The following is a 72089-nucleotide window of genomic DNA, read 5'->3' as shown; positions in this document are numbered from 1 at the left end:
CCTTGACATTTGTCGGCTTTTGTTGAATTCCGTAAAATAATAGTCAATTATAGTTTCCGATGTGTGATAATTGCCTTGGAAAGTAACATTACTTTCATCATCGTAGGTCACGCCGTTGAAAAATTAAAACGTCGTCTGCAAGTTTCTGCTACAAATATTCACCATCTAATGGAATGAAACGTATGTAATATTTCGTTTTAATTCCGGGTTAGACCAATTTTATTTTACATCAGTTCGCAAGTGAACTTTTCATCGGTGAGCAAATCTCAAAAGAAACGTTATCAGAAACCTATAATGATTTCCGTGTTATACAAACATAACAAACCTGTAGACATGTAACGAGTTTCTTCATGCCTTCTATAATATCAGTACGAAATAAAAATATTCCGTTGTTCACATTTCTAGCACAATTGTATAAAATGATAAATGACAAAAAACACTCAAGGTACACTCAAGGTACACACACAAAATAAGGTTAACAAATAAAAACCGATATGTATATCATAATGACTCTCTTTTGGGTTGTCAATAAGCCTGTATTTGGTCAAAAGCGCATGTTATATAAATGGCTAAAGACCACACCCTTGATAATAGTATAACGCATATTTTAGTTTTTGGTCTGGCTCCCGTCCGTAGGCCGAAACTCGGCATTTGCTGGCTGAACACGGGCAGATAATTTTGGTTTGAAACACTTGATACATACTCTAGGCCACTTTCAATCCCCTGTGGACTGTCACCCTTCTTCTGATCATGCATTCCATTACATTCACCTTTAATTAGATTTGCTCAAATTAATTGGGATAAACAATAAAAAGTTATTGACTGAGAGGACAATGCTTATAAAACCACTACTTTTGTTATATAATTGATATGAATAGCTAGGCAAATTTTGAGACAAACAGTAATTTCCAAATGCTACGACAATGCATTCGGCTAAAGCTCCCCCCCGGTTTGTTAGACGATATTCAGAGGCGCGTTTGTGGCACTTAAGAAGGTGGTACGCGGAAACTTCATTCAACATCATTTATACGCAAAATCTTAAGTAGTTATATTGTATTTGTAACGCATGAAGTGAGTAGAAAATGAAGACGCTTTCGGTACGAAGAAAAATACGGAGATTCTTTGCTAGCACTAAAAGATATCGTGATATGGCAATACTGTGCTAAATATACGTACATAGGATTATCACACATAGTGGCGGCTACCCACATATTTCTAAGAATTTGTTTTTTTCGTTTAAGGCAATTTTCATTGTTATTTATGTTCTGTTCATTAAAAATGACTCAATAGTTGATGAGAATGAATGCCGTGAAGGCTGGCACTAGGAGGCGTTGACTAAGCTGAATAAATGCACCGTTTGTCCAACCGGGGGACGGCGGACATCCACGGGACTTAAGACAGCGGGTGGTTCCATACTAGCATGGTTTTGAGACGCCTGTTTAGGCAGGTCCCCCCACTCACGCAAAATTAGTTTACTTAGTGTGTAATTTCTGATTCATTGATCACGCCCAACCCCTTGGATTTCAATTCCAAAGGAATGTGATTCATGTGTTTAAGAAAATAACATGAGCCGTTTGTCTAAATCCGGCGATTATGTCCCGCTCCGCCTAAATGAAGCAAACCATTGTTCGATGTTTTGCAATTTTTGTCAAACAAAGTACCTCAAAGGAATTCGTCTTCACGAGTAAACTAATGTGAACTCGAGAATTAAAGTAGTTCCCATAGTTCAGTCAATAAGAAACAGCAACATCACAGGGATGAAAAACAATGTAGAGTTAATAAACGTTGGTTTGAAGGTCCAAAACACGGAAGTTTAATATTTAATAAGCGTAATAACTTTATTTCCCATGAACATGAAAAGGAATTTACGATATTTAAAAATCGTTTTGAAATAATATGCATTCATATGCTTGAAGTGCTACAAAATTATGAATAGTTTCGGGTATCGATTCCTTAGGACTCTCATATCAACAATGTTTTGTGGCCTTTTGCTAAATGCTGTTTTAACAGCGAAGCATGTTGAGAAGACAGCAATAACCAGGTCATACAAAAAGTATACACGTGTGTGTGTGTTGTTTTTCAACTGTCCATGACATTCTTCAAATGGAGAAAAAATAGGCAAGAACAAGAGCTGCTATGTTAAACATAGCATCTGCTATCTTTGGGAACTTTTACAGAAAAACTAAGAAACAGAAACAGACATTAAAAACAAATCATTTTCCGGGACTTTAAATAAGATAATCTTCTTTTGTCAGTTTTCATTGTATTCGGTAAAATAAAATTCAATTATATTTTCCTATGTCTGTTTATTGCCTTGGATAGTTACATTACTTTCACCCGAGAGAATATTATTTGTCACGTTGAAACATAAAATGTCGTCTGCAAGTTTTTCATACAGTCAACATTTCACCATCAAATGGAATGAAGCTATTGCATACGTTCCGTTTCATTTCCGGGTTAGAGCAATTTAGTTTTCACCATTTCGCAAGTGCAGTCATTTATCGGAACGCAACTCTCAAGCCATAACTTATCAGAAACGTTTTTATGATTCTCGTGTCAAACAAGACAAACCTCTAGATATATATAGTGTTTTCATATCTCCTTAAATATCATCACAACTGCGAAAGGTTTCGTTATTCTAAAGAGTGCATACAAAAACACTATTGTATACAATGAAAAATGACCATAAAATATTTATTCCATACGGTAACCAAATAAAAACTGATAAAAATATAAGAACTCCAGCTTATGTTTAGCCAAAGGCGGATTTAATATATGCTTTAAGACCACAAGTTTCTGTCCATTATAACGAGTATTTTAGGTTGATTCCCGTCCGACCATTGTTGTCAGTCCTTGGTCTACGAATGGCAGATAACTGTGGATTGAGCCACCTACGCTTTCGGCCACTTTCACTTCTCTATCGACTGTCACTTTTTGTCTAATTATGCGTTTTGTTATTTTTACATTTAATTGGAGTTGGGACCCCTAATTAAAGGTCAATAACTTTAAGGATCATACTTATAAGCCAACTACGTATGTACGTATATGATATGGTATAAACCCCTAGACATTTTTAAGCTGGTCACCACTTACTTTTCTGGTCTCTTACCAAAAGCTACGACTATGCATTGTTATGTATACCCTGGTCAACTTTGGATCATTGAAAATGACTCAATGTTTCATCGAAAAAGAATGCCCCGAAAACCGATACTACGAGGCGTTGACTGCGCTAAACGCATACACCTTTTTACCCTACCCGGAGAGACGGTGGGTATCAAGGGGGCTTAAGACAGCGGGTTATTGTCGCATGCAGATTTTCAATTTTCAACCTCCTTTCACTTTGTAAGAATTGTAAGAAAGAAATAAAAAGAATCTATAGTCAAACACGTTTTCCTACTTTTCATAAAATAAAAACTGCCAGTCAAAAAATGTAAAACTAATCAACCATTTAATGTTTTCGGTAACTGAAAGAACAAATTGCAATTCTGTTATAGTAAAAGTATATTGTCGCAATTATAATAGTGTATGTGCTACTACTTTTATATTATAAAGTGTCTTGCATATCAGTGTTCATCTGCAGAACATGTTTCAACAGGCGCACGACAATTATGTACTAAGAAAAGGAATCTGAATAAAATACTTTGCCAATCTGGGAACAAGATGCAAAATAAAAATAGGATCCAAAGCACTTTACTTATTTTTTAAACCCAAACTGCGCATCTGTAAATATACTATTTTCCTCCGCCCACGTTTCAAATTTTAAAGTCACTTCTAAATATCATTTTTTTTAACATTCTTGTCAAATACAAAGAAAAGTGAATGTGTTTTTTTTTTTTTTTTTTTTAAATATTTATATATTTTATGAATACCATCCCTGAAACGTCAACTTTTCATGTTTTAAAGTTGATCCCTATTAGATTGGTTTTCGTCTTGGTTATATGCACCTTCCTATATCGTCACACATACTTAAAAGGAGCATGTTATTTGTACAAAAATGACACATATTGCCACAAAATGGTTTGTTCTTATACTAAAATAGTCGATATTTAGGCTTTCTAGTGTGTTTAAAACATAATTCGATACAACGACTATTCATATCCCGGTTCCCATAGACTTAAAAGGGCACTTATTCTGTCTGAAACCGCAAGACATTATAACTTACAAATTAGATCTAGCAGGAGAGTATTTTTTAAGTCATGCGTCTCCTATCTAAGAGATAAGTTTGTTTTGTATTGTTTTGTATTGACGTATATTATAAAACTATAAGATTATAAAGTCAGATGGCTTAGTGCTAGAGTGTTATACTAGGAGGAGGTGCTCTACCATTTGATTTAAATTTAAAAAAAAACTTGTAGGGTTGGCATCGCCAAGCGTTTATTAGTTCTGTACATAGGAAAATGAAATATTCTTCAGATTTAAATTCTAGAAGATCTATGCCTGAACATTTGCCATACACAAAATGGCCAGTGTCCTCGACATAGTTAATACAATTTTTCCATATCGAGTTATTAAATACTCTAGAGCTAATTTGCTCTATACAAATCCACATGTGTTTGCATTGCAAAACAAGATCTTGACTCAAACCACGCGGATGGTTACCTGTAGGTAGTGATGGACCAAATCTTCGGAGCAACCATGCATTTTACGCTACTGTTTCTAAAACTATCAGCAAAATCTAGTAGTATTTAAATTACATATTACATAAAATGCCTCCTCTTAGTAATACTTTCCAAAGATGATTTAGCAAGCTAAATTGATTCTAACATTTTTACCAACTACACATCTCTGTACCATGCTGTAATTCCTATGTACACAAAGCTACTTCAAATATTGCTGCTTGAAATGTATTCGATTATCCTTAACCTATACTCTTAAAAGAAGTAACAACATTACAGTGGAATACCAACTAGAGGAACCGTGGCAGTGTGGACTGGTCGTACAGCCGTGAAAACTAGTTGATGTTATCACTGTTTATAGTGATTCAAACCATCTTACTCTTTGTAATTTTATTCATGCATACTTTAAGAAACTGCCTTTGTGAATACTTGTTCTAATATTGTACCTATTTAAAACCATATGCTTTTATTTCCAGGTCACAAGCTCTCTGTTATGTTTTGATATGTAATGTTTGTTATTCCTGTCGGAAAATAGCTCATTGAGATTATGTTTCTAATGAGGATAAACCCGACTTCAAATACCTTGTATATTGCGGTCTTTGCCATATAGACTTTTGTGGAAACATTGACCAATGGCTTTCCTTCAACCTGTAAAAATAATATTACATTTATTTCGATGATAGCTGTTTCACCTCAGTTTTGCTATAGAACAACATTACTTCAATGCATTACATCAGTGTGATAAGTCAGAGTATTGCCATTGCCTTGATGTCTACATAATTGTGCAAATATCTTGTTTTAACTATTAAAGGTTCTGTATATTGGAATAAAAGTTTGCACAAACCCTGTCAAAGGAATTTCGCACATGTTTTGCAAATACTATATCTCTACTATATTACGAGTAATAAATATGAACAAAAACTGTTCATACTGCTTTCTCATAGATTCTTCATGACATTGTTTACAAAATGATCGTCGATTATCTTTTTCAAAGATATTTTTGATATCAAATGTCCTTGTCAGGAGTTTCTTTCTTCTTTGCATTAGAGAGTATTGATTTTGTTTCAAATCGTTCTCAGATGAACCATGTAAGAGCCTCGCTCATGTCTTGACACCAAAATACGTTTTTCCCGGTAATGCATCTGAAAACAATTTTATTATTATTATATGACTCATGTAAAGCGAAAATGCAGAAAAAATACAATTGAAGAATATTAACAACAGCCTGGTTGTAATGATAAGCAAACCCACGCCGGTACAATCAAATACAAATTAGTGATACAATATATTATCCATTCGCCTCAGTGACTCATACTAAGCTGACGGATACTAAAACCTTCATTGCAACATTTGAAGCATCACGTGAAAGTGTCAGTCAACCAACCACGCTACAGCCTTTTGTTGAATTGCGTTAGTAACGCATTTCGAAATTACGAACTTCAGAGAAAATATTTGAGCATATCTCAATATTTGTTGAAGGATCAAGCCGTCAGTGTCTTAGTTTTAACACTCCTAATGATTTGCCATACTTTATTTCGCTTTAAAAAATGCATTTTACAAACCATGAGCGAGTCCCTTTAAAGCAAACTTAAGTTACCAAAAGTATGACGAAAATTTCTTGAGTGCATATATCATCACCAGAAAACGTATCATATTTGCAGAGACTCAAACAGAATCTAGTAAATTGATATGCTTTTGAAGACTGCTTTATGTAAACCCAATGTTTGTTTGGGGTTACTAAGACGCTTGAAACTAGCAATATACATGCAAACTCTTTTTAAAAATAACTTTTTGTATCAGTTCTGATTTTCTATGTTAACTATTCAATAAGATGATTATCTCGAAAGTAGTTTCATTTTATTATATGAAGTGATCACGCTTTTTAAAAAGTTGTTTCCAGGAAACAAGAAAATTAGTTCACATCTATTTCCGCGAGTCAAGAAGTAATTTCACGAAATTAAAATAAAAAAGAAATACGATACAAAATTAATTGTCAAGTGTATCATTTACACTCAGGCAGCAATATTTCTTTTCATTTTAAAAGGTGTCAAACTTCAAAGAGAAACAATTTACTGAAATATTAGAGATGTAGATTTACGATGAAAGATGGCAAAATGCTGGTGTAATTTTAGATGGGAGATGACAAATGCTAGTATGCATTTATGATGAGAAATGGTATTTGCCAGTGTTAGTTTACGATGAGAGATGACAAATGCTAGTGTTGATCTCGATGATAGATGACAAATGCTAGTGTGGATTTACGATGAGAGATGACAAATGCTAGTGTGAATTTACGATTTGAGATGACAAATGCTAGTGTGGATTTACGATTTGAGATGACAAATGCTAGTGTGGAGTTACGATGAGAGATGGAAAATGCTAGTGTGGATTTACGATGAGAGATGACAAATGCTAGTCTGAATTTACGATTTGAGATGACAAATGCTAGTGTGGATTTACGATTTGAGATGACAAATGCTAGTGTGGATTTACGATGAGAGATTACAAATGCTAGTGTGGATTTACGATTTGAGATGACAAATGCTAGTGTGGATTTACGATTTGAGATGACAAATGCTAGTGTGGATTTACGATGAGAGATGGAAAATGCTAGTGTGAATTAACGATCAAAGATGGCAAATGCTAGTGTGAATTTACAAAGAAAGATGGCAAATACTAGTGTTGATTTACGATAAGAGATGGCAAATGCTAGTGTTGATTTACGATAGGAGATGGCAAATGCTAGTATGTATTTACGATAAGAGATGGCAAATGCTAGTATTGATTTACGACAAGAGATGGCAAATGCTAGTGTGAATTAACGATAAAAGATGACAAATGCTAGTGTGAATTAACGATGAAAGATGGCAAATGCTAGTGTGAATTAACGATGAAAGATGGCAAATGCTAGTGTGAATTAACGATGAAAGATGGCAAATGCTAGTGTGAATTAACGATGGAAGATGACAAATGCTTGTGTAAATTAACAATGAAAGATAGCAAATGCTTGTGTGAATTAACGATGAAAGATGGCAAATGCTAGTGTGAATTAACGATGAAAGATGACAAATACAAGTGTGAATTATCGATGGAAGATGACAAATGCTAGTGTGAATTAACGATGGAAGATGGCAAATGCTTGTGTGAATTAACGTTGAAAGATGGCAAATGCTAGTGTGAATTAACGATAAAAGATGGCAAATGCTAGTGTGAATTAACGATGGAAGATGACAAAAGCTAGTGTGAATTAACGATGAAAGATGGCAAATGCTTGTGTGAATTAACGATGAAAGATGACAAATCCTAGTGTGAATTGACGCTGAGAGATGACAAATGCTAGTGTGTATTTACGATAAAAGATGGCAAATGCTAGTGTGGATTTACGATTAGAGATGGCATATGCTTGTGTGGATTTAGATGAGAGATGACAAATGCTAGTATGGATTTACGATGAGAGATGGCAAATGCTAGTGTGTATTAACGATAAAAGATGGCAAATGCTAGTGTGAATTAACGATGAAAGATGGCAAATGCTTGTGTGAATTAACGTTGAAAGATGGCAAATGCTAGTGTGAATTAACGATGAAAGATGGCAAATGCTAGTGTGAATTAACGATGGAAGATGACAAAAGCTAGTGTGAATTAACGATAAAAGATGGCAAATGCTAGTGTGAATTAACGATGAAAGATGGCAAATGCTAGTGTGAATTAACGATGAGAGATGACAAATGCTAGTGTGTATTTACGATAAAAGATGGCAAATGCTAGTGTGGATTTACTATTAGAGATGAAAATGCTTGTGTGGATTTAGATGAGAGATGACAAATGCTAGTATGGATTTACGATGAGAGATGGCAAATGCTAGTGTGTATTAACGATAAAAGATGGCAAATCCTAGTGTGGATTTACGATGAGAGATGACAAATGCTAGTGTGAATTTACGATGAGGTATGCCAAATGCTAGTGTGAATCTACGATGAGATATGACAAATGCTAGCGTGAATTAACGATGATATATGACAAATGCTAGTGTGAATTAACGATGATATATGACAAATGCTAGTGTGAATAACGATGAGAGATGACATTTACCAGTGTTAGTTTACGATGAGAGATGGCATATGCCGGTGTGAATTAACGACGAGGGATTGCAAATGCTAGTGTGTATTGACGATTAACATGACTTTTGTTAGATGTAGGACATGAAACACGTGCGATGTTATGCGCATATAAACGAGTTCAATACCCAGGTAACGTTCGTGTTTACTAAGCTCTCCAAGGCACTTATCCCATCATCCAATGATTAAGCTATTTGATGCGTGTGTCGTCTGGGGTGTTAGTACATAGTATGTCTCACATTCAATGATTAAGCTATTTGATGCGTGTGTCGTCTGGAGTGTTAGTACATAGTATGTCTCACATTCAATGATTAAGCTATTTGATGCGTGTGTCGTCTGGAGTGTTAGTACATTGTATGTCTCACATTCAATGATTAAGCTATTTGATGTGTGTGTCGTCTGGAGTGTTAGTACATTGTATGTCTCACATTCAATGATTAAGCTATTTGATGCGTGTGTCGTCTGGGTTGTTAGTACATTGTATGTCTCACATTCAATGATTAAGCTATTTGATGCGTGTGTCGTCTGGAGTGTTAGTACATAGTATGTCTCACATTCAATGATTAAGCTATTTGATGCGTGTGTCGTCTGGAGTGTTAGTACATTGTATGTCTCACATTCAATGATTAAGCTATTTGATGCGTGTGTCGTCTGGAGTGTTAGTACATTGTATGCCTCACATCCAATGATTAAGCTATTTGATGCGTGTGTCGTCTGGGGTGTTAGTACATTGTATGTCTCACATTCAATGATTAAGCTATTTGATGCGTGTGTCGTCTGGGTTGTTAGTACATTGTATGTCTCACATTCAATGATTAAGCTATTTGATGCGTGTGTCGTCTGGAGTGTTAGTACATTGTATGTCTCACATTCAATGATTAAGATTTGATGCGTGTGTCGTCTGGGGTGTTAGTACATTGTATGTCTCACATTCAATGATTAAGCTATTTGATGCGTGTGTCGTCTGGGGTGTTAGTACATTGTGTGTCTCTCATTCAGTGATTGAGATTTGATGCGTGTGTCGTCTGGGGTGTTAGTACATTGTATGTCTCACATTCAATGATTAAGATTTGATGCGTGTGTCGTCTGGGGTGTTAGTACATTGTGTGTCTCTCATTCAATGATTAAGATTTGATGCGTGTGTCGTCTGGGATGTTAGTACATTGTGTGTCTCTCATTCAATGATTAAGATTTGATGCGTGTGTCGTCTGGAGTGTTAGTACATTGTATGTCTCACATTCAATGATTAAGATTTGATGCGTGTGTCGTCTGGAGTGTTAGTACATTGTATGTCTCTCATTCAATGATTAAGATTTGATGCGTGTGTCGTCTGGGGTGTTAGTACAGTGTGTGTCTCTCATTCAATGATTAAGATTTGATGCGTGTGTCGTCTGGGGTGTTAGTACATTGTATGTCTCTCATTCAGTGTATTTTGGGCCTTTACATGGTGCCTTTAAACGGGGCCCATACGTTTACTACTCGGCTAGACTATGTAATGTTCAGTGTATTATTGAAACCAAAAATTATCGGGGGGAGGGGGGGGGAATGAATACATTTAGGATACATTAAGCTTTCTCATCGTTTTGAAAATGTGTTTGCCTGGTACATTCAAATTGAGTATGATATAGGAATCGATCGGAATGAACGGTTAACTTAAAAATTAAAGTTTTTGTTATAATGAATTGGCATTTACTCACATCTTATTTTAGTTGAAAGTTTGCTATTTCGAAATAACTGAATTTTATTTCGAAATAACGAAATGAAAACTTTTTATCTGGGGAGGTATGAAGTATGCAATTTCTGTCAGACTAATAGTCATACTTCATTGATTTCATTCACTGTACTGGTTTGTTATTTACACCAAACAATCCGATACACTTCATCAGTCTAATACCAATATTGAATAGCAACCCTGGAAAGATATTTCGTTATAACGAAAATGTATATCGTTATCCCCTACCGGTAGTGAAGCTTTACTATTAAAGCCTGAACAAAAATTGGTGTATGAAGAAATATCAAAGGGCCGCAACTGAACAAAAATTGGTGTATGAAGAAATATCAAAGGGCCGCAACTGAACAAAAATTGGTGTATGAAGAAATATCAAAGGGCCGCAACTGAACAAAAATTGGTGTATGAAGAAATATCAAAGGGTTGCAACACAGTGTAAGATATTCTTTCTCGACCATGCGCATTTGTGTCATCCTTGTGAAGGTTTTCAAAAGTTTCATTTGAAATTAAGGCCTTTTTTAGTCCGACAAGAATAGTGTAAAAATATACTTAATGTGTAGGAAAATCATGTTTGTAAAAAATAATTAAGCGCGGTAATCACCCACACGAAGGAAAGATATGTTGTTGTGTTTTATTTCAGAATATCATTGCGTAAAAAAGAAATAATAAATTGTTTCAACGAAACAATATTCTTGTTTATTATTTCGAAATAATATTTAATTTTTTAAGAATTTTTTTATTGCGTTTAAACGAAATAAGAATAAGTATTTCAACCGTAAATGTGTGTTTTATGTCTTTTCAGGTTAATTTCAAGGTCAAGGTTTCAAGGCTTTCTTTTACACTGCTGGGATATTCGCATTAGATACACCACGACTTGTTATTATATTACTTTCATAAACTTGGCTAGGAAAAAAAGTACGAGTACAATGAATTTCATGAAGAAACGTTTTTACATACTAGTATCACCGTCGGACAAAAGTAGCATTTTCAGCAGCTTTATCTGCTCAGCCTGGAACAATAATCATAATATTCAAATGCAAATTCTCATATACATTCTTCCATTAATATGCTCTTATAATGTACAAGCTATCAAACAAATTCAGAACAAAAGTGTGCAATCTTTTGATTATCATTATGAATAAATCAAACTTATCCAAGTAAAATGTTGTACTATGCAAATATACCTTGGTAGTTCTAGTAATCTTAATATCAACAATTTGTTGATTTTTTACACGAAAAGTACCATAAACGTTCATGATTCGGTGTTTTTGTACAAACATCAATGTATTTTATTTGCTTTGATAACGTACTTATAAAGCCGTGACAATTCACCATCGCCCGAAACTTATTGAATGAAACTAGTGCTTGGGCGGTTTAACTTTGCGCAAAAACACCACGTGACTACAAAATGGAAGGGGCTAGAGGGTCAAATACGTGCGAACACCAAACAAGTTATAGTTAATTTTGGTGATCTACAGAAAAAGATATGCACGCTTGTTTCTGTAGATCGTCAAAATTGGACTTTGCAAGACGCACTGCGCTGCGAGGCCATCGCCAAATCGACTTTACGCGCCTTGTACCCAACCACCGCGCTTATAGCGCCATGTAGCTCGCCGCTGAGCATTAAGCGCGATGTTTCGTGTAGGGCGAGCTTAAAGCCTCTTGTATCCGTCAAGCCGCGTCTACTGCCCCATGCACTGGGTGGCAATATTACAGCGCATTTTTTCCGGCTGCCTTGCTTAAATATACCCGGCTGCAGAGCTAGAAGAGTCATGTATCCGACCGTATAGCTAATACACGGTTGCCTGTCTTACAACGCCATGTCCGTCCTACATGTCAGTTGATATAATTAGCAACTATAAACTCTGTAAACTAACATTATGCACGATGTACAAACGGTCATTTATTGAACATAATTCGTTTATAAGTATAGAACAAGTATCAACTGATACCAAAATTGTATGAGGTCGCCAGGCATCAAAATTTGACAATATTGTTTATGGAGCTATAGCCTTTATCAAACTTATGTGTGGGTCGGATTCCTTAAGCAATGAACATTCCAAGGCCGGTCTCTTTTTGGATCGATGGATAGAAAGAACAATGAACTCTATGTATATGTTGGTTGTTTTCTTTCGGCGATGTACAGGAAATGGAGAAGCGAAGCGAAGCCACATGCCGAGCAAACCTGCTCAATGTTCTGTAGAACGTCCAAATTGAACACTGATTTATTTGCTGATCGTATTTATTTGAGGTTCTTACACCGCCTATTTCGGCTCAGTCATTACCATGTGGAGAATGAAAAGTCATGTGATAATTTTGCAAAAAGTTGAATACTTGCTTTACGTCAGTGCCTGTTTTCCTATCTTTATCTATCTACCTGCATAAATAACGGTTTTGGTAACTTTTTGTAACATAAATGTTAAAGTTTAGACTATCACAACTTCTTAGGTATGTTGACATAACAATAAAGTATATATTTGCCGTAATTGCATCGTTGGAATTTCTGTAAAATGAGTTTTGTTCTGTTCATTTGATATTCAAACTTTAGTAGATTGCTTGTGCAATATTGACACAGGTCATATTTATGAACAGAGATGCATTAGTTCTAGAATAAAATTTAATGTCTGCGCTACTTGACGAGAAACATTATTTCTGGTTTTGAAGCAATTTTAATATAATAATTGTCATTATGTATACATATTTCTTATCAGTACGATTTGATCGCATTTTCTGTTACCACCTGTAACGTATTTTAAGTTTAGGCTGATGACGTAAGCTCTAATTGCATTCAGACAACCCCGCCTTTAGCTGTCAGTTAATGTCAACTAGCGCATACGCATAAGGTACAGCAATGTTATATAAATATAAGATCCCACGGAGGGTGATAGCATTTAATGTTAACCCGAGAAAGTAAATGTCAACCGAGGCGTAAACCAATTGTATATATACTCTTGTATGTATCTTTAATATACTTATTGTTTAAACCAACGCTAATATAATTCTTTGAACCAAAAAGGGGCACCATTAAACAATTGTTTAAGAAGTGTAATGGGCGTGTGAGTCGTCCCTGATAACCACTGGCACCGGATTTTCAAAATTAATCATTTTTTTAAAAAAAAAAATCAAAAAAATATCTTATAATTCCTTACTAAAAATTATAATACCGAATATTTTTAAATATGCACATTGTACTGTATAATATTTTTAGTAAGGAATTATAAGATTTTTTTTTTTGATTTTTAAAAAAAAAATGATTGAGTTTGAAAATCCGGTACCAGTGCTGATAACATGAGCATTGGGTTTGATTTGAATGTCGCGAGCGATATTTAAGTTTACCAAGATTAAAGTGTTGTTTTTCACGAACGACCCCAAAAACGACACAGACAGGGATAAAGAGACTCTCACTATGCCGCGATGTTTTATCAATGAAATGAAGATGAACTAAAATGTTTATAAGAATAAGAAACTATAGAAATTTCACGGTGTCTGCGATCGTGTCAAAAATGGTAATGACGCATGGAAATTGAACTATTGTAGCAGCATATTAACGCACGTCGAAGCGACGCAGAAACAAAATCATGCGATTGATATAACTAAGTGCAGTTGTAAATATTATGTGTATAACAATAAAGTGATAAATTTGAAACAAGCGTTTATGGCCTAAGGTCGCCTCCATTAAAAAAGTATTGTATTTGTTTGTTTATTACTGTTCTTAGCACAACAAAAACAACAACAGCAGCAGCAGCAACAACAACAACGTACACGCGTCCTTCGATTTAACACAATTCAATAAATGGGAATGAGTGAAAATGTGTCTACATCGTGACCATTTTTTTCGTAAAAATGTGTTGTGTTCATGATCATGTCGTTAACATTTGTTACATTGTATACTTCATATACAGTTTTGGTTTTAAATAGTGTCGATTATATAAAGTTTCGATCCGGAAAAAAATGTTGACGCTTCTATACAGTTTTGGCAATGTCCAGTCCTGATTGTTCAGGTGCAAGAAACTCATTTCAAAAGCATTGTCGAAATTTTATGAACCGCCTAGATGTCTATCGACAAATATATGCTTGCAAGAAAACGACAGCCTTGGCAGTATGAAAAAGAGCAGCGACAAGCATTGAACTTTGGCTTATAACATACGATTTACATCCCTATAATTTCTAAGATACATTTCATCATAACACCATTACCAATATTGGAAAATACGCCAATTGTCCGAAAGTTTACACATTGTCATTGAGCACAGACACGTGAAAAGTTATTTCATAAACATTGTAAAGAAGTTGGTTAAAAAACAAGATAAGAACGGGGCATGAAAGAGAGCAGATGGGGTAAATTTGAACGAACACGAAATTATAACTTGAGGGAATTGTACGATCTCGCTGGTTATGTTATTGTTTTCCTCCTTTTCAGTATTCTCATTCACCAAGTTTGGTAAGGATTTGGTTAGAGCGGACAACTTAAGTGGAAGCCACACGCACCCTTGCTCAGAATAGAACATATTCGGCGAGGAACAGCGATATATTTCGAACTTTTTCTTACTTCTCTGCGGTATATTTGAGTTAGTTGGCATGTAACAGAAAATAAAAGTGAACGTGCATTTGCTTCCTTCCGAAGGCGCATATACCAATAAATTCATAAAGTGGTGCAAATCTTAACACTGCGCCCAAAATGCAACATTTCGGACTAGCAACTGGTTTTGGGAGAGTACCCCCAAACCACCCTACCAACATTTAAACCCTTTCTAATTTCCGTATTGGGGAGGGACGAATGTCAAAAGGTTGTGCCACTAAGTTACACCCAACTCTAACGCCAATTCCGAGATTCACCCCTGCTTTATGTTTTAACATGTGGATTTAATAACTCCATCCTTACTATTCATAACTGAATACATCAATATTTTACCAAATATTAAATAAAAATGATTATCAATGTGTTAATGGTAAAGGTATATATATATATATATATATATATATATATATATATATATATATATATATATATATATATATATATATATATATATATATATATATATATATATATATATATATCCGCTGGTCCACAGTGCTCATGTCTTCTAGTAACCTACTGCGAAAGGAGAAGGCGTTTACAAAATGCAATTGAAGCTAAAATTACAATGCACATTTTACAGAGTTCGAAAGGACGGCTTGTTGTACCTGTATTTAAGCTATAAATTGAGTCTTCGATACAAATTCTAAAGCTTTTTCTCCCCTCAAAATCGTTCTTCGTCCAGAATTCTTTTGAAAACAATAGCATGTCAGTGGAGTTGACATATTAAAGCTGACCACTTTGAAACTGGTAAACCTCATCCGGCAGCAGCTCGATTTGTTCACAAAATGAAAATCGAGTTATTTGAATCTTGAATGAAAACAATGAAACCGGTCCTTCTTTTCTAACCCACCTTGAATAAGGGTGGCGGTTCAGGATTTCGTCCGACCTATTTAAAATCTTTTCCTCTGGCTTTGAGACATGGTTCAACGCGGAAGGCATTAACATTGAATTTCCTCGCAACGCGTATCCCCCAATTCCGAATGCACAATAGCTGCTGAAGTATTGTTCAACAATTGTTTCGTTGTCACCGTCGATCATCCAACGTGTTCGCAAACTCCTGGCGGTCCTTTCCAGAATCTTTAGAAAAGCCAGTCCTCGTTTATTTCGAATCAAACTTGCAACAAAATTGACAACCATTCCATTTTCAATACGGTAATACAGTTCATCTGCAACTTCCCACGAATTCGCCCAAGGTGATTTAAAATTAGCTGGAAAGCGTTTTTTTTTTCTATCAACTTTGTCACACAATGCCATGAAGTGTTCGACTGCCATCCCTGGTTTAAAGGTAAAATTAAGACAGATTCTATAATTAAGTCCAACCACGTCAACTACTGATGGCCCACATGTGCCTCCTGGTTGTATTCGCCGCGAAATAGGACAGAACACTGGACGGCACATCTGAAACAATTATTATTATTATTATTATTATTAGTAGTAGTAGTAGTAGTAGTAGTAGTAGTAGTAGTAGTAGCAGCAGCAGCAGCAGCAGCAGCAGCAGCAGCAGCAGCAGCAGCAGTAGTAGTAGTAGTAGTAGTAGTAGTAGTAGTAGAAGTAGTAGTATTTATATTTAATTTTATTGTTCTCGTTTTCTGGTTATTATTATTATAATTATTATTACAATTATCATTTTTGTTATTATTATTATTCGGCTCACCCGATAAATTCCTCCGCCTTGCCAGATAAACTTCCTCCATCCACGGCACTAACCTAGTATTCTCTATTTATTGATAAAAGGCATAAACATTTTTAATAATGCAATGAAAACTACAGTGATGATACCAGTAGTGCACAACTAAAATATAAACCCTGCTAAGACGCACAAGGCAAGGGCTCAAAAGCCACTGAACGAGAGACACGAACGTACAAACACCACATACACACCAAAACCAGACCACACACGCATCGAAGTAGCTTTGGATAGGCAGTGGAACTCGAGTTAACTGGAACCAGAGTCTACTTTGGGTTTAAACTAGTTCAGATAACCATAATTTCACACTTGTCCGAACATTTATCAATAATTACAAAATTTGAAATATAAGCCTCAAGATTATACGGTTTGATGTATGAGATACCATGTTAAGATAAGATTTGAGTGATTTAAAAGAACAAAAATAAGTAAATAATTATTTTTTTCAAAAAGTGTACAATTAAGATTAAAATTTAAAAAAAAATATACTAATTGTGCAACATATATTTGAAAACGTGCAAGAAAATGTTATAAGCAGTGATTTCTTATGAATAAATGTGATGAACAGAAGAGATTAAATAAACGATGTTAAAAATTAGGATTTTTTTCTGTAAACCGAAAAGAAGCTTTAGGAATACGGCCCCAGCTAAACATATATCGTGTATCATAAATCACCATGATATGCCCTAATCTAGTTCATTTGTACCAAGAGTATATAGAGTCATAATGTACACATCACATTATATTTACAAAAAGCAAACTGAAAAGTGTTAAAACAATACAATGAAAACTACAGGGTCAAGCTCCGTTGTCGAAATTTCAAAAATAAACCCAACTGTTTACAGGCACAATGCTAGGACTTAAGAGACACAAACGTTTAACACCACATACACAAAATTCAAAATCCACATAAAGGCCAAACACTCATCAGAATAGAATTACCGATAATAACGCTGCTGATGATGATGATGTTGATGTTGACCGCCTTAGAACGGTCAGTGAAACACGAGTTCACTTAATAGATTCTTGGCCAATGCTATACTTTAAAATGCTAACAAACGAATGGTTTTTACTCTAGATAAAATTCCCTCAACTTACGGGAAATCATGTAGAGCCCATAAAAATTTGAGTCAGAATATGATCCAACAGTAGTCTTCGTGCAAACGAGTCCTTCATGTTTTGCCTTGTTGAAAGAATCCATTTCATCAAAACAGCAATCCATGTGTTCACCACAATTAGGTGAACAGCTGCAGTCTAAAAGTAAGGATACATTTTCAGTGCATTTGAAAACTACATCGATTTAAAAAAATAAGCATTTGTATCTAAGCAAGTGACATTCAAAATTAATAAACAAAATAAAATAATTTGAAACTCAATAAACGAAATGATCAGAGTTTATTAGGGAAAAACATTGGCTTTTTACATAAAAGCGGGCACATTTAAAGAAAACGATGGACAGATGAAAATCAACCACAAGGGGATGAATTTAATACGTACTCCCACTGCAAAATGGGTCTATTTAGAAGAAAACAAAGACCGTGCACAAAGTTATATTGAAAACTTCGAAGCAGAAATTGGTCAAGCTGCAGAAATTGACAACAATTGGCGATAGTTTTGGCGATTAATAAACAAACAACAAATAACAAACACGTGTTTGAAACGTCCCTATACGTAAAAGTCCTCGGGTTATAAGCAATGGTTGAAAAAAAACAAAACAACATTTGTTTTCTGATCTGAACCAAACTGACAGCAACCGAGCTTTGAAAATGAACACATATTTACATGTGAGGAAAGGTAGGACATCATCAAAATTATTAATGTTATTGCCTGTAAGGTTATATCAACAAGCATCTAAAATAAATAGTAATATTGCAATGTTTTAAAACATTCAAAAAGAAAAGAAAATGTCTTCGACAAAATAAAATAAATGAACACACTAAGCTGTTTCATGACATCATTTCTTGTTCGTCAAAGCATATATTTTACAAGGGAACTTACTGATTACTGGATGTCCGTCAGGCGTTTGACTATGTAATTTTAAAATTCTGGTTATAAAGTTATACGATGCCGGTGTCAATAATACAATAAAATTTACAGTAATGATGGGAGATTTCAATTCTCCATGCGTAAATTGGGATGAGAGAACAACAACACATTATGAAAAACATATTTCATATACATGTATAGAAACTTTGAGGGATGGTTTTTTCCACCAAAATGCACATGATATTACCAGGTTACGTTGTGGACAAATTCTAGATCTCGTTATCACAAGCGATGAAAACGCTATTGCAAACATTATCATGGTGACAAACTTGGCGCTAGTGATCACTTTAGTATAACTTTAAATATTTTATGTGATATAAACACACAGACGACAAAATCTCCACAAAAGAATATTTTTTCGTGGGAACTACAATAAATGCCAAGAATATAACTCCCAGTATACATGTGAAAAACTACTGAAACAAGCTCAAAACGTTTTGGTCATACATTTATAATCAAACGAAAGCAACAGTGTAATAAGTAATTTAAAGGAGAAAATACAGGAATTTAGTTACTAAAAATGTTGAAAATGCAGACGTTTTAAAGGACTGTTTGTCATCTGTTTATGCGGTTGAAAGTGATATTTCATTGTCATATTTTGATAAAGACATCATAAAGACGCTCTTGGTGACATTTTATTACTAGAAAGTGTTTTTTAAACATCATCAACGACTAGACCCTTCTAAAGCTTTGGGCCCCAACTATTGTTATTCAAATGTTTTAGAAGACTACGCCCATGAACTGTCATATCCACTTTTTGATATTTTCATTAAATATATTAAAGACAATAAAATTTCTGACGATTGGAAGTGTGCAAATGTTAACAGTATTAGTAAATAAAGGATCTAAACGTGAACATGGGAATTATCGCCTATTGTCGGTAGTGTTCAGTAGTGTGCAAAGTTCATGAAAATATCATTCGCGTGACTATCCTTTAATATCTAAACAAACACAGGTTTATACCTGAAAGTCGATTGGGCTTTAAACATTTCGGCTCAAAATTGGTTGAAGTATATTTTGGTAAATTTTTAAAACTCTTAAGCGCATACGCAAATTTTAATTAGCATCGAAGTTTCAAAAAAAAGTTAAATGACTTTATTAAATCTAGTTCTTATAAAGTATTAATACAAATGGTTATATATTGATGACAATTGTATATAAAAAAATAAATATATAATATTACCTGCGCATTGGCACGGGCTTGCGTTGCGTGTAATATTGTTCAAATCGCAATACTCTTGCACCTTTTGCTGGCACTGTTCTTCTGTCATCGTGGAAGTCCTGTTTTGAGACGAGGATGCATGTGGTAGATCTATTAACTTATGAAGAATATGAAAAATAGCCTGCGTGGAAACATTGCTGAACAAAGATAAGAACTAATATACTAAGACTTTGTGAAGTGTAGTCTTACTTTACCCATTTCGCCTCCTTATAAACCGAATAGAATAAGTCATACGGTTACTTTTGACGTCAATAATAAATAAAGACAAAAAATAGGTTTGAATTTATAAACATCGTAAATACGAATGAAAGGCAACTGATCTGAAAAAAGAGAATGAGTGAATTATTTGTTTTGTCACCAAAACAGAAACACCAAACACCAAAGCAGATGTTTTACCTGATACATGTATATTTATTTGTTTTGTATCCCTTTCTTTCCTGGAAAATGCCAGATGTATCAGATATAGATAATCTTGTTTGGGTTCAAATATCGTACCAATCATTTCAGTTGATACTCAGCTGTAGAAATTTGTGTCGCATTCAGGTTTTCAATGTTGTGGATACAAAAGTATTATTTCAGTTATTGTTGTTTTTATATTTTACAATGTTACCGTTATAATGCAAATATAAAATAGGTCAATGTTCAACAAGGTTATCGTAAGGTAAAATACCATTATATTTTAATTCAAATAGCATGAACTGACATATAATGTTCACCTGTAAAGATGTTTAATGGACAGTGCAATATTCAAATGTTGGCCTCACTAACACATTGTTACTTAGGACATAACTGGATTAACATCAAATGAAGTTATACTCTACATCTCCTCTATAAAGAAGGGAAAATGCGTTGAATTTAGATTCAAAGCAAAACAAACAAGTGTGCCGATGCACTCCAGAATTTTTGTTAATGATATATAGACTGTTTTGTCGCATATTTTACTTTTCAGCGATCTGTTGATATTCAAAACGTTTTGGTTCGGGCTCTTGACACTCGTACATTAAGAATTACTTTTAAAAAAATGTTCAAAATGATTATCGTTATTATTCAGCCTTTGAAGGAAGATCAGGAAAAAAATGAGTTTTCTGGGGGGGGGGGGGGGGGGGGTGTAAAAGGTTCGGAATTTCCTTACGAAGGCACTGTCAACACTAAAATACAGACAAAGTGTTGCACGCAATACATCGCCATTGTACATGTATGGCTGTTAACTTTGAAGTAGAGTCATGGTATGTTGTTTTAGTAATGGCCAACGTTAAGGCACCAAAGGCATATATCCTATGACAATACATCGACTGTTTTTCTTCGATTACCATATGAGCTTAAAGGAATGTGGAACGGATTACTCACACAAAGCGGCAAATTCCTTAAACGGATATTCCTTAAACTTGTTCTTCATAGAGTTCAATTGCCAACATTGCATCTGAACAGGGTAAGATACATTGCTATTGAAATGAACAACTGTATGTACGGTAAATCACCAGAATAAGTTCAAAACCTTGTAGCTTTTAAGATAATGTAATTAAAATCTCAGATATGAAAACCGTGTAGATATGCCAGATATGCCATCAATTATTACAACTTAATATTGAAAGAACAAGAACTCCTTCCTTTTACGACAGTATGGTATGAAATAGCTTCCCAAAGAAAATAATGTGCTCTCAAAACGACCTTGAATTTAGAAGGTTAATCCGCATCTAGACAGGTTCTCTTGTAAATGCTCAATGTACAAATTATATTTTATAACTTTTTAAAAAAAGAACTTGAGACTAATAGCATGTACTACTGAATGTCTTTTATCCTTTGTCTCCACGGAAAAGGAGCGTGGTAAAGGTGCGCCTGTTGATTGCCCGTACAGCCGTGATAACTAGTTAGTGTTATCACTGTATACAGTGCTCTTATCAATCTTACATTTTGTTAAGTTTGTGCATGAAAAATGAGAAACGTCACTTTATGATTCAAATTAAATAAAATGATGTACATGTCCAGTAAAGTCATGGCTGAAAGTGTAAGGTAGGTTCATCCCAACTCGAGTGTAAGGCGTTTTACGGAAACGAGGTTTACCGAGTTTCCGCAGAAGACTCTGCGCGAAGGTTAGGATGAAACTACACGAGCGCGGTAGATGCTTTTTATAGTTAGCATATATTCTAAATTATTTCTTGTATACGGTAACTCTTTTCTCTGTCCGTTGGCAATGATTTCGAGAATATCCAAATATTTTTATCTACTTATCTGGGGCGTAAAAAGAAATTCCACCACGCCAATATATTTGGATCTACTTATCTGGGCTGGAGAAATCAACATGCCAAACGACATCCTGTTACAATGCATATCGTGAGGTAATAAGATTTGCTTAATCGGGTAAATTATTTTATTTATCGCATGCTTTTATACACATTCAACTACGTCATTGTTTTGGCTAGTTTATTTTTTAATTTCCCCCTAATTTCACGCGGGGAAGTAGAATAAAATAATGTAAAGCAGGAAGATTGCCACTCTTAAGTTTAATGAGAATTACTGGACAGCTTTATCGGAGAATTTTCATGAATTTTCATGAACGTTTTTCAGTCTATAAGTCTTCATTTATGAATTAAAATCTTCAAGCGTAGGCCAGAAAAGCGTCTGTCATAAATACAACCACTATAATTTCGTTAAAACATAACAATCAAACGACCTCTTTTGTGTTTTTATCTGGCCGTTTTACAGGGCAGTGTACAGATGATTTATTTACATATATTTTACATAAATGCCATCAAACAAACCCAATACACTAACTGTCATGGAAACAAGAGGAACAAACGCAGTAGCTAAACAATTCACCAGGCACAAGGTTAATGCCGTTCGGAACTCCTCGGCTATTTTCCATGGAAATCAATCTCGGATGTATGCAGGTAATTCAGTAGAAGTTGTCCGTAACATTTTAAATAATGTGTTCATTAGATTTGGTGCTTGTACGTGTATTTTGTATTACCAAGTTTATATGATTGTCAGTGAAGTCAATTATTGCATAAATGATTAAGATTTCCAAGAGTAAAGTCATTAAGTATAATTGCTAAATTGAAATTACTACGCCATCTTATTGTAGCGTAGTTAAATGTAAATATTATTGACATTGCAAAAAGTCCATATACCCCCGAGGTTGTTTTCGATGGAAAATGTCCGATGTGTTCAGAATGGGTCTCAGGCTTTACTGAACAAGAGATTTACAATATACACAATAAAGACAGACTGCATCAACACAAATTGTGTGTCTTCATAAACCTTTGAGTTACCGGCTGGCTTCGAACGCTCAGCATATGGGTTTAAACTAGGGTTTCGATACTCGGCTTCACACTTATCCAAACAATTATCAACGAAGTGTTAACGGGTACAAATTACTAGTACAGATGCACAGAGCATATTTATGTATTTTGGCACAATTGGCGCGCAACAAACGATTCACTAAGTACAATAAGGTCACGTAATCTGGAAGTCGTATTACAAAACGAAAATATGTGTGTTTAACTGGGTATTTGATTTATGGCGGCGATAAAACTGTCTCGATATGATTTAAGGATTTATCGCTTTATGCTACGAATTAGAGCGTCCGCCTGCAGAGCGAGTGATCATTGGTTTGATCACATATATGCACAAGGCATTATTTTAAAGTTATTCACAAAAGTGTCTCAAATCATATGGAGACAAACAAAAACGTCAAAAACAATAATCATAATAAAAAACATGACCCGGTTGTAAGGTAACAAATATTGGGTTACCGCCTAAAAACGGTCAATAAAACACTAGGGTATACATTGGGCGCTTTGACTAGTTCACGAGTAATCCAACTCACTCTTTTCCCAATAATTTATCAAAACAGGCGAACACCGTTGGTCAAACTCGTTTGGCTCGAATTCCTCTTCGGATCGAACTAGAAGTTAAGAACCGATTTATTATAATGAAGGTAAACATTCCCGATTAGCTCGAATTTTCGTGACTCGATGTATTTTCGCCGGTCCTTGTGAGTTCGATCCAACGGAATTCGACTGTAGTTGCGAAATTTAACCATAAAACAAACTTAAACAGATCATAAAAGTAACGTGCCACTATCACTGTCACATTTTCCCAGCTCTTCTAGTGTGTCATAATCTTCTTCAAGAGGTTTAGTTTGAATGGACGGATTACGTAGAAGAGTGTAAGCTTTTAACCACCTGTTTTTAACGCGTGTTTTGGTAGTAGAAATAATTTCCCCTCCTCGAGAAGACCCAGTGTTCTGTTCTTCTAAATCTGCAGTAGACCCTGTCCGAGAATCACATGCACCATATCGGTGTAACTTTGTGTCTTTTCTAGAAGAATGTGCGTCAAACAATATGTCACAAAACACGAGTAACACCGGATGTCGATGGCACTCTTCAAAATGGAGAAAACTGACGTAGTACATGTATCCTAAAAATAGAAAAACAGTCAGTGTTTAAAAAATATTTAGAGGCTAATCGTCTGACATTTAAACGTTTATTTCAAGAGCCTGTTTGTACGCGATCATTTAAGACACACAAGCTATTATAAAAATATGAGGTAATATCTTTAGCGTTCGACCAACAAAGCTGTTTTAATCATTTACTCGTCACGGTAAGTTATACTTCGATTTCTTTTTAACCAATGTTGAATGACATTTCAAGAGTCATTTTTGAATTTTCTCTTTTATTTCTTATTTCTTGTTATTCCTGAAGTTGGATATGACAAAAATATTTAAAAAAAAGAAAATGCCAAACCTGTATCCCAGGTCTCGAACCCACTGACAAGACCACACCTATCCAGCCTGGCTAGATAGATAACGCCTAGAATAACGCCTTTGATAATGGTCAAGAAACATCCAAACACTCCAAGGACGATGTAGAAGAAGAAGAGGAAATATGAGATGTTGTGGTACACTTTCCTGAAAAAATGTTGTAAATGCTGATTCAGATACGAATGGACACAATTTCCTAATGGAAGTTACTTGTCAAATACAATTTACGTTGATGTTGAAAGGTTTCTTGATAATTATTAATAGGCAACCTGTCATATCAATGCCTATGTTAATGTTCTTGTTTATGTCGTCATTTTTTCATGTAATCTTTAACACTTTGATGATAAATGCTGCAAAATGTATAAACTTTTGTTCTCAAACTCTTTAGACAGCGGGCGATCCCTGGTTGGATGAATGATTACAGACCAACGGTCATTTGTATAAAACTAACTTGGATAAAGTGTCCGCATGTTATCTTTCGGTGAAATTTTACATTTAAATGATTTGATTGGTTAATAGTTATAATTGGATAGATATTGACCAATCAATACACATTTCGGCTAAATTTGACCAAACCAAAAAAATAACCAGTTATAACTGGCTACTGTTGAGATGCCCCCCCCCCCCGGGAAATAAATTTTGCCGGATTAATGTTTTAAAAGGATTCTCTGTGCCTCAAACATCCCCGACACGAGGAATTTTGACAAATTTCCTGGCACAAGGGATTCAATTTAGACATAAAACCTGCGCATTATCATACCTGTTATCCAGAGCCAGGGTTACGGAGGTGACAATGTTATCACCAGGGTCTGTGGTTGGTCTCCGCTGAAGCAATCCCCGGCAAAATACTTTCTGGGCAATCAAAATGCCTTGAAGTATGAGAAATCCGGGTCTAGAAAATAAGTAGAATAATTGTTACAACTTTTCTTCAAATTCTGGATCAGGGCGTTATATTTTTCCTTTAAAAATAATTGACCTGGAGCATATGGTTAAGAAAAGTTAAAAATACAAAATAAAGAAGGCATTCATTTATAAAAAGTACGCTATTTCTAAACAACCATTCATTACATTTTACTAAAAAAGAACTAATATTTTTTTTATTTTATTTTTATACTCGACATTTTAGAACTTGACCGGTAAAATACAATAATTGAAATATTTACATTATATTCCAGAAATATTTGAGAACGTCCCTCGAAATGAAGCCAAATATTGGAAGAAGTAGGAGGTATGCTATTCCCAATAACGTAATAAACAGGACAGCAAACACAACTATATAACCTGAAAATGGAAAGGTTAGTACTTTCACACATTATCAGGCAATCTGAAAACTTCGGCCATCTCCGCCATACGACGAGCCTCGTATGGGTGTCGGTGTATTAATAAAAGTAGTTCGCAGAATAAATGATAATACTATTAATTAGTTGTAGTGTTTTGACGCGTAATTTAATTAATTTAAATAACTAAGTTCAAATTGCTTACTAGCAATGTGTATTATAGCATAAATCATTCAGTTTACTCAGAGTAGCTATATAGAGTCCTAAGGCTTAAGTGAAATTACTACGCGATGTAAAGAATTCTGACATTGTCTATACCTATCAGAGGTGCTAGAATTGATAATAAGGACATAATCTAAGTGATTATGGTATCTTATTTAGCCATCCGACATTAATATCAGCTCAAGCATCACCTTCAAGTGGTTTTTAATATGTTAACACAATATAATTTTTTTCTTGCTATTTCTGTGAATAGTTCTAAGATTAAAACCAAATTTAATTTACTGAAATTGATTGGATATGACTCAATTCAACTTTCGGAGAGAGTACTTACCCCAAAGCAAGTAGGCAATTTGCGAACCAGAGTAAGAAATGCTGTCGGACTGAAAAACATAGTGACTACATAAATATATGATAAAGCAATATATATATTCAGATTTGGATACATGTGGTATAATGTATTAATCTCTTTGTGAAAGCCAGAAACATAGATTTATACACAAAAAAGAAACGTATTAATTTAAATGCATTGTTGTGTTTATCTCATAATAATATAAGCTATATACATGGTTTTTTTAATCAATATCTAAGAGGCCACAAATCCCCTTGCTAAAACTAAATTATCGAATTGCATGCTGGGACATTTTCAGCGTACCACATGATCGTAAATTTCAGCTGTTTCGAAGACATTTTTGCATCAATTTTCTACTTTTTCTACTGGTAGTCACCGAATATGAGAGTCAGAAAGCATTTAGCCGATTGCTGATGCAAGAAAAAAATCATGTTTACTGCTTTAATGTTGATAACCCATGTGACTCTGCTCGATTCAATTATTTGAAAAAAAATGTTTCACGAGTCACGTGAGTTAACCACACTGTACTTTTAGTATGTGTCGGATCATGTGACCAAATTCAGAAGCCTCGATTTGGAAAAGATCCTTTTTGCACTAATGTACAAATTGAACTATATGACAATGACAACTTATTATTTAAGGACAAAAGTCCTAAGGTGCCAAACATGTTTGTCTCCTTTTCACCGCAAAGCATCTGATGACTCACACGTTCAAGCCATTTGAAAAAGATACCCTAATTTTCACTTGAGCATTAAATAAAAAGCTTTTAGTAGATTGTGACAATATGTGGACATTTGAAACAATGTACCATGAGAAAAATCGGGTGTCGATCCCCTCTCTGAAACGGAAGGTGGGTTGCCTTCCCTCTGTATAGTAGTTTAATGTTTGTGCGATAGTTGGTAAGGATTTTAAATATCGAGAAGATAGTCAATACCGATGATAAGATGAACGCTGCGATAATGCACACTGGAAATAGAATTAATAATAATCAAAGCATGGTTAACTCAGGCTAAGGAAACGGATATAAGTAAAGGGTAAATACACTTTTTTAGGTCGTTACCATCTGCGGATGCCGATGAAATTGTTTAAGCCAGAGTGCATATCGGTGTAAGGATATTTGTAGATGGTAACGACCGAATAAAACATACAAAACGAAGCCACGCAAACCCGTATGGAAATTGAGGAAAAGGCAAACATATTAGTTTAAATCCACCTGAAAAACAAGCCCTTTAGTGACGTCATTTTACTACTATTATAATAATGAAGTCAAAATGTTTTGATAAAGCGTCTTTAACATCCAAAAACAATCAAAATAATATAGATGTTATTTTTTGGTAGTTCCAATTGCATTTTTTTGTGATTTAGAGACATATCCGGTTTTAACTTAGATATACACTCTAATGTTCTAGACTATGTATCTCAACGACTACACTTTCGTATGGTGTTGCTGGTTCAAATTTCAACAAATCGGTTTCTCAATTTTAAAGAAATCTTGTTCAATCTTCAAGTTATTCCAAAATTCATTAACAAGAAGATAATATACAAACTGAATATCGTCAGTGAAACGTTTCCGACAGCCCTATTCGTATTTACTACCATTTGTGGTGGTGAAGAACAGCTTAAGTTGGTAGATAGATTCCTCGTCAGTTCCATTTGCTGTCTGGTTTGCAGGAATGAGAAGTTTGCCTAACTGCCGCAGCTGATAGGATGCCAGCAAAATGATGATGCCAAACTGAAAATAGAAAATCCGCAAAATTATTGTGCTAAACTGAAAATCGAAAATTCGCCAAATTATTGTGCCAAACTGAAAATAGAAATTCGCCAAATTATTGTGTCAAACTGAAAACAGAAAATCCTCAAAAAGATGATGCCAAACTGAAAGTAAATAATCGTAGGAAATCCGCAAAATGATGGTGCCAAACTGGAAGTAGGAAATCCGCAAAATGATGATGCCAAACTGACAGTAGAAAATTGTAGGAAATCCGCAAAATGATGATGCCAAACTGGAAGTAGGAAATCCGCAAAATGATGATGCCAAACTGACAGTAGAAAATTGTAGGAAATCCGCAAAATGATGATGCCAAACTGGAAGTAGGAAATCCGCAAAATGATGATGCCAAACTGACAGTAGAAAATTGTAAGAAATCCGCAAAATGATGATGCCAAACTGGAAGTAGGAAATCCGCAAAAAGATGATTCCAAACTGACAGTAGAAAATTGTAGGAAATCCGCAAAATGATGGTGCCAAACTGGAAGTAGGAAATCCGCAAAATGATGATGCCAAACTGACAGTAGAAAATTGTAGGAAATCCGCAAAATGATGGTGCCAAACTGGAAGTAGGAAATCTGCAAAAAAATGATTCCAAACTGACAGTAGAAAATTGTAGGAAATCCGCAAAATGATGGTGCCAAACTGGAAGTAGGAAATCTGCAAAAAGATGATTCCAAACTGACAGTAGAAAATTGTAGGAAATCCGCAAAATGATGGTGCCAAACTGACAGTAGAAAATTGTAGGAAATCTGCAAAATGATGATGCCAAACTGACAGTAGAAAATCGTAGGTAATCCGCAAAATGATGGTGCCAAACTGAAAGTTGACAATCCACAAAATGCTAACAGCCTAAGAATGATTCAGAATTAAAACTGTTTACACTTTTAAAAGCACATCCTTCCATGTGTTATACATCTGCCAAACCGAGTATATTCATAAAATATAACTCCAGTATCCAGGACAAAGTGGTACTCATGAATAATTAATGAGGTGAAATATGGACGTTTTATTGGCACACCCACGGCGTACGGAAATAGCCTAGATTGAGTTGAATATGAATATTCATGCTTACAAAGTTTTGCGAACCCTTTTAACACAGCATATTCAGTAGAATTACATGGGACGATAGTGTTTTGCTGATAGTCCTCAGTATGCTACATAAAATGACGTTTAAAGCAAACATATACTTGAGTAGGCGTAACACAATTTTAGTTGTGTCCCGGATAACTCGACCAAACAAAGTTTAATTCCCGAAAATGATTTTCCAATATGAAATATTTTCCCTATCCAAGTTATTGTAAGAATGTTACCGGGCACACAACATAATTTCGTTTGGCCTGATTTGAAACAAAATAACACAAACATATTATTCAATTGTTGTATTTAAATATCATTCACTATTTTTCACTCTAAAAATACAAAATATAAATTTGAATAAAAATCAGAATTATTGCCATTCAATTTACATTATCTATACATACTGAAATAAAGTTTTCGGTGGGACCATCGTGGGATACCCCCGGTTCACTACTGTGCTATGCCTCGTTGTGTACCGTAGGCTATTTGACTTGGAATGTTTTTATATCATGAATAATCAATGGGGCATTTTCATTTCTTCCACTAGAAACCTATCCGGAAATTACACTCACACATATGCACAGACACTGATACTAATGTTTTCCCGTAGAAAAGATATTCTGGCGAAAGCTCGAATTCAACTCGGTCTGACAGATGCATCACTACAAATGTTCAACTAGTCACTTAGACCACTCGCTTGCCGAGATAACTGACGGTACCGGATTACTGAAGAGTAGTTAATTGTAACTTGCGATTTCGTTGGAAGAAGAGTTGATCCCCCTACCTCATGCATATTTATATAAATGAAATCTTGTCAGTCAATTCTAGCACGGTATGTTTTAAGTTTAACGGAATAAAGTACCATGGATGCCGACGAGGAGTTGAGACATTACCAAAATATTATCGTTTGGGACCTGGGTTAGTTATTTCAAAATACTTACCTGGTAAGAACAAATGAAGGCCACGGTAAAAATGCAGACGATTTTCGGTGAGTATTTGAACGTTGGGTCATTCATGTAGAAGTGGCGTCGCAGGAAGACACTGGAAGAACATAAGGATTTTAGTTTTGATTTTGCAGTTATTGATCAATGTTGAGACAAGTATGAGGGGCGGCACCAATAAACTAGTTTAAATCCCCGGTAAATTTCTGTGTTGCTAAGCTGACCATTTCCAAGACGGTGTACCAACATTTATTGATAAAAATAGTTGGTGCGTGTGTGGCCTAATTGTGTTGTGTGTGCGTTGTGTGTCTCCTAATTAGTATATATTAGGCCCAAGGATCATCCATAACCTTTAAACATGTCTTCTGTAGTTTGTTATTTGTTTGTATCTTGTGACGTATATGTTAGACCTAAGCATCACCCATAGCCTTTAAACATGTCTTCTGTAGTTTGTGAGTTGTCTGTCCCTTGTGAAGTGTATGTTAGACCTTAGCATCACCCATAGCCTTTAAACATGTCTCATGTAGTTTGTGAGTTGTCTGTCTCTTGTGATGTGTGTGTGTGTTAGACCTTAGCATCACCCCTAGCCTTTACACATGTCTCCTGTAGTTTTTGAGTTGTCTGTCTCTTGTGATGTGTGCGTGTGTTAGACCTTAGCATCACCCATAGCCTTTACACATGTCTCCTGTAGTTTTTGAGTTGTCTGTCTCTTGTGATGTGTGTGTGTTAGACCTTAGCATCACCCCTAGCCTTTAAACGTGTCTCATGTAGTTTGTGAGTTGTCTGTCTCTTGTGATGTGTGTGTTAGACCTTAGCATCACCCATAGCCTTTAAACATGTTTCCTGTAGTTTATGAGTTGTCTGTCCCTTGTGAAGTGTGTGTTAGACCTTAGCATAACCCATAGCCTTTAAACATGTCTCCTGTAGTTTTTGAGTTGTCTGTCTCTTGTGATGTGTGTGTTAGACTTGAGCATCACCCATAGCCTTTAAACATGTCTCCTGTAGTTTATGAGTTGTCTGTCTCTTGTGATGTGTGTGTTAGACCTTAGCATCACCCATAGCCTTTAAACATGTCTCCTGTAGTTTATGAGTTGTCTGTCCCTTGTGAAGTGTGTGTTAGACTTGAGCAACACCACTAGCCTTTAAACATGTCTCCTGTAGTTTTTGAGTTGTCTGTCTCTTGTGATGTGTGTGTTAGACCTTAGCATCACCCATAGCCTTTAAACATGTCTCCTGTAGTTTATGAGTTGTCTGTCCCTTGTGAAGTGTGTGTTAGACTTGAGCATCACCCCTAGCCTTTAAACGTGTCTCATGTAGTTTGTGAGTTGTCTGTCTCTTGTGATGTGTGTGTTAGACCTTAGCATCACCCATAGCCTTTAAACATGTCTCCTGTAGTTTTTGAGTTGTCTGTCCCTTGTGAAGTGTGTGTTAGACTTGAGCAACACCACTAGCCTTTAAACATGTCTCCTGTAGTTTATGAGTTGTCTGTCCCTTGTGAAGTGTGTGTTAGACCTTAGCAACACCACAAGCCTTTAAACATGTCTCCTGTAGTTTATGAGTTGTCTGTTCCTTGTGAAGTGTGTGTTAGGCCTTAGCAACACCAATAGCCTTTAAGGCCTGTCTCCTGTAGTTTATGAGTTGTCTGTCCCTTGTGAAGTGTGTGTTAGACCTTAGCAACACCACTAGCCTTTAAACATGTCTTCTGTAGTTTGTGAGTTGTCTGTCCCTTGTGAAGTGTGTTTGTGTGTTAGACCTTAGCATCACCCCTAGCCTTTAAACATGTCTTCTGTAGTTTGTGAGTTGTCTGTCTCTTGTGATGTATGTGTGTTAGACCGTAGCAACACCACTAGCCTTTAAACATGTCTTCTGTAGTTTGTGAGTTGTCTGTCCCTTGTGAAGTGTGTGTTAGACCTAGGCAACACCACTAGCCTTTAAACATGTCTTCTGTAGTTTGTGAGTTGTCTGGCCCTTGTGAAGTGTGTGTAAGACCATAGCATCACCCATAGCCTTTAAACATGTCTCCTGTAGTTTGTGAGTTGTCTGTCCCTTGTGAAGTGTGTGTTAGACCTTAGCAACACCACTAGCCTTTAAACATGTCTCCTGTAGTTTATGAGTTGTCTGTCCCTTGTGAAGTGTGTGTTAGACCTTAGCAACACCACTAGCCTTTAAACATGTCTTCTGTAGTTTATGAGTTGTCTGGCCCTTGTGAAGTGTATGTTAGACCTTAGCAACACCACTAGCCTTTAAACATGTCTCCTGTAGTTTATGAGTTGTCTGTCCCTTGTGAAGTGTGTGTTAGACCTTAGCAACACCACTAGTCTTTAAACATGTCTTCTGTAGTTTGTGAGCTGTCTGTCCCTTGTGATGTATGTGTGTTAAACCTTAGCAACACCCTTAGCCTTTAAACATGTCTCCTGTAGTTTATGATTTGTCTGTCCCTTGTGAAGTGTGTGTTAGATTTTAGCATCACCCATAGCCTTTAAACATGTCTCCTGTAGTTTTTGAGTTGTCTGTCCCTTGTGAAGTGTGTGTTAGAACTTAGCAACACCACTAGCCTTTAAACATGTCTCCTGTAGTTTATGAGTTGTCTGTCCCTTGTGAAGTGTGTGTTAGACCTTAGCATCACCCATAGCCTTTAAACATGTTTACTGTAGTTTGTGAGTTTTCTGTCCCCTGTGAAGTGTGTGTTAGACCTTAGCAACACCACTAGCCTTTAAACATGTCTCCTGTAGTTTGTGAGTTGTCTGTCCCTTTTGAAGTGTGTGTTAGACCTTAGCAACACCACTAGCCTTTAAAAGGGGCTCCTGTAGTTAATGAGCTGTCTGTCCCTTGTGATGTGTGTTAGGCCTTAGCTTCACCCCTAGCCTTTAAACATGTCTCATGTAGTTTGTGAGTTGTCTGTCTCTTGTGATGTGTGTATGTGTTAGACCTTAGCATCACCCCTAGCCTTTAAACGTATCCCCTGTAGTTTGTGAGTTGTCTTGCTCAGTGTATGTTAGGTCTTAGCAACACCCCTAGCCTTTAAACATGTCTCCTGTAGTTTTTGAGTTGTCTGTCTCTTGTGATGTGTGCGTGTGTTAGACCTTAGCATCACCCATAGCCTTTAAACATGTCTCCTGTAGTTTTTGAGTTGTCTGTCTCTTGTGATGTGTGTGTGTTAGACCTTAGCATCACCCATAGCCTTTAAACGTGTCTCATGTAGTTTGTAAGTTGTCTGTCTCTTGTGATGTGTGTGTTAGGCCTTAGCATCACCCATAGCCTTTAAACATGTCTCCTGTAGTTTATGAGTTGTCTGTCCCTTGTGAAGTGTGTGTTAGACCTTAGCAACACCCATAGCCTTTAAACATGTCTCTTGTAGTTTTTGAGTTGTCTGTCTCTTGTGATGTGTGTGTTAGACTTGAGCATCACCCATAGCCTTTAAACATGTCTCCTGTAGTTTATGAGTTGTCGGTCTCTTGTGATGTGTGTGTTAGACCTTAGCATCACCCATAGCCTTTAAACATGTCTCCTGTAGTTTATGAGTTGTCTGTCCCTTGTGAAGTGTGTGTTAGACCTTAGCATCACCCCTAGCCTTTAAACGTGTCTCATGTAGTTTGTGAGTTGTCTGTCTCTTGTGATGTGTGTGTTAGACCTTAGCATCACCCATAGCCTTTAAACATGTCTCCTGTAGTTTTTGAGTTGTCTGTCCCTTGTGAAGTGTGTGTTAGACTTGAGCAACACCACTAGCCTTTAAACATGTCTCCTGTAGTTTATGAGTTGTCTGTCCCTTGTGAAGTGTGTGTTAGACCTTAGCAACACCACTAGCCTTTAAACATGTCTCCTGTAGTTTATGAGTTGTCTGTTCCTTGTGAAGTGTGTGTTAGGCCTTAGCAACACCAATAGCCTTTAAGGCCTGTCTCCTGTAGTTTATGAGTTGTCTGTGCCTTGTGAAGTGTGTGTTAGACCTTAGCAACACCACTCGCCTTTAAACATGTCTTCTGTAGTTTTTGAGTTGTCTGTCCCTTGTGAAGTGTGTGTGTGTGTTAGACCTTAGCATCACCCCTAGCCTTTAAACATGTCTTCTGTAGTTTGTGAGTTGTCTGTCTCTTGTGATGTATGTGTGTTAGACCGTAGCATCACCACTAGCCTTTAAACATGTCTTCTGTAGTTTGTGAGTTGTCTGTCCCTTGTGAAGTGTGTGTTAGACCTAGGCAACACCACTAGCCTTTAAACATGTCTTCTGTAGTTTGTGAGTTGTCTGGCCCTTGTGAAGTGTGTGTTAGACTTTAGCAACACCACTAGCCTTTAAACATGTCTTCTGTAGTTTATGAGTTGTCTGTCCCTTGTGAAGTGTGTGTTAGACCTTAGCAACACCACTAGCCTTTAAACATGTCTCCTGTAGTTTGTGAGTTGTCTGTCCCCTGTGAAGTGTGTGTTAGACCTTAGCAACACCACTAGCCTTTAAACATGTCTCCTGTAGTTTGTGAGTTGTCTGTCCCTTGTGAAGTGTGTGTTAGACCTTAGCAACACCACTAGTCTTTAAACATGTCTTCTGTAGTTTGTGAGTTGTCTGTCCCTTGTGATGTATGTGTGTTAAACCTTAGTAACACCCTTAGCCTTTAAACATGTCTACTGTAGTTTATGATTTGTCTGTCCCTTGTGAAGTGTGTGTTAGATTTTAGCATCGCCCATAGCCTTTAAACATGTCTCCTGTAGTTTGTGAGTTGTCTGTCCCTTGTGAAGTGTGTGTTAGACCTTAGCATCACCCATAGCCTTCAAACATGTTTTCTGTAGTTTGTGAGTTGTTTGTCCCTTGTGAAGTGTGTGTTAGACCTTAGCAACACCACTAGCCTTTAAACATGTCTCCTGTAGTTTATGAGTTGTCTGTGCCTTGTGAAGTGTGTGTTAGACCTTAGCAACACCACTAGCCTTTAAAAGGGGCTCCTGTAGTTAATGAGCTGTCTGTCCCTTGTGATGTGTGTTAGGCCTTAGCATCACCCCTAGCCTTTAAACATGTCTCATGTAGTTTGTGAGTTGTCTGTCTCTTGTGATATGTGTATGTGTTAGACCTTAGCATCACCCCTAGCCTTTAAACGTATCCCCTGTAGTTTGTGAGTTGTCTTGCTCAGTGTATGTTAGGTCTTAGCAACACCCCTAGACTTTAAACATGTCTCATGTAGTTTGTGAGTTGTCTGTCTCTTGTGATGTGTGTATGTGTTAGACCTTAGCATCACCCCTAGCCTTTAAACGTATCCCCTGTAGTTTGTGAGTTGTCTTGCTCAGTGTATGTTAGGTCTTAGCAACACCCCTAGCCTTTAAACATGTCTCCTGTAGTTTTTGAGTTGTTTGTCCCTTGTGAAGTGTGTGTTAGACCTTAGCAACAAAACTAGCCTTTAAACATGTCTCCTGTAGTTTATGAGTTGTCTGTGCCTTGTGAAGTGTGTGTTAGACCTTAGCAACACCACTAGCCTTTAAACATGTCTTCTGTACTTTTTGAGTTGTCTGTCCCTTGTGAAGTGTGTGTTAGACCTTAGCAACACCACTAGCCTTTAAACATGTCTCCTGTAGTTTATGAGTTGTCTGTGCCTTGTGAAGTGTGTGTTAGACCTTAGCAACACCACTAGCCTTTAAACATGTCTCCTGTAGTTTATGAGTTGTCTGTGCCTTGTGAAGTGTGTGTTAGACCTTAGCAACACCACTAGCCTTTAAGCATGTCTCCTGTAGTTTTTGAGTTATTTGTCCCTTGTGAAGTGTGTGTTAGACCTTAGCAACACCACTAGCCTTTAAACATGTCTCCTGTAGTTTATGAGTTGTCTGTGCCTTGTGATGTGTGTGTTAGACCTTAGCAACACCACTAGCCTTTAAACATGTCTCCTGTAGTTTTTGAGTTGTCTGTGCCTTGTGAAGTGTGTGTTAGACCTTAGCAACACCACTAGCCTTTAAACATGTCTTCTGTAGTTTTTGAGTTGTTTGTCCCTTGTGAAGTGTGTGTTAGACCTTAGCAACAAAACTAGCCTTTAAACATGTCTCCTGTAGTTTATGAGTTGTCTGTGCCTTGTGAAGTGTGTGTTAGACCTTAGCATCACCACTAGCCTTTAAACATGTCTCCTGTTGTTTATGAGTTGTCTGTGCCTTGTGAAGTGTGTGTTAGCCCTTAGCAACACCACTAGCCTTTAAACATGTCTCCTGCAGTTTGTGAGTTGTCTGTCTCTTGTGATGTGTGTGTTAGACCTTAGCAACACCACTAGCCTTTAAACATGTCTCATGTAGTTTGTGAGTTGTCTGTCTCTTGTGATGTGTGTATGTGTTAGACCTTAGCATCACCCCTAGCCTTTAAACGTATCCCCTTTATTTTGTGAGTTGTCTTGCTCAGTGTATGTTAGGTCTTAGCAACACCCCTAGCCTTTAAACATGTCTCCTGTAGTTTTTGAGTTGTTTGTCCCTTGTGAAGTGTGTGTTAGACCTTAGCAACAACACTAGCCTTTAAACATGTCTCCTGTAGTTTATGAGTTGTCTGTGCCTTGTGAAGTGTGTGTTAGACCTTAGCAACACCACTAGCTTTTAAACATGTCTCCTGTAGTTTATGAGTTGTCTGTGCCTTGTGAAGTGTGTGTTAGACCTTAGCAACACCACTAGCCTTTAAACATGTCTTCTGTACTTTTTGAGTTGTTTGTCCCTTGTGAAGTGTGTGTTAGACCTTAGCAACACCACTAGCCTTTAAACATGTCTCCTGTATTTTATGAGTTGTCTGTGCCTTGTGAAGTGTGTGTTAGACCTTAGCAACACCACTTGCCTTTAAACATGTCTCCTGTAGTTTATGAGTTGTCTGTGCCTTGTGAAGTGTGTGTTAGACCTTAGCAACACCACTAGCCTTTAAGCATGTCTCCTGTAGGTTTTGAGTTACTTGTCCCCTGTGAAGTGTGTGTTAGACCTTAGCAACACCACAACCTTTAAACATGTCTCCTGTAGTTTTTGAGTTGTCTGTGCCTTGTGATGTGTGTGTTAGACTTGAGCAACACCACTAGCCTTTAAACATGTCTCCTGTAGTTTATGAGTTGTCTGTGCCTTGTGAAGTGTGTGTTAGAACTTAGCAACACCACTAGCCTTTGAACATGTCTTCTGTAGTTTTTGAGTTGTTTGTCCCTTGTGAAGTGTGTGTTAGACCTTAGCAACACCACTAGCCTTTAAACATGTCTCTTGTAGTTTATGAGTTGTCTGTCCCTTGTGAAGTGTGTGTTAGACCTTAGCAACACCACTAGCCTTTAAACATGTCTCCTGTATTTTATGAGTTGTCTGTGCCTTGTGAAGAGTGTGTTAGACCGTAGCAACACCACTAGCCTTTAAACATGTCTCCTGTAGTTTTTGAGTTATTTGTCCCTTGTGAAGTGTGTGTTAGACCTTAGCAACACCACTAGCCTTTAAACATGTCTCCTGTAGTTTATGAGTTGTCTGTGCCTTGTGAAGTGTGTGTTAGACCTTAGCAACACCATTAGCCTTTAAACATGTCTCCTGTAGTTTGTGAGTTGTCTGTCTCTTGTGATGTGTGTGTTAGACCTTAGCAACACCACTAGCCTTTAAACATGTCACCTGTAGTTTATGAGTTGTCTGTGCCTTGTGAAGTGTGTGTTAGACCTTAGCAACACCACTAGCCTTTAAACATGTCTTCTGTACTTTTTGAGTTGTTTGTCCCTTGTGAAGTGTGTGTTAGACCTTAGCAACACCACTAGCCTTTAAACATGTCTCCTGTAGTTTATGAGTTGTCTGTGCCTTGTGAAGTGTGTGTTAGACCTTAGCAACACCACTAGCCTTTAAACATGTCTCCTGTAGTTTATGAGTTGTCTGTGCCTTGTGAAGTGTGTGTTAGACCTTAGCAACACCACTATCCTTTAAGCATGTCTCCTGTAGTTTATGAGTTGTCTGTGCCTTGTGAAGTGTGTGTTAGACCTTAGCAACACCACTAGCCTTTAAGCATGTCTCCTGTAGTTTTTGAGTTGTCTGTGCCTTGTGATGTGTGTGTTAGACCTTAGCAACACCACTAGCCTTTAAACATGTCTCATGTAGTTTATGAGTTGTCTGTGCCTTGTGATGTGTGTGTTAGACCTTAGCAACACCACTAGCCTTTAAACATGTCTCCTGTAGTTTATGAGTTGTCTGTGCCTTGTGAAGTGTGTGTTAGACCTTAGCAACACCACTAGCCTTTAAACATGTCTCCTGTAGTTTATGAGTTGTCTGTGCCTTGTGAAGTGTGTGTTAGACCTTAGCAACACCACTAGCCTTTAAACATGTCTCCTGTAGTTTATGAGCTGTCTGTGCCTTGTGAAGTGTGTGTTAGACCGTAGCAACACCACTAGCCTTTAAACATGTCTCCTGTAGTTTTTGGGTTATTTGTCCCTTGTGAAGTGTGTGTTAGACCTTAGCAACACCACTAGCCTTTAAACATGTCTCCTGTAGTTTATGAGTTGTCTGTTCCTTGTGAAGTGTGTGTTAGACCTTAGCAACACCACTAGCCTTTAAACATGTCTCCTGTGGTTTGTGAGTTGTCTGTCTCTTGTGATGTGTGTGTTAGACCTTAGCAACACCACTAGCCTTTAAACATATCTCCTGTAGTTTATGAGTTGTCTGTGCCTTGTGAAGTGTGTGTTAGCCCTTAGCAACACCACTAGCCTTTAAACATGTCTCCTGCAGTTTGTTAGTTGTCTGTCTCTTGTGATGTGTGTGTTAGACCTTAGCAACACCACTAGCCTTTAAGCATGTCTCATGTAGTTTGTGAGTTGTCTGTCTCTTGTGGTGTGTGTATGTTTTAGACCTTAGCATCACCCCTAGCGTTTAAACGTATCCCCTTTATTTTGTGAGTTGTCTTGCTCAGTGTATGTTAGGTCTTAGCAACACCCCTAGCCTTTAAACATGTCTCCTGTAGTTTTTGAGTTGTTTGTCCCTTGTGAAGTGTGTGTTAGACCTTAGCAACAACACTAGCCTTTAAACATGTCTCCTGTAGTTTTTGAGTTGTCTGTGCCTTGTGAAGTGTGTGTTAGACCTTAGCAACACCACTAGCCTTTAAACATGTCTCCTGTAGTTTATGAGTTGTCTGTGCCTTGTGAAGTGTGTGTTAGACCTTAGCAACACCACTAGCCTTTAAACATGTCTTCTGTACTTTTTGAGTTGTTTGTTCCTTGTGAAGTGTGTGTTAGACCTTAGCAACACCACTAGCCTTTAAACATGTCTCCTGTAGTTTATGAGTTGTCTGTGCCTTGTGAAGTGTGTGTTAGACCTTAGCAACACCACTAGCCTTTAAACATGTCTCCTGTAGTTTATGAGTTGTCTGTGCCTTGTGAAGTGTGTGTTAGACCTTAGCAACACCACTAGCCTTTAAGCATGTCTCCTGTAGTTTTTGAGTTATTTGTCCCTTGTGAAGTGTGTGTTAGACCTTAGCAACACCACTAGCCTTTAAACATGTCTCCTGTAGTTTATGAGTTGTCTGTGCCTTGTGATGTGTGTGTTAGACCTTAGCAACACCACTAGCCTTTAAACATGTCTCCTGTAGTTTATGAGTTGTCTGTGCCTTGTGAAGTGTGTGTTAGACCTTAGCAACACCACTAGCCTTTAAACATGTCTTCTATAGTTTTTGAGTTGTTTGTCCCTTGTGAAGTGTGTGTTAGACCTTAGCAACACCACTAGCCTTTAAACATGTCTCTTGTAGTTTTTGAGTTGTCTGTGCCTTGTGAAGTGTGTGTTAGACCTTAGCAACACCACTAGCCTTTAAACATGTCTCCTGTAGTTTATGAGTTGTCTGTGCCTTGTGAAGTGTGTGTCAGACCGTAGCAACACCACTAGCCTTTAAACATGTCTCCTGTAGTTTTTGAGTTATTTGTCCCTTGTGAAGTGTGTGTTAGACCTTAGCAACACCACTAGCCTTTAAACATGTCTCCTGTAGTTTATGAGTTGTCTGTGCCTTGTGAAGTGTGTGTTAGACCTTAGCAACACCATTAGCCTTTAAACATGTCTCCTGTAGTTTATGAGTTGTCTGTGCCTTGTGAAGTGTGTGTTAGCCCTTAGCAACACCACTAGCCTTTAAACATGTCTCCTGCAGTTTGTGAGTTGTCTGTCTCTTGTGATGTGTGTGTTAGACCTTAGCAACACCACTAGCCTTTAAACATGTCTCATGTAGTTTGTGAGTTGTCTGTCTCTTGTGATGTGTGTATGTGTTAGACCTTAGCATCACCCCTAGCCTTTAAACGTATCCCCTTTATTTTGTGAGTTGTCTTGCTCAGTGTATGTTAGGTCTTAGCAACACCCCTAGCCTTTAAACATGTCTCCTGTAGTTTTTGAGTTGTTTGTCCCTTGTGAAGTGTGTGTTAGACCTTAGCAACAACACTAGCCTTTAAACATGTCTCCTGTAGTTTATGAGTTGTCTGTGCCTTGTGAAGTGTGTGTTAGACCTTAGCAACACCACTAGCTTTTAAACATGTCTCCTGTAGTTTATGAGTTGTCTGTGCCTTGTGAAGTGTGTGTTAGACCTTAGCAACACCACTAGCCTTTAAACATGTCTTCTGTACTTTTTGAGTTGTTTGTCCCTTGTGAAGTGTGTGTTAGACCTTAGCAACACCACTAGCCTTTAAACATGTCTCCTGTATTTTATGAGTTGTCTGTGCCTTGTGAAGTGTGTGTTAGACCTTAGCAACACCACTAGCCTTTAAACATGTCTCCTGTAGTTTATGAGTTGTCTGTGCCTTGTGAAGTGTGTGTTAGACCTTAGCAACACCACTAGCCTTTAAGCATGTCTCCTGTAGTTTTTGAGTTATTTGTCCCCTGTGAAGTGTGTGTTAGACCTTAGCAACACCACAACCTTTAAACATGTCTCCTGTAGTTTTTGAGTTGTCTGTGCCTTGTGATGTGTGTGTTAGACTTGAGCAACACCACTAGCCTTTAAACATGTCTCCTGTAGTTTATGAGTTGTCTGTGCCTTGTGAAGTGTGTGTTAGACCTTAGCAACACCATTAGCCTTTAAACATGTCTCCTGTAGTTTGTGAGTTGTCTGTCTCTTGTGATGTGTGTGTGTTAGACCTTAGCAACACCACTAGCCTTTAAACATGTCTCCTGTAGTTTTTGAGTTATTTGTCCCTTGTGAAGTGTGTGTTAGACCTTAGCAACACCACTAGCCTTTAAACATGTCTCCTGTAGTTTATGAGTTGTCTGTGCCTTGTGAAGTGTGTGTTAGACCTTAGCAACACCACTAGCCTTTAAGCATGTCTCCTGTAGTTTATGAGTTGTCTGTGCCTTGTGAAGTGTGTGTTAGACCGTAGCAACACCACAACCTTTAAACATGTCTCCTGTAGTTTTTGAGTTGTCTGTGCCTTGTGATGTGTGTGTTAGACTTGAGCAACACCACAAGCCTTTAAACATGTCTCCTGTAGTTTATGAGTTGTCTGTGCCTTGTGATGTGTGTGTTAGACCTTAGCAACACCACTAGCCTTTAAACATGTCTCCTGTAGTTTATGAGTTGTCTGTGCCTTGTGAAGTGTGTGTTAGACCTTAGCAACACCACTAGCCTTTAAACATGTCTCCTGTAGTTTATGAGTTGTCTGTGCCTTGTGAAGTGTGTGTTAGACCTTAGCAACACCACTAGCCTTTAAACATGTCTCCTGTAGTTTATGAGCTGTCTGTGCCTTGTGAAGTGTGTGTTAGACCGTAGCAACACCACTAGCCTTTAAACATGTCTCCTGTAGTTTTTGAGTTATTTGTCCCTTGTGAAGTGTGTGTTAGACCTTAGCAACACCACTAGCATTTAAACATGTCTCCTGTAGTTTATGAGTTGTCTGTGCCTTGTGAAGTGTGTGTTAGACCTTAGCAACACCACTAGCCTTTAAACATGTCTCCTGTGGTTTGTGAGTTGTCTGTCTCTTGTAATGTGTGTGTTAGACCTTAGCAACACCACTAGCCTTTAAACATATCTCCTGTAGTTTATGAGTTGTCTGTGCCTTGTGAAGTGTGTGTTAGCCCTTAGCAACACCACTAGCCTTTAAACATGTCTCCTGCAGTTTGTTAGTTGTCTGTCTCTTGTGATGTGTGTGTTAGACCTTAGCAACACCACTAGCCTTTAAGCATGTCTCATGTAGTTTGTGAGTTGTCTGTCTCTTGTGGTGTGTGTATGTGTTAGACCTTAGCATCACCCCTAGCGTTTAAACGTATCCCCTTTATTTTGTGAGTTGTCTTGCTCAGTGTATGTTAGGTCTTAGCAACACCCCTAGCCTTTAAACATGTCTCCTGTAGTTTTTGAGTTGTTTGTCCCTTGTGAAGTGTGTGTTAGACCTTAGCAACAACACTAGCCTTTAAACATGTCTCCTGTAGTTTTTGAGTTGTCTGTGCCTTGTGAAGTGTGTGTTAGACCTTAGCAACACCACTAGCCTTTAAACATGTCTCCTGTAGTTTATGAGTTGTCTGTGCCTTGTGAAGTGTGTGTTAGACCTTAGCAACACCACTAGCCTTTAAACATGTCTTCTGTACTTTTTGAGTTGTTTGTTCCTTGTGAAGTGTGTGTTAGACCTTAGCAACACCACTAGCCTTTAAACATGTCTCCTGTAGTTTATGAGTTGTCTGTGCCTTGTGAAGTGTGTGTTAGACCTTAGCAACACCACTAGCCTTTAAACATGTCTCCTGTAGTTTATGAGTTGTCTGTGCCTTGTGAAGTGTGTGTTAGACCTTAGCAACACCACTAGCCTTTAAGCATATCTCCTGTAGTTTTTGAGTTATTTGTCCCTTGTGAAGTGTGTGTTAGACCTTAGCAACACCACTAGCCTTTAAACATGTCTCCTGTAGTTTATGAGTTGTCTGTGCCTTGTGATGTGTGTGTTAGACCTTAGCAACACCACTAGCCTTTAAACATGTCTCCTGTAGTTTATGAGTTGTCTGTGCCTTGTGAAGTGTGTGTTAGACCTTAGCAACACCACTAGCCTTTAAACATGTCTTCTGTAGTTTTTGAGTTGTTTGTCCCTTGTGAAGTGTGTGTTAGACCTTAGCAACACCACTAGCCTTTAAACATGTCTCTTGTAGTTTATGAGTTGTCTGTGCCCTGTGAAGTGTGTGTTAGACCTTAGCAACACCACTAGCCTTTAAACATGTCTCCTGTAGTTTATGAGATGTCTGTGCCTTGTGAAGTGTGTGTCAGACCGTAGCAACACCACTAGCCTTTAAACATGTCTCCTGTAGTTTTTGAGTTATTTGTCCCTTGTGAAGTGTGTGTTAGACCTTAGCAACACCACTAGCCTTTAAACATGTCTCCTGTAGTTTATGAGTTGTCTGTGCCTTGTGAAGTGTGTGTTACACCTTAGCAACACCATTAGCCTTTAAACATGTCTCCTGTAGTTTGTGAGTTGTCTGTCTCTTGTGATGTGTGTGTTAGACCTTATCTACACCACTAGCCTTTAAACATGTCACCTGTAGTTTATGAGTTGTCTGTGCCTTGTGAAGTGTGTGTTAGCCCTTAGCAACACCACTAGCCTTTAAACATGTCTCCTGTAGTTTGTGAGTTGTCTGTCTCTTGTGATGTGTGTGTTAGAACTTAGCAACACCACTAGCCTTTAAACATATCTCCTGTAGTTTATGAGTTGTCTGTGCCTTGTGAAGTGTGTGTTAGCCCTTAGCAACACCACTAGCCTTTAAACATGTCTCCTGCAGTTTGTGAGTTGTCTGTCTCTTGTGATGTGTGTGTTAGACCTAGGCAATACCACTAGCCTTTAAACATGTCTTCTGTAGTTTGTGAGTTGTCTGGCCCTTGTGAAGTGTGTGTTAGACCTTAGCAACACCACTAGCCTTTAAACATGTCTTCTGTAGTTTATGAGTTGTCTGTCCCTTGTGAAGTGTGTGTTAGACCTTAGCAACACCACTAGCCTTTAAACATGTCTTCTGTAGTTTGTGAGTTGTCTGTCCCTTGTGAAGTGTGTGTTAGACCTTAGCAACACCACTAGCCTTTAAACATGTCTCCTGTAGTTTATGAGTTGTCTGTCCCTTGTGAAGTGTGTGTTAGACCTTAGCAACACCACTAGTCTTTAAACATGTCTTCTGTAGTTTTTGAGTTGTCTGTCCCTTGTGATGTATGTGTGTTAAACCTTAGTAACACCACTAGCCTTTAAACATGTCTCCTGTAGTTTATGATTTGTCTGTCCCTTGTGAAGTGTGTGTTAGATTTTAGCATCACCCATAGCCTTTAAACATGTCTCCTGTAGTTTGTGAGTTGTCTGTCCCTTGTGAAGTGTGTGTTAGACCTTAGCATCACCCATAGCCTTTAAACATGTTTTCTGTAGTTTGTGAGTTTTCTGTCCCTTGTGAAGTGTGTGTTAGACCTTAGCAACACCACTAGCCTTTAAACATGTCTCCTGTAGTTTATGAGTTGTCTGTCCCTTGTGAAGTGTGTGTTAGACCTTAGCAACACCACTAGCCTTTAAAAGGGGCTCCTGTAGTTAATGAGCTGTCTGTCCCTTGTGATGTGTGTTAGGCCTTAGCATCAACCCTAGCCTTTAAACATGTCTCATGTAGTTTGTGAGTTGTCTGTCTCTTGTGATGTGTGTATGTGTTAGACCTTAGCATCACCCCTAGCCTTTAAACGTATCCCCTGTAGTTTGTGAGTTGTCTTGCTCAGTGTATGTTAGGTCTTAGCAACACCCCTAGCCTTTAAACATGTCTCATGTAGTTTGTGAGTTGTCTGTCTCTTGTGATGTGTGTATGTGTTAGACCTTAGCATCACCCCTAGCCTTTAAAACGTTTCCCCTGTAGTTTGTGAGTTGTCTTGCTCAGTGTATGTTAGGTCTTAGCAACACCCCTAGCCTTTAAACATGTCTCCTGTAGTTTTTGAGTTGTTTGTCCCTTGTGAAGTGTGTGTTAGACCTTAGCAACAAAACTAGCCTTTAAACATGTCTCCTGTAGTTTATGAGTTGTCTGTGCCTTGTGAAGTGTGTGTTAGACCTTAGCAACACCACTAGCCTTTAAACATGTCTTCTGTACTTTTTGAGTTGTCTGTCCCTTGTGAAGTGTGTGTTAGACCTTAGCAACACCCATAGCCTTTAAACATGTCTCCTGTAGTTTATGAGTTGTCTGTGCCTTGTGAAGTGTGTGTTAGACCTTAGCAACACCACTAGCCTTTAAGCATGTCTCCTGTAGTTTTTGAGTTATTTGTCCCTTGTGAAGCGTGTGTTAGACCTTAGCAACACCACTAGCCTTTAAACATGTCTCGTGTAGTTTATGAGTTGTCTGTGCCTTGTGAAGTGTGTGTTAGACCTTAGCATCACCCCTAGCCTTTAAACGTATCCCCTGTAGTTTGTGAGTTGTCTTGCTCAGTGTATGTTAGGTCTTAGCAACACCCCTAGCGTTTAAACATGTCTCATGTAGTTTGTGAGTTGTCTGTCTCTTGTGATGTGTGTATGTGTTAGACCTTAGCATCACCCCTAGCCTTTAAACGTATCCCCTGTAGTTTGTGAGTTGTCTTGCTCAGTGTATGTTAGGTCTTAGCAACACCCCTAGCCTTTAAACATGTCTCCTGTAGTTTTTGAGTTGTTTGTCCCTTGTGAAGTGTGTGTTAGACCTTAGCAACAAAACTAGCCTTTAAACATGTCTCCTGTAGTTTATGAGTTGTCTGTGCCTTGTGAAGTGTGTGTTAGACCTTAGCAACACCACTAGCCTTTAAACATGTCTTCTGTACTTTTTGAGTTGTCTGTCCCTTGTGAAGTGTGTGTTAGACCTTAGCAACACCCATAGCCTTTAAACATGTCTCCTGTAGTTTATGAGTTGTCTGTGCCTTGTGAAGTGTGTGTTAGACCTTAGCAACACCACTAGCCTTTAAACATGTCTCCTGTAGTTTATGAGTTGTCTGTGCCTTGTGAAGTGTGTGTTAGACCTTAGCAACACCACTAGCCTTTAAGCATGTCTCCTGTAGTTTTTGAGTTATTTGTCCCTTGTGAAGCGTGTATTAGACCTTAGCAACACCACTAGCCTTTAAACATGTCTCGTGTAGTTTATGAGTTGTCTGTGCCTTGTGATGTGTGTGTTAGACCTTAGCAACACCACTAGCCTTTAAACATGTCTCCTGTAGTTTTTGAGTTGTCTGTGCCTTGTGAAGTGTGTGTTAGACCTTAGCAACACCACTAGCCTTTAAACATGTCTTCTGTAGTTTTTGAGTTGTTTGTCCCTTGTGAAGTGTGTGTTAGACCTTAGCAACACCACTAGCCTTTAAACATGTCTCATGTAGATTATGAGTTGTCTGTGCCTTGTGAAGTGTGTGTTAGACCTTAGCATCACCACTAGCCTTTAAACATGTCTCCTGTTGTTTATGAGTTGTCTGTGCCTTGTGAAGTGTGTGTTAGACCGTAGCAACACCACTAGCCTTTAAACATGTCTCCTGTAGTTTTTGAGTTATTTGTCCCTTGTGAAGTGTGTGTTAGACCTTAGCAACACCACTAGCCTTTAAACATGTTTCCTGTAGTTTATGAGTTGTCTGTGCCTTGTGAAGTGTGTGTTAGACCTTAGCAACACCACTAGCCTTTAAACATGTCTCCTGTAGTTTGTGAGTTGTCTGTCTCTTGTGATGTGTGTGTTAGACCTTAGCAACACCACTAGCCTTTAAACATATCTCCTGTAGTTTATGAGTTGTCTGTGCCTTGTGAAGTGTGTGTTAGCCCTTAGCAACACCACTAGCCTTTAAACATGTCTCCTGCAGTTTGTGAGTTGTCTGTCTCTTGTGATGTATGTGTTAGACCTTAGCAACACCACTAGCCTTTAAACATGTCTCATGTAGTTTGTGAGTTGTCTGTCTCTTGTGATGTGTGTATGTGTTAGACCTTAGCATCACCCCTAGCCTTTAAACGTATCCCCTTTATTTTGTGAGTTGTCTTGCTCAGTGTATGTTAGGTCTTAGCAACACCCCTAGCCTTTAAACATGTCTCCTGTAGTTTTTGAGTTGTTTGTCCCTTGTGAAGTGTGTGTTAGACCTTAGCAACAACACTAGCCTTTAAACATGTCTCCTGTAGTTTATGAGTTGTCTGTGCCTTGTGAAGTGTGTGTTAGACCTTAGCAACACCACTAGCCTTTAAACATGTCTCCTGTAGTTTATGAGTTGTCTGTGCCTTGTGAAGTGTGTGTTAGACCTTAGCAACACCACTAGCCTTTAAACATGTCTTCTGTACTTTTTGAGTTGTCTGTCCCTTGTGAAGTGTGTGTTAGACCTTAGCAACACCACTAGCCTTTAAACATGTCTCCTGTATTTTATGAGTTGTCTGTGCCTTGTGAAGTGTGTGTTAGACCTTAGCAACACCACTAGCCTTTAAACATGTCTCCTGTAGTTTATGAGTTGTCTGTGCCTTGTGAAGTGTGTGTTAGACCTTAGCAACACCACTAGCCTTTAAGCATGTCTCCTGTAGTTTTTGAGTTATTTGTCCCCTGTGAAGTGTGTGTTAGACCTTAGCAACACCACAACCTTTAAACATGTCTCCTGTAGTTTTTGAGTTGTCTGTGCCTTGTGATGTGTGTGTTAGACTTGAGCAACACCACTAGCCTTTAAACATGTCTCCTGTAGTTTATGAGTTGTCTGTGCCTTGTGAAGTGTGTGTTAGAACTTAGCAACACCACTAGCCTTTGAACATGTCTTCTGTAGTTTTTGAGTTGTTTGTCCCTTGTGAAGTGTGTGTTAGACCTTAGCAACACCACTAGCCTTTAAACATGTCTCTTGTAGTTTATGAGTTGTCTGTCCCTTGTGAAGTGTGTGTTAGACCTTAGCAACACCACTAGCCTTTAAACATGTCTCCTGTATTTTATGAGTTGTCTGTGCCTTGTGAAGAGTGTGTTAGACCGTAGCAACACCACTAGCCTTTAAACATGTCTCCTGTAGTTTTTGAGTTATTTGTCCCTTGTGAAGTGTGTGTTAGACCTTAGCAACACCACTAGCCTTTAAACATGTCTCCTGTAGTTTATGAGTTGTCTGTGCCTTGTGAAGTGTGTGTTAGACCTTAGCAACACCATTAGCCTTTAAACATGTCTCCTGTAGTTTGTGAGTTGTCTGTCTCTTGTGATGTGTGTGTTAGACCTTAGCAACACCACTAGCCTTTAAACATGTCTCCTGTAGTTTATGAGTTGTCTGTGCCTTGTGATGTGTGTGTTAGACCTTAGCAACACCACTAGCCTTTAAACATGTCTCCTGTAGTTTATGAGTTGTCTGTGCCTTGTGAAGTGTGTGTTAGACCTTAGCAACACCACTAGCCTTTAAACATGTCTCCTGTAGTTTATGAGTTGTCTGTGCCTTGTGAAGTGTGTGTTAGACCTTAGCAACACCACTAGCCTTTAAACATGTCTCCTGTAGTTTATGAGCTGTCTGTGCCTTGTGAAGTGTGTGTTAGACCGTAGCAACACCACTAGCCTTTAAACATGTCTCCTGTAGTTTTTGAGTTATTTGTCCCTTGTGAAGTGTGTGTTAGACCTTAGCAACACCACTAGCCTTTAAACATGTCTCCTGTAGTTTATGAGTTGTCTGTGCCTTGTGAAGTGTGTGTTAGACCTTAGCAACACCACTAGCCTTTAAACATGTCTCCTGTGGTTTGTGAGTTGTCTGTCTCTTGTGATGTGTGTGTTAGACCTTAGCAACACCACTAGCCTTTAAACATATCTCCTGTAGTTTATGAGTTGTCTGTGCCTTGTGAAGTGTGTGTTAGCCCTTAGCAACACCACTAGCCTTTAAACATGTCTCCTGCAGTTTGTTAGTTGTCTGTCTCTTGTGATGTGTGTGTGTTAGACCTTAGCAACACCACTAGCCTTTAAGCATGTCTCATGTAGTTTGTGAGTTGTCTGTCTCTTGTGGTGTGTGTATGTGTTAGACCTTAGCATCACCCCTAGCGTTTAAACATATCCCCTTTATTTTGTGAGTTGTCTTGCTCAGTGTATGTTAGGTCTTAGCAACACCCCTAGCCTTTAAACATGTCTCCTGTAGTTTTTGAGTTGTTTGTCCCTTGTGAAGTGTGTGTTAGACCTTAGCAACAACACTAGCCTTTAAACATGTCTCCTGTAGTTTTTGAGTTGTCTGTGCCTTGTGAAGTGTGTGTTAGACCTTAGCAACACCACTAGCCTTTAAACATGTCTCCTGTAGTTTATGAGTTGTCTGTGCCTTGTGAAGTGTGTGTTAGACCTTAGCAACACCACTAGCCTTTAAACATGTCTTCTGTACTTTTTGAGTTGTTTGTTCCTTGTGAAGTGTGTGTTAGACCTTAGCAACACCACTAGCCTTTAAACATGTCTCCTGTAGTTTATGAGTTGTCTGTGCCTTGTGAAGTGTGTGTTAGACCTTAGCAACACCACTAGCCTTTAAACATGTCTCCTGTAGTTTATGAGTTGTCTGTGCCTTGTGAAGTGTGTGTTAGACCTTAGCAACACCACTAGCCTTTAAGCATGTCTCCTGTAGTTTTTGAGTTATTTGTCCCTTGTGAAGTGTGTGTTAGACCTTAGCAACACCACTAGCCTTTAAACATGTCTCCTGTAGTTTATGAGTTGTCTGTGCCTTGTGATGTGTGTGTTAGACCTTAGCAACACCACTAGCCTTTAAACATGTCTCCTGTAGTTTATGAGTTGTCTGTGCCTTGTGAAGTGTGTGTTAGACCTTAGCAACACCACTAGCCTTTAAACATGTCTTCTGTAGTTTTTGAGTTGTTTGTCCCTTGTGAAGTGTGTGTTAGACCTTAGCAACACCACTAGCCTTTAAACATGTCTCTTGTAGTTTATGAGTTGTCTGTGCCTTGTGAAGTGTGTGTTAGACCTTAGCAACACCACTAGCCTTTAAACATGTCTCCTGTAGTTTATGAGTTGTCTGTGCCTTGTGAAGTGTGTGTCAGACCGTAGCAACACCACTAGCCTTTAAACATGTCTCCTGTAGTTTTTGAGTTATTTGTCCCTTGTGAAGTGTGTGTTAGACCTTAGCAACACCACTAGCCTTTAAGCATGTCTCCTGTAGTTTATGAGTTGTCTGTGCCTTGTGAAGTGTGTGTTAGACCTTAGCAACACCACTAGCCTTTAAACATGTCTCTTGTAGTTTATGAGTTGTCTGTGCCTTGTGAAGTGTGTGTTAGACCTTAGCAACACCACTAGCCTTTAAACATGTCTCCTGTGGTTTGTGAGTTGTCTGTCTCTTGTGATGTGTGTGTTAGACCTTAGCAACACCACTAGCCTTTAAACATATCTCCTGTAGTTTATGAGTTGTCTGTGCCTTGTGAAGTGTGTGTTAGCCCTTAGCAACACCACTAGCCTTTAAACATGTCTCCTGCAGTTTGTTAGTTGTCTGTCTCTTGTGATGTGTGTGTGTTAGACCTTAGCAACACCACTAGCCTTTAAGCATGTCTCATGTAGTTTGTGAGTTGTCTGTCTCTTGTGGTGTGTGTATGTGTTAGACCTTAGCATCACCCCTAGCGTTTAAACGTATCCCCTTTATTTTGTGAGTTGTCTTGCTCAGTGTATGTTAGGTCTTAGCAACACCCCTAGCCTTTAAACATGTCTCCTGTAGTTTTTGAGTTGTTTGTCCCTTGTGAAGTGTGTGTTAGACCTTAGCAACAACACTAGCCTTTAAACATGTCTCCTGTAGTTTTTGAGTTGTCTGTGCCTTGTGAAGTGTGTGTTAGACCTTAGCAACACCACTAGCCTTTAAACATGTCTCCTGTAGTTTATGAGTTGTCTGTGCCTTGTGAAGTGTGTGTTAGACCTTAGCAACACCACTAGCCTTTAAACATGTCTTCTGTACTTTTTGAGTTGTTTGTTCCTTGTGAAGTGTGTGTTAGACCTTAGCAACACCACTAGCCTTTAAACATGTCTCCTGTAGTTTATGAGTTGTCTGTGCCTTGTGAAGTGTGTGTTAGACCTTAGCAACACCACTAGCCTTTAAACATGTCTCCTGTAGTTTATGAGTTGTCTGTGCCTTGTGAAGTGTGTGTTAGACCTTAGCAACACCACTAGCCTTTAAGCATGTCTCCTGTAGTTTTTGAGTTATTTGTCCCTTGTGAAGTGTGTGTTAGACCTTAGCAACACCACTAGCCTTTAAACATGTCTCCTGTAGTTTATGAGTTGTCTGTGCCTTGTGATGTGTGTGTTAGACCTTAGCAACACCACTAGCCTTTAAACATGTCTCCTGTAGTTTATGAGTTGTCTGTGCCTTGTGAAGTGTGTGTTAGACCTTAGCAACACCACTAGCCTTTAAACATGTCTTCTGTAGTTTTTGAGTTGTTTGTCCCTTGTGAAGTGTGTGTTAGACCTTAGCAACACCACTAGCCTTTAAACATGTCTCTTGTAGTTTATGAGTTGTCTGTGCCTTGTGAAGTGTGTGTTAGACCTTAGCAACACCACTAGCCTTTAAACATGTCTCCTGTAGTTTATGAGTTGTCTGTGCCTTGTGAAGTGTGTGTCAGACCGTAGCAACACCACTAGCCTTTAAACATGTCTCCTGTAGTTTTTGAGTTATTTGTCCCTTGTGAAGTGTGTGTTAGACCTTAGCAACACCACTAGCCTTTAAACATGTCTCCTGTAGTTTATGAGTTGTCTGTGCCTTGTGAAGTGTGTGTTAGACCTTAGCAACACCATTAGCCTTTAAACATGTCTCCTGTAGTTTGTGAGTTGTCTGTCTCTTGTGATGTGTGTGTTAGACCTTATCAACACCACTAGCCTTTAAACATGTCACCTGTAGTTTATGAGTTGTCTGTGCCTTGTGAAGTGTGTGTTAGCCCTTAGCAACACCACTAGCCTTTAAACATGTCTCCTGTAGTTTGTGAGTTGTCTGTCTCTTGTGATGTGTGTGTTAGACCTTAGCAACACCACTAGCCTTTAAACATATCTCCTGTATTTTATGAGTTGTCTGTGCCTTGTGAAGTGTGTGTTAGCCCTTAGCAACACCACTAGCCTTTAAACATGTCTCCTGCAGTGTGTGAGTTGTCTGTCTCTTGTGATGTGTGTGTTAGACCTTAGCAACACCACTAGCCTTTAAACATGTCTCATGTAGTTTGTGAGTTGTCTGTCTCTTGTGATGTGTGTATGTGTTAGACCTTAGCATCACCCCTAGCGTTTAAACGTATCCCCTTTATTTTGTGAGTTGTCTTGCTCAGTGTATGTTAGGTCTTAGCAACACCCCTAGCCTTTAAACATGTCTCCTGTAGTTTTTGAGTTGTTTGTCCCTTGTGAAGTGTGTGTTAGACCTTAGCAACAACACTAGCCTTTAAACATGTCTCCTGTAGTTTATGAGTTGTCTGTGCCTTGTGAAGTGTGTGTTAGACCTTAGCAACACCACTAGCCTTTAAGCATGTCTCCTGTAGTTTTTGAGTTATTTGTCCCCTGTGAAGTGTGTGTTAGACCTTAGCAACACCACAACCTTTAAACATGTCTCCTGTAGTTTTTGAGTTGTCTGTGCCTTGTGATGTGTGTGTTAGACTTGAGCAACACCACTAGCCTTTAAACATGTCTCCTGTAGTTTATGAGTTGTCTGTGCCTTGTGAAGTGTGTGTTAGAACTTAGCAACACCACTAGCCATTGAACATGTCTTCTGTAGTTTTTGAGTTGTTTGTCCCTTGTGAAGTGTGTGTTAGACCTTAGCAACACCACTAGCCTTTAAACATGTCTCTTGTAGTTTATGAGTTGTCTGTCCCTTGTGAAGTGTGTGTTAGACCTTAGCAACACCACTAGCCTTTAAACATGTCTCCTGTATTTTATGAGTTGTCTGTGCCTTGTGAAGAGTGTGTTAGACCGTAGCAACACCACTAGCCTTTAAACATGTCTCCTGTAGTTTTTGAGTTATTTGTCCCTTGTGAAGTGTGTGTTAGACCTTAGCAACACCACTAGCCTTTAAACATGTCTCCTGTAGTTTATGAGTTGTCTGTGCCTTGTGAAGTGTGTGTTAGACCTTAGCAACACCATTAGCCTTTAAACATGTCTCCTGTAGTTTGTGAGTTGTCTGTCTCTTGTGATGTGTGTGTTAGACCTTAGCAACACCACTAGCCTTTAAACATGTCACCTGTAGTTTATGAGTTGTCTGTGCCTTGTGAAGTGTGTGTTAGACCTTAGCAACACCACTAGCCTTTAAACATGTCTTCTGTACTTTTTGAGTTGTTTGTCCCTTGTGAAGTGTGTGTTAGACCTTAGCAACACCACTAGCCTTTAAACATGTCTCCTGTAGTTTATGAGTTGTCTGTGCCTTGTGAAGTGTGTGTTAGACCTTAGCAACACCACTAGCCTTTAAACATGTCTCCTGTAGTTTATGAGTTGTCTGTCCCTTGTGAAGTGTGTGTTAGACCTTAGCAACACCACTAGCCTTTAAGCATGTCTCCTGTAGTTTATGAGTTGTCTGTGCCTTGTGAAGTGTGTGTTAGACCTTAGCAACACCACTAGCCTTTAAGCATGTCTCCTGTAGTTTTTGAGTTGTCTGTGCCTTGTGATGTGTGTGTTAGACCTTAGCAACACCACTAGCCTTTAAACATGTCTCCTGTAGTTTATGAGTTGTCTGTGCCTTGTGATGTGTGTGTTAGACCTTAGCAACACCACTAGCCTTTAAACATGTCTCCTGTAGTTTATGAGTTGTCTGTGCCTTGTGAAGTGTGTGTTAGACCTTAGCAACACCACTAGCCTTTAAACATGTCTCCTGTAGTTTATGAGTTGTCTGTGCCTTGTGAAGTGTGTGTTAGACCTTAGCAACACCACTAGCCTTTAAACATGTCTCCTGTAGTTTATGAGCTGTCTGTGCCTTGTGAAGTGTGTGTTAGACCGTAGCAACACCACTAGCCTTTAAACATGTCTCCTGTAGTTTTTGAGTTATTTGTCCCTTGTGAAGTGTGTGTTAGACCTTAGCAACACCACTAGCCTTTAAACATGTCTCCTGTAGTTTATGAGTTGTCTGTGCCTTGTGAAGTGTGTGTTAGACCTTAGCAACACCACTAGCCTTTAAACATGTCTCCTGTGGTTTGTGAGTTGTCTGTCTCTTGTGATGTGTGTGTTAGCCCTTAGCAACACCACTAGCCTTTAAACATGTCTCCTGCATTTTGTGAGTTGTCTTGCTCAGTGTATGTTAGGTCTTAGCAACACCCCTAGCCTTTAAGCATGTCTCATGTAGTTTGTGAGTTGTCTGTCTCTTGTGGTGTGTGTATGTGTTAGACCTTAGCATCACCCCTACCGTTTAAACGTATCCCCTTTATTTTGTGAGTTGTCTTGCTCAGTGTATGTTAGGTCTTAGCAACACCCCTAGCCTTTAAACATGTCTCCTGTAGTTTTTGAGTTGTTTGTCCCTTGTGAAGTGTGTGTTAGACCTTAGCAACAACACTAGCCTTTAAACATGTCTCCTGTAGTTTTTGAGTTGTCTGTGCCTTGTGAAGTGTGTGTTAGACCTTAGCAACACCACTAGCCTTTAAACATGTCTCCTGTAGTTTATGAGTTGTCTGTGCCTTGTGAAGTGTGTGTTAGACCTTAGCAACACCACTAGCCTTTAAACATCTCTTCTGTACTTTTTGAGTTGTTTGTTCCTTGTGAAGTGTGTGTTAGACCTTAGCAACACCACTAGCCTTTAAACATGTCTCCTGTAGTTTATGAGTTGTCTGTGCCTTGTGAAGTGTGTGTTAGACCTTAGCAACACCACTAGCCTTTAAACATGTCTCCTGTAGTTTATGAGTTGTCTGTGCCTTGTGAAGTGTGTGTTAGACCTTAGCAACACCACTAGCCTTTAAGCATGTCTCCTGTAGTTTTTGAGTTATTTGTCCCTTGTGAAGTGTGTGTTAGACCTTAGCAACACCACTAGCCTTTAAACATGTCTCCTGTAGTTTATGAGTTGTCTGTGCCTTGTGATGTGTGTGTTAGACCTTAGCAACACCACTAGCCTTTAAACATGTCTCCTGTAGTTTATGAGTTGTCTGTGCCTTGTGAAGTGTGTGTTAGACCTTAGCAACACCACTAGCCTTTAAACATGTCTTCTGTAGTTTTTGAGTTGTTTGTCCCTTGTGAAGTGTGTGTTAGACCTTAGCAACACCACTAGCCTTTAAACATGTCTCTTGTAGTTTATGAGTTGTCTGTGCCTTGTGAAGTGTGTGTTAGACCTTAGCAACACCACTAGCCTTTAAACATGTCTCCTGTAGTTTATGAGTTGTCTGTGCCTTGTGAAGTGTGTGTCAGACCGTAGCAACACCACTAGCCTTTAAACATGTCTCCTGTAGTTTTTGAGTTATTTGTCCCTTGTGAAGTGTGTGTTAGACCTTAGCAACACCACTAGCCTTTAAACATGTCTCCTGTAGTTTATGAGTTGTCTGTGCCTTGTGAAGTGTGTGTTAGACCTTAGCAACACCATTAGCCTTTAAACATGTCTCCTGTAGTTTGTGAGTTGTCTGTCTCTTGTGATGTGTGTGTTAGACCTTATCAACACCACTAGCCTTTAAACATGTCACCTGTAGTTTATGAGTTGTCTGTGCCTTGTGAAGTGTGTGTTAGCCCTTAGCAACACCTCTAGCCTTTAAACATGTCTCCTGCAGTTTGTGAGTTGTCTGTCTCTTGTGATGTGTGTGTTAGACCTTAGCAACACCACTAGCCTTTAAACATGTCTCCTGTAGTTTATGAGTTGTCTGTGCCTTGTGATGTGTGTGTTAGACCTTAGCAACACCACTAGCCTTTAAACATGTCTCCTGTAGTTTATGAGTTGTCTGTCCCTTGTGAAGTGTTTGTTAGACCTTAGCAACACCACTAGCCTTTAAACATGTCTCCTGTAGTTTATGAGTTGTCTGTGCCTTGTGAAGTGTGTGTTAGACCTTAGCAACACCACTAGCCTTTAAACATGTCTCCTGTAGTTTATGAGTTGTCTGTCCCTTGTGAAGTGTGTGTTAGACCTTATCACCACCACTAGCCTTTAAACATGTCTCCTGTAGTTTTTGAGTTGTTTGTCCCTTGTGAAGTGTGTGTTAGACCTTAGCAACACCATTAGCCTTTAAACATGTCTCCTGTAGTTTATGAGTTGTCTGTGCCTTGTGAAGTGTGTGTTAGACCTTAGCAACACCACTAGCCTTTAAACATGTCTCATGTAGTTTATGAGTTGTCTGTCCCTTGTGAAGTGTGTGTTAGACCTTAGCAACACTTCTAGCCTTTAAACATGTCTCATGTAGTTTATGAGTTGTCTGTCCCTTGTGAAGTGTGTGTGTGTGTGTTAGACCTTAGCATCACCCCTAGCCTTTAAACATGTCTCATGTAGTTTTTGAGTTGTCTGTCTCTTGTGGTGTGTGTGTTATGTCTAAGTATCACCCATAGTCTTTAAAGAAGGCTTCTGTAGTTTATTATTTGATTTATGATTTTTGAATTACTAGCTACATGGTCACAAACTCCATTGTTATTATTCATGACGGTTTAACCAATGGAGATATTTACTAGTCACAGGATAAACCTGGCGTGGACTTGACGTCGATATATGATTTGTTTAAATAAAGTCGGTAAGTATCAAAGAATGTCTAAATCGGAGTGAACGTCATTATGTTAATTAATAATAAGTGAACAACCACAAATTAATGAAGCGTATATTATTCATGAGACTGATGCCAGAAAGTGCCGAAACCTTCCGTTATAAAGGTGCACTTTCACAGACAATTTTTTAGAAGGATCCATTTTTTAGGTAAATGTATGAGAACCAGTGTTTAAAAACTGCGGTTTTTCATATTTACGTTCGAAAATAGATGTTTTATGCCAAAAAAACTCATTTTTTCTTAAATCGTTAGTTACGCTTTTAGCCACAAAACTTCAGTTTTCGCCCGTAAATATTAAACACTGCGATCTGATATTTTGTCACCTGTCCTGTAACACTGGTTTTTACATTTTTACTCAAAGATTGGTTCATTCAACCAAAACAATAAAAAACAGTTTCAAAAAGGTCAATCTGTGTAAAGCAGATTGAACGTTTTGACAACTTTTTTTTTATTTTTTTTTTGTCTTGGAACGAATATCCATGGAAACAAGTAAAATAAGACTGCTGATAAAAATATATCGCAGATTTTTATATTTAAGTTCAAAAATTGATGTTTTATGCATTTTTCTTAAAGCGTTAGTAACGGTTTAGGCCATAAACTATTAATTTTCGAACGGAAATATGAAAATCTACGATCTGAATTTTTATCAGCAATCTTATACCACTGGTTTGCAGATATTTACGAAAAAATTGCTCTATCCAAGACAAAAAATAAAAAAAGTTGTCAAAATGGTTAATCTGTTAGAGTGCAGCTTAAATGTCGCCTGGTACCTTCTGGCATTATACCAACGACTATTGATACCTTATCTTTTTTGACCAGGATGGTCGTTCTTCCAATATGGATGAGTATGTGTCGAAGACATGACTTCGAGCCAGCAGTAGATCCTTCACATACTGAATGTTGAATTTAGTTCCGAGGCGGTCCCGTTCAGTCTGTTGACAAAAATAATGTATAATGATATTTTATATAAAGCTGAACCCCGTTGGCTCGAACTCGCTTGGATCGAATTTCTCGATAACTCGAACTGGATGTAAAGGGCCAATTTCTTCAATGGTTAGCATTCCCGCTTGGTTCGAATGTTTCAAGGGTCGATGTAATTTCGCCGGTACCTTGGAGTTCGAGCTAAGGGAATTCGACTGTATTTGTTTTTGCGATATAAAATTGCCGTTTTATTTCAAGTAAGGGTATTTGTTGATGTTGTTGTTGTTGATGATTTCTATTAAGTAACTGGTATTTAAAACAGTGAATTTGGATATGTTGATAATCATTAGGCTAACGGTATTTAAAACAGTGAATTTGGATACGTCAAAGACGTAACAATCCGTTTTTGCGACAATATCTTATGGTAGTAAGTACGCCGAAAAGAGACACTGTTTAAGTTTGCACAAATCGAACGAGCCGAAACTGTTGTTGAAAAACTCGTGGTCCAATCCTAATGCAAGTCCTTTTTATATGAACTTAAACAATAATACATTTCAATGTCTCTGTTTCTATGTTTCTCGTGCAAACTCATATAATATTATAATAAATGCAAGAATTACCAACTTACATGTTCAATGAATCTGTTCGCTGAACGGCTTTGTATCGCCTTACGAGTGTGGTTTACCATAATGAACAGAAACCGCAGGGACAAACCAATCAGACATATCAGCACCGGTAGTTGTGTAGCAATTGTCTCCCCTGGCAGGTTCTAATAAAATATCAAATGTGAGTATAGTTTTAAAGGTTATTACCCCCAAATCAAGTTTCTATAGCCTTATATGCTAATAATATGAGCGGGCTATATCAAAGCTGACATGGTTGACCACCTACTCTCATTCATCCTACGTTTTGTAATTGTCTGCATGAATATAAACGGCTTTTGTAAACACTATTTCTCATGTATAACATGTAAACTGTTAAAAGTGATAGTCGTATTTAAAATTTATGTACACATTTATTACAAACATAAATTGTAAAAAACCATAAGAGTTATAAACCTTTATCTAGTTACTAAATAATGCATTTATGGAAAATACTAATTACTGATAACAAAATTGGAACCGTGTATTTAATAGCTAATGGCGCACAAATATTAAATGATTGGTAAGCCCTAAAAAGATTTACAGTGATCTACTATCGTCTCATAAGGTAGAATTACCGTCTTTTCTGCACCTTTCTTTCAAATTTAACGCAGTTTCTTTCATAAGAAACAGTGTTGGCGATATTTATGCACCCTTTTTGTTAAATTTAAACAATTAATCTTTAAAACTATTCGCGTTTATTTACAGGTCACCAATACATTCTTATGTTTTCCTATATGTGATGTATGTGTGTTATTAATGTCGGAAAAACACTCATTTATTCTTTGTGTTATCATAATTCCGACAACAAAGAAAGATTCTTGTATTTCGTATATTTTATCTCCAAGTTAATGTATCTAATTTATGTAACCTTGAACCAGCCTTTAAAGCTTCCAAAAATACATCTAGAAACTCCCCCAAATAGTTTCAAACTAAACCGCCGATCTATTTATAGATGTGAAAAATGGGTCAAGGACTTTGCAACAGCTTCCTCAATGTTTCAAGGATTTATTACTCACATGACATCCGCATGATTTATTTCTATACTATTTTTAACTATTATGCAGGAAGGCAAACTGCGTTTTATAAAACAAAATACGGCTAATGCACGATTTAGAGCTTGCCCTTTTAACTTCGGCAAATTTATAAGCATAGCGAAAAGATGAAATTGTATGAAGAAAATAAAGTAAGATCAGTGTCTAATTTATATGCATCTGGCTGTGCAAAGAATTTTATATATAAGATAAACGAAAAACAGACTTAACAGAAGTTAATTTATTTAATTATTTATGCAAGGAACTTTACATAAGAGAAAATCGAAAAAGTTATTTTTTGAAGCTGCGCAAAGAACTTTGGATAAGATATAGACGAAAAACAGAAGCTTGTTTATTCACTTTTTTGTTTATTTGTTTTATAAAGAAATAAGTAGTGTTATTTAGCAGAGCGAGAATAGCACACCGCTCACATCAGAAGTGCACTTAAGAATAAAATGTGATTAATGGAGACAGAAGCCTATATGAATTACTGAACCAAGTGTTTGACATATAAGGCAATGATAAAATTGCAGGATCACTGAAGTCTTGTTATGATGGATGCTGGAGAATAATTACATAAGTTGTTACGCACCAATTGGTGTCTCTGACAAAATGCAGAAATCGAGAAATCAAATGAAACAGAATTTTACAATTTAAAGACAACACTAATGGTTCACAATCCACTTAACTGTTGAATTCAATCAGCTTTTTAACAAACTATTTCTGGATATTACAAATAGTTACATAATACAGTCAAAACCCGTTGGCTCGATGTCTTCATTTGCTCGAACTGTATGTCAAGGACCGATTTTGCTATGTAAGCATTTTCGCTTGGCTCGATATTCGCGAGGCCGGAAGAAATTTGGCCGATCCCTGGAATATCGAGTCTACGTGTTTCGACTAAACCTATAAATGGCTTAAAACAGTCTTACCCCGTCTCCATTTGGACATCTTATAACGATGGAAAAATTGATGAAAAGCCTGAAAAACAAACAATATTTAAAATAAACAACTGTCTTAAACCAGTTACGTTATTGATTCCATCAAAGTTCGTAAACATGTTTATTGATTGGCCAATATGTATCCAAATGAATAATCACTATAAACCAATCAAGTTCTTTCAATGTGCAAAAATAAAACCTTGAAACTGGTATTCAATACTCAACTTTAGGTAGTTTTATGGTCATACATTATACTTTATTGACTTTATTCACTTTATTGGTCAGTTATTAATAACAAATAATCCGATTGGCTACATCGTTCTTAGATCCAATTTGGACAATATTAGATACCTGCCTTGGACAACCTACCAATGGGTTTTACTCTTACTCTGTCAAATGAAATCCACAATGAAAAATATCGTTGTTATATTGCCCATTGTTTTCAATCAAGTAACCTATAAAACCAGCTGTAGGAACTTGAGACTCAGTGCATGAGTAAATGCATGATCAGCCACTTACCGTATAACTAAGTATCTAACAAAGAAAACTCTAGCATTTGAAAGGAAAGCCGAGCATTTACTATAACATCAAAACTTGTCAAATAAACTAACAGTAAACAGTGCCACAAAGTATATTCCGAATTGCAACGTGGCTAAGTATATGTATTAAAAGCACATTGTAAACAGCTAACTAACTACACGGCTAGGTATGCCGGCCTTATGGATGTCCTATGTGCCCCGTCTTAGTAATCCTGACTTACAATATAGCCGAGTACCTAAGGTCCGTAGTACCGCCCACTTCCAGCTTGTAAGCAGACAGTGGAAAAAGGGATACGACGCAAGATCCACGCTCTAGTCCAGTCATTCGAGTAATAATGTCAAACATTTCGATGAATATCGCAGGTCCGTCGCACCTCCAAGGAATTTCGAGTCAATAGACAAGGTGTGTGTATACCACGTGATAAATTGCGTCATAAATGCTACGTCGGAAGGCAATATTTTGCTTCGATTGAAGTCTTCAAACAAAGAGATCTTTTATATTTTTTTCTATTTTAAAAAAATAAAGCGAGGTCTTTGCCGCTTACCGAGCCCCGCCTTCGGTCTTTGGTGAGTTTGATTGAGTGTGTGAATTATTAAAACACTTTAACAATACGGCCGTCTGACGGAGCAGTGTCACAGCATTGTTTTAGAAACAGGTTTGTCAAAGTGTTTGATGAAACTAATCACCTTATCAAACTCCGGTAATAAAACGAAGGAGGGGCTCTTTAAGCGACAAAGACTGCTCTTTGTTTCATCTAAAATGGTGTAGTTAAAGAAATGTTGATTTAAGTCTTCCTTTTAAGCAAATTGTTGCCTTCCGACGTAGCATATATGACATAATTTATCACGTGGTATACACACACTGAGACAGGGAGGTGAAAATGACATAGAACACGAGACTGATTCCAAAACTCTAGGCGTTGGTAGATATAGGCACGGTTGTATCGACCTACTAAATGACTGAGTATCAAACCTCCAGTGTGTTTACAGACAGGCGTACATCGGGTAGATGTTCTTTCACCCACTCAAATCCTTAACATGTTAGCGAGAACTAACACAGATGTCCTGACTTACCACAAAGCAATAAATCGAATCAAGGCAACCAAAGAAATCACACTAACAGACATAAAAATAAATCATACTTACTTCATTACCCAAGGCACATGAATCACTTTTCACTTGTCTGACTATACAATATTCTTTTCTGATGTCCCGAACGTTAGTCATTCCATAAACAAGGGTACAGACTTACCACATGGTTGAGTATCCCAGCCCCATGGTTGCTCCAAGGAACCTCCAGTTAGTGGACAGGCACGCGAACATTGGATAAAACATCAGACCCACGATCAAGACGTAGAGCATGACATATAAGGCTGAAATAGAGCAATTGTGTTTCTTAACTTGACATAGAAGGCTGAAATATAGCAATTGTAATTCTTAGCTTGACATACAGGGATGAAATCGAACAAACTTGTTTTTTAACATGACACACAGAGCATGAATAGAGCAGTTGTGTTTTCAATGCAATGACAATCAGGGCTGGATAAGAGCAAAATATTAATGTGTTTTCTTAGTATGATATATAGAGCAGTTGTGTTTCATAACATGACATACAGGGCTGAAATAGAGCAACTGTTTTTCTAAGCATGACATACAGGGCGAAAATAGAACAATTTAGTAACTTACCATGGCACATTGGCCTGAAAAAGTGCAGTTGTGATTCTTAGTATGAACCAGAAATATTTATTTTTTTGACTTACTTTGGCTCCAGGGCGGTCCATTTGCTAGCGTTTCCCTGTTGAAGAATAGACGGAAACAATGACTGGCCACGCCCCCAAATGCCATGGAATATCCGAAATTGTCACACCCGTGATCTAGCATGTTTACTGGGCTAGAAGTAGAATATAAATTATAATTCATAAATCTAAAGAATGTTTCGAAAAATTGCAAATTATTATAAATAGTTATGGCGTGTCATTTAAAATTCAACTTAAGTTAATCTTATGGTCATGGATCATTGATTCACTCTATTGGTCAGTTATTGTGGACAATATCATTATTATCCAATTAAGACCAATATTGTGTTTCTTTTCTTTTAAAAGTGTCTTCCTGTTATAAAAAACATAACAAACAAATTGCTCCTATGTTAGTATTACATAGATACTGCGTTTTTTCGTGGGACCTCTGCTTCGAAATAACGAACATTCGATACAACCGGATAAAATAAGTGTTTGACTAAATCCAACACATTCGAAAAAAGTTCTACATGAACATAACATCGAGATAAAAGATTTCGACATAGCAAATTTCGACTGTATATTTTAACTTCAGAACTGTATACACATGAACGTACATGCAGATGATACCATCTGGAGACATTTTGAATAATTTTATTTAGAACATTTGAACTCCTGAAATTTAAAGCTTACATTTTAAAACATTAAATGAGAATTTCACTATCATTTTGTTGTCAACATACTAGATAAGTGCAGGTCTTCGTCCACAGCCGTGCCATCGAGTGTTAATTGACCTTCGCTCCAGCAAACTTAGTACCACAATGATTGAACCCTGAAAAGTGATATTATAAATTAGATCTAAAAGGTTCTTTGTTTACACTTACAACTAAAAGAAAATAGGAAAGGTAGGTAGTCATATCTTTTATTTTCTCCCTGTTTTTGAGAACTAGGATTCTGTAACAAAATGACCCATATTAGGGTACTTAACTATTGTAAAAAGGAAGAAGAAGAAAGTTTCTTCAAAAGCAATATACAATACACTACATATTTAAAATAGACCAATATGAGGCTTGATCAAACTTATATTAATGTAAGGTAACACAATCTGCCAAAAAAGGATCCTGATTAAATAATATATTATAGGGATTTACAGCTAAGTGTTTAAATGTATGTTTGTTATTTTCGGTAGGTAGGTGAAAAACTTCATCTTTGAGTGAGAATATAAACAACATTAAGTACGAGTTAATGGTTAAAGGTTGTAAGTATGCACTTGCAACAATAAACTGTTCGATGCGTCACAGTCGTGCTGCCATTTATTTTTTTATAAGTACATACTACAACCTTTAACTTTTTAAGTAGTTTCACATTTTCTTGCGTAAAAAAACTTCCCACTAACACTGCTTTCAATTGTCATTAACCCACAAATATGTATAAGCACCAAGTTGTTTCATTTAATAAACTTTGCTAGTTACAGAAAATTGCCCGCATGACCAATTGAGAAACACAAGGTCACGATATTGTTATCCATAGCATGTAGAGCAGATTTGACTGTGAATAATTATTATTATAAACACTTATTTTCGTAGAAAGTATTTTGTCGATCTAATGGTTTGGTTAAGTTGTTTATTTTTAATAGATAGCCCTGCATTCTGTGCATGCGCGAATAAATTATGATTGACAGTTAAGTATGCCGTTTTCTGGAGGCATTCGAAGCTTACATCATAAAACCGAATTTGAAAATAGATGTGTACTTAGCTATCAAATCATTTGTGTACAAACATCAATCATTTTCACTTGCTTTTATAATATAATCACAAAGTCGCGACAATTTGCATTGCCCGACACTCATTTAATGAAACTAACGCCTGGGCGGTAAAACTTTCGTGCCAAAATACCACGTGACTACACAAAGGGTGGAGCTAGTGGGTCAACCTAGCGAACACCAAACGCGCTTGCTCCGTTTTATGTAGATCGCCAAAATGAACTCTAATATATACTTGGATTATAAGACTACTTGAATTATCATTATATTATAATAAATCCCTTTATAAGCCAACAAAACCAGTAATTGACTATTTGTACGCCTTGTTCTGTACAAGTAATGCACCAGTCAATTGTAACCACGGCACCCCAGGTCCGGCGAATAGCGGGGACTTTGACATTCGGTCCAGCCAAGACCAGGTAAAATCCCCAGCCTGCGGGAACGAACTGCTGGTAAAATCCCCGACAAATGCCCCCACAGCCCATGCAGGGACCCTTGGTTAAGAGCATTCCCCGCTATTTTTGGCGCGAGGACAAAACCACCGCATTCACCCGGCACTGCGGGGCCACCTGAAAGGAAAATAAAACACGGCACTGCGGGGCCACCTGAAAGGAAAATAAAACACGACCCATTTTCGCCGCTATCCCCGGTATACCCCCGGAGTTGGGGGCGTGGTTACAATTGAATGGAGCATAATGATTGAATGAAATGTTTACCCACCGACACAATGAGAGAGATGCCTTCGATTCTGCTCAGGAAAGTAGACTCGTTCGAACATGGTGAATCGTCTGGCAGGAGTCTGCAAAAAGAAGAAAATACAAAGGTTGTTTTTGAAGGAAAATGGCCATGTTGTTCCGATTGTCAGAGACAGAGAGGAAAGAAAGTATCATTTATGCCCGATTGTGACGAAAGCCCTAATGGCAGTCGAACCCACGACCTCGTGAGAGGTTGACACTAGACCACTCTCGGACTTTAAGAAAGAATACCTTTTAGATATTCGTGATTTATTTTTCTCAAATGCTCTTTAATGTATGTTGCAAATAAAGACTGTTTATGTCAAAAGTTATTACTCTAGTTATAATTATTATTATTATTATTATTATTATTATTATTATTATTATCATCATCATCATCATCATCATCATCATCATCATCATCATCATCATCATTATTCTTATTATCATTATTATTATTATTATTATTATTATTATCATTATTATCATTATTATTATTATTATTATTATTATTATTATTATTATTATTATTATTATTATCATTATTAATAATATTATTATTATCATTATTATTATTATTATTATTATTATTATTATTATTATTACTATTATTATTATTATTATTATTATTATTATTATCATAATTATTATTTATCTTCTGTTCAAACATGTCGTTACAAAAACATGACACATAGGATATTACACCGACCCTAAAAAAGCAATTCATGTTTATTTGTGTAATTCATGTTAATCATTCGTAAGTGTTGTATGATAAGTGAGCTTCTTTTTCGAATAAAGAATAAGTTTCATATTCGAAATATAATATTGCAAATAGGCATACAGTCATTTATTTTAATGTGTTTTGTCTTTTCATACATATTAAGATATTATTTCCTTATTCATGATTCAACCACTTTGCAATATGCTTATTTCCTTTATAGTATTAATTCGTTCGAAAGTCGAACACATTACAAATAAGTGATTTTATGCCTATTTGCAATTAAACATTTCGCGACAGAAAATAAGAAATAAGGAGCTAACGTATCATTAATAATTAACTGATAATATCAGGCCGACCATCATGTTCAAAATTGTTACTGATTCTTTATCAGTGCTTGAAAGAATATCTGTCATCTTTGTGTAAGATGAGCAGAAGCCCCTTCAATCTTTTATCATATTTAGCAACGGAATATCAGATTGCAGGACTACATTTTGAATGAACACATTACTGTTATCTTGTCTCAGGAAGTTTATTTAAGATTTCGTACAATCTTGGTGACAGAATATTTTAGCTTTGTCTTATCACTTGAATTCGATACCAACATGTACACCTTAATTACCATAAGCGTTCTTAAAGCTGCACTCTCACAGATATACCATTTTTATAACATTTTTATTTTTTGTCTTGGAAAGACCAAATTTTTGCGTAAATATCTGCAAACCAATGATATAAGATTGCTGACAAAAGATCAGATCGCAGATTTTCATATTTTGTTCAGAAATTTATGTTTTATGGTTACTAACGGTTTAAGAAAAATGCATAAAACATCAATTATGAACTTAAATATAAAAATCTGCAATCTATTTTTGTCAGCAGTCTTATATAACTGGTTTCCATGGATTTTGGCGAAAATTGGCTCGTTACAAGATAAAAAAAAGTTGTCAAAACGTTCAATATGTGAGAGTGCAGCTTTAACATATAAAATTAAGCAGTGGATTTATATGTTCTACTGTTAGTCGCATATTATTCTCACATAGTATCACAATTATTAGGTAAGGAAGACCCACTCATAAACACCGTAAATATCACCACATATTTAACCTATTTATGAAAATATCAAAATGACTAACAACTCGGATTTTTGCATTGTGAAGTGTGATGGCTTGAAGTGCTAACATCTTTCATCGCATTATTTGTTTAAAATGCAAATGAAAATATGATGTAAGAAATGTGTTATGTTTTTTTCCAATAATTAAGGTATATAAATTCATATCGTATGTATCAGTTAAAAATGCACTCTTACTCCCATATAAGATGTAACACAGTTAATATAATAGTTTTAATTTATCGAATATTGGATAATATTATAATAAGGATGAATACATATCGAAAACAATGGTTCTTATGAAGGATACCGTTTTTAATTTGAAAGAAAGGTGCAGAAAAATGGTATATCTATCTTAGGAGACGATATTTGATCAGTGTAAAACTTTAAGAAACCACAACCATTTAATATTTGTGCGTTTTCAGCTATTAAATACACGGTTACAATCTTGTTATCAGTAATTAATATTTTCCTTAAATACATTATCTATTCTGAAGCTAAAGGTTTATCACTCAAAATTTATGTTTGTTATACATGACTGTGTATGTGCTGATTTTAAATACGATAGCCGCTTTAAGAAAATATCTCTTATAAACTTTGAACACATCACCGTATATAGATAAACATATATAAATAAAGCATATTTATGAAAGCATCAAAAATGAATAACAACCCGAAAATTGGCACACATAAGTATAAATACGATTTTAAATACACCGGCTTATCTATATTCGCCCCCATGTTAGGCGTAAGTTGAAACAAATATACATGTAATATGAAACAACTAAACCAGTATAAATACACACACACACATCAGAAAACACCTACTTTGAACGTTGGTCTGTCATGTCAGAAAACATATTCTCCACAACAAAGTTGTTTTGATCTGAAATAAATCCTTCTCACACAAGACAATTTGTATTTGATTCCCCCAGCCTTGTTAACATTATCAACACTTAAGCACTTTATATTGCATACAATTTAAACCTATATCCTATAGTTCATATAGGAAGTATGTTTCCAAATCTTTAGCTATAGATAAAGGACATGACTCAGGTCAGGCGAATAGTGAACACTCCGCCATCTTAGTATATATAAACTTTATATCCTGTACACTCCTTAGTCAATTGTACATGGTCTAATAGTTTCGCTTTAAAGCCCACAGTTTATTAAAGCCCCACACTCTTTTTTATCAGTGCAGTGGCGTAGCTACATATAGTCCTTGGAGGCCCGGGCCTATAACTTATTTTTAAAAATGACAACTTTAAATACTGTGACCGTAATATGCAATAAAAATACAACTCTTAAACTTGTTTTATTTTTAACCAAAGCAAGTTCATGTTTATTTAAACTACGTGCAGGGTGTATTGCTTGATTTTATTGTAATCATTGCAAATATAATAAAGTGTATGTGATGACCATATAAAAGTCCCCAAACTCACATAGAACCATCGGGCCTACACGTTTTTAAAGCCTTGCTACGCCCCTGTAGTTTTTTTTTCTTATGTTTTGACGAATACAGCATGATGAACGGACTGAGAAAGGCCCATGCACAGTTTTTATTAACGTTCTGTGAGTCGACTGTTCAAAATTATGTTCAACTGACTTACCATAAACATAAACATGTGAATGTTTACAACTTGCTCTGAGATGTTGAAAAATTCAGCTACAATTATAAATCATGTTTATTTTACATAAAAGCCCTTTTTATTTTGGAACAATATATGAAATTATGACTTCGGGTTATTTATAAGATTTTGTGTATGCATGATTTGAGTATTTGGGATCAGCAATGGTGCTCGAGTGCTCGACTTATTTAGGTTTTGAGTTATCGTTAGTATATCTAGAAATAAAGGTTGGCACTTACCAACGACCTCGACCAATCCAGTGTCGAGTTATCGCATGTTCGAGTTATCGCGTATCAGTCCATAACTGTACTGTGCAGGCGAGAGATCCGGTATGACATACTGCTGCCGGTTCGTAAAATTAATTTTATCTATAAGTTTTCTATTTTCCTTTCTTATCATTAACGTTTAAAAACTTATGACCTTGATTTTTGGTTTGCCTTTTAGGAATTTGTACAAACAAACAACTAATGGGCATTTAAAGGGGCACTGTATAGGTTGATATAAATTTCTCATTTCTAAATTGTAATTTATTATTACATTTAATTCGTTTGATTGTTATGATAAAAATGGTTTGAGTTCAAAATGTTGGCCTTTTGAAAAAAAATCAATTATCAGTCACGATGATACATATTGCTCATATTTTTTTTATTCGTACACAAATCATATATTTTATTGTTAAAAATTATAACATACTAATAAATTGAAATGAAAAAGATGTACTTTTGCAACAACCTTTATTGCGTACCTTTAAGAGTATTCAAAATCAAATGAATTCATTGATTACATTAAGTGATCAGATATCCTAACATAGCTATGTCCAACTCTGTTATCACGATGTCCTGGTAATGGCCACTTTCATTTCGGTAATATCGAATATTCGTTATCTCTTAGTATTTCCCGAGGTCTTAATGACTTTGACAAAGCGAGTGTTGACTGTACTTGATTACATTTAATGATAACAGGCCTGGTGAAAAATCGTCCTTAGTCTGTAAATTTCATGATAATATTGGCAATTTTAGCCACTCTTAATTGGTTCATCATAAACATTTTAATAAGTCCTTTTGAATACATTAAGATACATTGTTGAAATAGAAAAGACATTAAATAAAAAAAATATCCGGCTCCCTACCTCATCCCCCCTCTATCTCTCTCTCTTTATTTTTTTACCTCACTTCCTCTCTCTCTCTCTCTCCCTTCCTATCTCACCACCCTTCTCTCCCACTTTTAACCTCACTCCCTCTCCTGCATACTATCGCACTCCATCTCTCGCTTCCTATGTCACTTCCTTTCTCGTTTCCGATTCCTCTCACTATATACCTCATCTCTCTCCCTCTCTCTCCCCTTCCCCCCCCCCTCTCTCTCTCTCTCTCTCTCTCTCTCTCTCTCTCTCTCTCTCTCTCTCTCTCTCTCTCTCTCTCTCTCTCTCTTCCTACCTCTCTATCTCTCTCTTCCTACCTCATTCCCTCTCTCGCGTCCAACCTCATTCCCTCTCTCTCTCTCTCTCTTTTCCTTCCTCAGCCGATTTCAATCTTGCTTCCTAAAACCTCCTCTCTTCCCACCTCACTCCCTCTGTCGCTTCCTACCTCATTCCCTGTCTATATGTCTACCCTCATCTATATCTTCGCTCATTTCGCCTCTCCCCCTATTTCCTACCTCTCCCTCTTGCCTTCCCCTTTCGTCCCTCTCATCATTACCCCCCCCCCCCCTTTCTTCTTATTATCTACCTTCTAACAACCTCTTTATTAACCTCTCCCTTTCAAACCTTTCAATTCCCTTCCTCTTTCTGCCTTCCTGTGGTCCTCTACCTTCCTATGGTCCTCTAGCTTCTTGTGGTCCTCACTCCTTCGCTTACTAATCTTCTCTCCTTCTTATACGTATCTTACATGTTTTTCCGGTGCGGATGAAATATCGAACCGAGGACACTTGGGGTAGATGGTAACGTGGTAACGAGAATAGTATACCTTTAAGTTTCAAAATTGTATAAGATTTGTTGTTAAAACTCACAGTTAACAACGGCGAGGAAATTGGCGGAGTTTCGTCGAGAAAGCACTTGAAAAAATCACAGTTGGTCGTAGCAATACCATATTTGTCACTAGTTTTATTTTGAGGTGCCGCCTTTGTTCTACCGATGTGTCACCGTTGACCAGAACTATAGCTAAGTGACATCGAAGTTCTGCCGTTGCAGTCCCGTTGCTCGCTCCGGCAGCGTTTGGTAAGAATTTTTGAGCATGTTAAAAAAAATTGTGCCGGCGCTTGGCATAGTATTCGTTTTTCCGATTCTCAAACGATGTCACGACGATAGAATGCCGTTCTTAGCGATGTGATACCGTTGCGCTGGAGAACTAATACCGATCCCCGAAAGTCGCCAAAAATGTGGTCCGGTATAATTCGGGCAAGCCAAATCGGCTAGATGTGACAGGCCCTCTACGCTGTGGAAATATCGAACTTCGTTCCATAAATTGGATATAAATCCATAGCTGTGTGAAGTTAGCTAAACATACGACATTGGACATTGGACATTCAAAATCGAATGTTGTGCTGGCACGACATTGGACATTGGACATTCAAAAATGAATGTCGTTCTGGCACGACATTGGACATTGGGATTTCAAAAATGAATGTCGTGCTGGCACGACATTGGACATTGGACATTCAAAATCGAATGTTGTGCTGGCACGACATTGGACATTGGACATTCAATATCGAATGTTGTGCTGGCACGACATTGGATATTGGACACTCAAAAGTGAAAGTCGTGCTAGCACGACATTGGACATTCAAAAATGAATGTCGTGCCAGCACGACATTGGACATTGGACATTCATCATCGAATTTTGTGCTGGCACGACATTGGACATTGGACATTCAAAATCGAATGTTGTGCTGGCACGACATTGGACATTGGACATTAAAAAGTGAACGTCGTGCTAGCACGACATTTGACATTGGACATTCAAAAATGAATGTCGTGCCAGCACGACATTGGACATTGGACATTCAAAAATGAATGTCGTGCTGGCACGACATTGGACATTGGACATTGGGATTTCAAAAATGAAAGTCGTGCTAGCACGACATTGGACATTGGACATTCAAAAATGAATGTTGTGCCAGCACGACATTGGACATTGGAATTTCAAAATGAATGTCGTGCCAGCACGACATTGGACATTCAAAATCGAATGTTGTGCTGGCACGACATTGGACATTGGACATTCAAAAGTGAATGTTGTGCTGGCACGACATTGGACAATCAAAATCGAAATTTTTGCTGGCACGACATTGGACGTGCTAGCACGACATTCATTTTTGAAATCCCAATGTCCAATGTCGTGCTGGCACGACATTCATTTTTGAATGTCCAACGTCCTATGTCGTGCTAACACGACTTTCACTTTTGAATGTCCAATGTCCAATGTCGTGCCAGCACAACATTCGATTTTGAATGTCCAATGTCCAATGTCGTGCCAGC

At 37.4% G+C, this 72089-nt stretch overlaps 1 protein-coding gene across 1 annotated transcript; it reads right to left on the bottom strand.

Annotated features, from left to right (window-relative positions):
* Positions 1 to 22671: 22671 nt before the first annotated feature.
* LOC128243924 (stimulated by retinoic acid gene 6 protein-like) lies at positions 22672 to 68088 on the bottom strand. Its single transcript, XM_052961937.1, has 16 exons — positions 67818 to 68088; positions 65150 to 65228; positions 63411 to 63499; positions 62692 to 62822; positions 62184 to 62304; positions 60384 to 60432; positions 58405 to 58545; positions 57657 to 57787; positions 30400 to 30499; positions 28207 to 28342; positions 27419 to 27576; positions 26593 to 26641; positions 25926 to 26043; positions 25523 to 25654; positions 24746 to 24909; positions 22672 to 24419 (listed from the first exon to the last, which is right to left on the bottom strand). Exons 1-16 carry the CDS (start codon positions 67847 to 67849, stop codon positions 24061 to 24063), a joined length of 1989 nt encoding a protein of 662 aa, XP_052817897.1. The 5' UTR covers positions 67850 to 68088; the 3' UTR covers positions 22672 to 24060.
* Between the last annotated feature and the right edge of the window lie 4001 nt (positions 68089 to 72089).

Source organism: Mya arenaria, chromosome 8 (assembly GCF_026914265.1).
Source record: "Mya arenaria isolate MELC-2E11 chromosome 8, ASM2691426v1".
In the NCBI taxonomy this organism is placed as follows: Eukaryota; Metazoa; Mollusca; class Bivalvia; order Myida; family Myidae; genus Mya; species Mya arenaria.
This window is presented reverse-complemented; position numbering and strand designations above follow the sequence as displayed.

Excerpts from the sequence above, each read along its gene's own strand:
- LOC128243924 (XM_052961937.1), bottom strand. The coding sequence starts at position 67,849 with ATGTTTTCTGACATGACAGACCAACGTTCAAA. Across the intron at positions 57,788-58,404 it reads CGAACAGATTCATTGAACAT|ACTGAACGGGACCGCCTCGG; the intron begins GTAAGTTGGTAA and ends TTTTGTCAACAG. Across the intron at positions 26,642-27,418 it reads GACACCCGATTTTTCTCATG|TCCGACAGCATTTCTTACTC; the intron begins GTACATTGTTTC and ends TATGTTTTTCAG.